This window comes from Maylandia zebra, linkage group LG11, assembly GCF_041146795.1.
Source record: "Maylandia zebra isolate NMK-2024a linkage group LG11, Mzebra_GT3a, whole genome shotgun sequence".
Lineage (NCBI taxonomy): Eukaryota > Metazoa > Chordata > Actinopteri > Cichliformes > Cichlidae > Maylandia > Maylandia zebra.
The window spans coordinates 20161822-20222657 of NC_135177.1; the positions used below are offsets into that span (position 1 = coordinate 20161822).

At 42.6% G+C, this 60836-nt stretch overlaps 2 protein-coding genes across 5 annotated transcripts; one reads left to right on the forward strand and one right to left on the reverse strand.

The window, feature by feature from the left end:
* The first annotated feature begins 1973 nt into the window (after positions 1 to 1973).
* Positions 1974 to 16671, forward strand: atxn1b (ataxin 1b). 4 transcript variants are annotated; one of them, XM_076889970.1, is made up of 4 exons: positions 5379 to 5757; positions 5896 to 6732; positions 9289 to 11356; positions 12966 to 16671. In XM_076889970.1, the coding sequence occupies exons 3-4, from the start codon at positions 9551 to 9553 to the stop codon at positions 13659 to 13661; spliced, it is 2502 nt and encodes an 833-aa protein (XP_076746085.1). In that variant the 5' UTR covers positions 5379 to 5757; positions 5896 to 6732; positions 9289 to 9550; the 3' UTR covers positions 13662 to 16671. The 4 variants fall into 4 exon arrangements, with proteins under 4 accessions (XP_076746087.1, XP_076746085.1, XP_004541479.1 ...); XM_076889972.1 differs by lacking the exons at positions 5379 to 5757; positions 5896 to 6732 and adding an exon at positions 1974 to 2047; XM_004541422.3 differs by lacking the exon at positions 5896 to 6732.
* A 2727-nt stretch (positions 16672 to 19398) lies between these two features.
* On the reverse strand, positions 19399 to 60505 carry itga8 (integrin, alpha 8). The gene is made up of 30 exons (XM_004541421.3): positions 60117 to 60505; positions 59711 to 59841; positions 57389 to 57489; positions 56555 to 56678; positions 54758 to 54819; positions 54258 to 54303; positions 52312 to 52437; positions 50961 to 51005; positions 49585 to 49628; positions 48163 to 48219; positions 47969 to 48021; positions 47678 to 47883; positions 44170 to 44367; positions 39874 to 39919; positions 39678 to 39785; positions 34468 to 34523; positions 33687 to 33844; positions 33435 to 33566; positions 32406 to 32473; positions 31736 to 31883; positions 30982 to 31074; positions 27225 to 27304; positions 26666 to 26746; positions 24367 to 24472; positions 23080 to 23238; positions 21432 to 21548; positions 21207 to 21320; positions 20989 to 21090; positions 20780 to 20902; positions 19399 to 20692 (listed from the first exon to the last, which is right to left on the reverse strand). The coding sequence occupies exons 1-30, from the start codon at positions 60308 to 60310 to the stop codon at positions 20603 to 20605; spliced, it is 3168 nt and encodes a 1055-aa protein (XP_004541478.3). The 5' UTR covers positions 60311 to 60505; the 3' UTR covers positions 19399 to 20602.
* Positions 60506 to 60836: the final 331 nt, after the last annotated feature.

Here is a 60836-nt window from a genome sequence, read left to right on the forward strand (position 1 = left end):
TTAAGAATAATACATCAGTAGCCCTTTGAGTGACCGGTAATCTCCCCAGGGTGTTCCTGGCATTATACACCTTGTATCTGTTGCTGACTTTAGCTCCCCTACAATCCTCTAAAAGATAAGAAGGTCCACGGGTGAATAAATCAGGTTTGTATTATTAATAGTTTATTTAATTCATGTTACTAATATATCTCCAACAATATAAGGTAATACCAACATGGTAAATCCTGAAATTAGAGGAGTTGGGATGTTTAGTTTAGTTGTTGTATAGTTTTCAATTGTTTTGCTTGAAAATATTAATCAGTTATCAAATTTGATTGTTATTTCCTGTCCATCAGTCCACCAAGGAATCTGTTCAAGGTCACTGGGAACACAACAGCTGTATTGTAATTAAACCTGCATGGGGACATGTGCATGTTTAAAGCCAACATTTTCATGTAAAACTAATGAAGCCTTAAAATGCTGACAAAAAAATTATAAAAGGCTGGCATAGAACATATAGGTAAAACAAAATATTGGTTTTTTTGCAAACCTCCTTATAACACAGTAATAGGGGGTTTATTACAAGCATAGAGTGTCTAACGAGTGCTGAAAAGAAAGTAACCCAATTACCATTCAGAAGTATTGTATTTTTATTTAATTTTGCATGCTACTTCATCTTATTATTAATGTGACACTTTCCACCCCACTCTGTTCCCCTGTACAGGTGGCGTTTTTGATAAGACTACTTTTTCAGACAGCTGATTCATATATTTGTTTCTTCTAGGCTGGCCTATTATACATTCTTTCTATAATGTTTTTCTAAAAGTTCCCTGAAAAAAAGCCTGCAGATGGTAAAAAAATGTTGCAGTGAGAGTACTGACCGGGGCTACAAAGACAGATCATATTTCTCCCATATTGGCTTCTCTTTATTTGCACCCTTTAAAAAAATGACTACTTGAATTTAAAATCTTTCTTCTCACATAAATAGCATTGAATCCCAATAGAGCACTTCACTCTCACACTGCTGACTTAACTGTGGTTTCTCGAGTTTCTGAAAGTAGAATGGGGGGCAGATCTTTCAGCTTTCATGCACCTTTTCTGTGCAACCAGCTCCCAGTTTACACTGGGGAGACAGACAACATCTCTATTTGTAAGATTAGGTTTAAAACTTTGCTTTTTGATGAGTCAGGACTGGATGTCATGACCCCGAACTGTAGTTTAGTTATGCTGCAATCAGCTCAGACTGCTGGGGACTTTCCATGATGCACTGACCCTTTCTTCTCCACCCTCTCTTTTCACCACCCACATAATTTACTACTGCTTGCTATAAAGTTTTGTCTTCTCTCTCATGTTTGTGTTCTGTCCCCGTTTCACCAAGCCGTCCTTTTTTTCTCCCTAACCGGTCCCGGCAGATGTCTAGCTGCCTTCCCCCCGATGCTGGCTCTACCAGAGGTTATACTTCCTGTCAAAAGGGAGTTTTCCCTTCCCACGATCACTAAGTGCTTGCTCATAGGGGATTTTATGATTATTTTCCCTCTAACATTTTTTATGTGTCTTTTACCTTGCTGTATAAAGCAAGATGATGTTGTAAGTCGACGCTATATAAATAAAACTGTATAATTTCATAATTCATAATTTTTTGATGGGGGATTTTTGGCTAAATATTTATTGCATTATGTCAGTGCTGTTTTAGCTCTCTGGTTTATCTGAGTGTGACTTATTGTGTGGAACACCTATACCTGCTTTGGACAGATGTTCTGGGGAACATTTTGAGAAACGATAAATGACCTAATGGCTACAAAAACAACTCACTATGGAAAAACAAACAAACAAACAAACAAACAAACAAACAAACAAACAAACAAACATTTCGTTTCCCAAATCATGTGACCATTTGCATCGTGCAGGCTTCCCCTTAGTTGTGTGTAGTAGAAGCGCTTTTGCATGTCTGGACATGCCTTCCGCAGTAGTGGATGCTCACTTATGCCCGGTAAGTGGTGTGGATGCAGGACAGAATGCGGGTAATGATGCTTGGATAATTGTTTCTTCGACACCCACCAGGTTCAAGGTAGGCCTAATATGATGCATCTCTTTACATTTAAAGCTCAACCTTGAAAGAGTTGCCCCAGAACTTAAATTGGTACTTGGACATGTTTGGCTTTGGAGTGAAGGTCATACAGCGTTATTGCCCACAGCAAGTGGAACCCACTTGAGTTTTCACGGTTTTTTTTCCCTCGCTGAAAACTACTGAGTGCGTGAGTAGGAGAGAGCGTAGACTCAGTGTATAGGAACATGTGTGTGTTTACAAATGAAAGGGTACGTTGTTTATTTTGTTAGAACGATGATATGCTGCTGCTAAAATCACTATCTATTACTAGTGCAAGTACTCCAGGACTAGTACTGTCGCTACTGCACTACTACAGTGTAAACATTTGGTTTCATGCACTCACTCTCATTATGTGTGCACCATACTGAGAAATGTTGCTTAGACTGTGCAGCTAGGCTAGCAAAACAAACATATCGGGTTGGACCACAATAATCAGCATCCGATATTATTCAGTGTCTGTGAAGATGTCAACAGGGACTCAATATTCTGATCTGTGGTGAAAGCTTTCCCGACATACTAATGCAAGGAAGCCTTTGATCGAGATACAAACAGCCAGACACATTTGAAAGCTCTGTCTTTATGCGACTTCACGCTTGATGTGATCTCCTCTATACACTGCACATTTATTTCACCCCATGCAACTTAAGCTGGATTTGTGAATTCTCGGAAGGCAGCGTGTCAGATCACTTGTCTGACATTAATTCTGACCTTCAGTTTACAGTGAGCCATTTTATGGCAGTGCAAACCTCTGTTTGTTGTTGATGCTTGTTTCACAGCGGTTTCGGTTCCCTTTCTGTGGGGATAGTGTTGGTCCTGAGGTTTACATTGGCTTGGCAGCGTCTTGGTAGTAATATCAGTCATTGTAGGAAGATGAGGCTGTACCCCTTTGGCAAGAAAGACACACTGCAAGTTTATTTTCTTTTTCTCTCAGGTTCAACAGCTGGAAAAACACAGCTTCAGTTTGTACATTTGGCATGTGCTTCTGCATGCCTGTGGTCATTTGTATCTCTGTCTTCCAGCTCGCTGAAGCTTCTGGCAATATATTAGGGTTTAATGTCTACATGGAAAAGTATGCATTTATGGTTTCACCCATGCAACACAAAAATTACAACTTTATACATATATATATTCATAGGTCCCACATCCTTTTCCTGCAACACTGGGATTGCAAATATCTGTAACACTGGGATTACATTTGCAGTAGCATTCCAACAGTTCCCTATTCTCATCGGTTGTGATGCCTTCTTGTTCCACTAGCTCACTTCTCATCAGAATGTCCTGGTTCCTTAACACGTGCAGCTGTGTTCAGTCATATTCTTCTTGATTGTACCGAGGTAGACTTGGGGGGCCTTGCCAGATGCCACAAGCCCTGGTTAGGATTTGAACTCCTGACCTACAATCAAGTGACGCCCTATGAGGAAGCACTTGGTGACAGTGGGAAGAAAAAAACTCCCTTTTAACAGGAAGAAACCTCCAGCAGAATTGGGCTCAGAGAGGGGCAGCCATCTGCCACCATTGGTTCTGTATAAGTTCTATATAAGAAGGACTCATGCAGGCTGGAGAAACTGATCAGGAAGGCTAGCTCTGTGGTCGGCATGAAGCTGGACACTCTGGTGACACTGGCAGAGAAAAGGACACTAAAAAAACTGCTGGACATTATGAACAATGCTGGGCATCCTCTGCACACGGCCATTAACAACCAGAAGAGTCTGTTCAGTGACAGGTTGCTTCTCCCCAAGACAAGAACTAACAGACTTAAAAACTCCTTTGTCCCACACGCCATCAAACTGTTTAACTCCTCTCTGGAGGGGAGAGGGAGGGGAAACAGGAGGACAAAGGAGGGGGAAACAACAAAGCTGTAGTGCCTCTTCACCTCACTGTGCAATACCTTGTGCAATACTTTTTGTAAATAGTCAATGGTGCAATAGACTCAATACTTGAAATGTGCAATTCCCTTCGTATATTTTATTTATATTTGTCTCTGTATTTATATATGTGTGTGTGTGTGTGTGTGTGTGTGTGTGTGTGTGTGTGTGTGTGTGTGTGTGTATATAATATTCTGTCTGTAACTGTAACTTCTGTCGGTGCTGTGCTTTTGGAAAACGAATTTCCCAGAGGAACCCACCCGAGGGATTAATAAAGTTCTATCTTATCTTATCTTATCTTATCTTATCTTATCTTATCTTATCTTATCTTATCTTATCTTATCTTATCTTATCTTATCTTATCTTATCTGTATAAGGGGAAGAAGAGAGGAGAGAAGATACACTGTGGAAGAGAGCCAGAGATGAGTAATAACTAATGATGAAAGAGTGGTGTGTAAAAACACAATGTGCGAAAAAACGTGAGTGAAGAAGAGACACTCAGTGTATCATAGGAAGCCCTTGCAGGCCAAGGCCTATTGCAGGCTAAGTAAGGGAGAATTCAGGGTCACCTGATCCAGCCCTAACTATAACATAATATATATATATATTTGTGATTTTGCCTGTGTAATACTGGGCTTATTGATGCAGTAGAAATGATTTGCTGTATTCTATAGCCTGTTTTTTCCCCCTCATTCAGCATCCTCTAAGAGCCTCCCCTGCTTGCCTCACCTACAGAGGCCCAGGAAGCTGGCTGGTCTGGTGCTGAGTGCCTCCTTGTCTTTCTGTTGTGAACTGCACAGGATATGCAGGAAGCCTTGAGGAGGGCCCCGGTGCCAACTGGCCCTCCCTGCCTGCACCAAGGGAAATATCTTTGGGGAGTCCTGGGGAGACCTATGGTGGGTGTACTCTGAGCCATTTTGCAGCTGAATAAAGGCTGAGAAAGTAAACTGTAGACCAGCTCATAGGGCAGATTAGGAGATTTGGCTCTACAAGAGGAAAAATGCATATGAAAATGAAAAAGTGCAAGGCGGAGCATTAACAAAGCTTTAGTGTACTGAGCACCACAATCCTCCCCTGGCTTGTGTGTGTCTGCATGTATGTTTGCAACATTAATATCCCACGGTTGTTCTCATCCATGCAGTATCTGCCTGTGCAAACCCTTTCTGAATCTCCAGCTCTCCCTCCCTCGCCCTCCGTCTGTTGCGCCCTCCCCCTCCCTGCTCTCGCTCTCTCTCTGTGTGAGCGTAGTCTGGGCGCTGAGCCAAGTAGAGTGTGTTTTTTTGAATGAATACCTGATGCGGCTGATGAGGCTGGCTGGGGGAGGAGCTGTGTCAGTGGAGTACTGCGAGAGAAAGAAAGAGGAGGGAGGGAGAGGGAGAGGGAGAGAGGCAGAAACACACACTGAGTGAGAGAGAGAGAAAGCGAGAGAGAGAGAGAAGCAACCAAGCAGAGAGGGAGCTGGCGGTCTGGTGGCCTTGCATAACACACGTTAGAGCAGCCTTGCACGTAGGTCTTGGTGTGAGCTCTAGAAGTGGGGAACTTCCTTTACCGTCAGCTCGTTGCAGGGGCAGCATACCCTCCAAAAACCGGAATTCAGAGGCAGAGACAGAGAGAGAGGGGGAACGAGAAGGAGGCAGAACAGGAGCAGCTTTACAGCACAGGCTCCAGGAGAGGAGAGCAGCACAAAGGAGAGAAACGGGAAGAGGAGTGCTACTAGGAAACACGTCTCTAACACAGACGCACACGCGCTGACAGGCAGGAAGAATCCTCGGACATGCTCTGCAAGCAGTGGCTGTGGTGAGACTGGTGAGCTATTCTTAGTACTTTAAACAGAGGAGAGGAGGAGGAGGGGGGGGGGGGGTCTCTCTTTTCTTCTTGATTTGTGGCATAGTAGTATTTTCTGCCCTGCTACTACACTCATGCGCTCTCACTGTCATCCTTAAGCCCCCCAGAGGCTACAGCTACAGCCACAGCATCAGTCCCACTGATCTGACCACAGTCACAACCAGCCGCTGGGACTGAACAGCAGTGACCACGCTCGTTTGCAGGGGTTCTCGCTGAGAAGGGGACGCATGTATGCATGAACCGTCTGCTGTGTGTCAAGCCGTGATGCAGAACTCTGGAGTCATTGTGAAGACAAACAGCCTGAACCCCAGTGCCTGTTCTTACTGTCTGCTTTAGTCTGCCACACAGTTAAGTCCGCCTCTTAAAGGCACAGGCGGCACTGTTGTACAGAGAAGCGGACAGTAAAATGGCTCTTTTGAATATTAGAAAAAGCAGTACGCTGTATTGATTTTTTTCCCCTGTGCTTGAAGCAGCAGTAGGTGAAGTGAGGTCCTATTTGCGTGCAGCAAATCATAAAACCGAGGCACACATTGTCTTCCACAATACCTCCCCTTTCTGTTTCATGCCAGAGCTCAGATTGATAATGATGTTTTTGTTTTCTATATATAGCCATTTGCTGTGCAGGGTATTCACTAACTGTCTGTGTCTGCTCTAGCAGGTGAGCCATGATGTATAGTCTTGACAACAGGTTCATCACCCCGGGGTCATTGCACTAGCTTTCTGTGTAAATATTTGCCTAGATCTAAAAGATATTGTCATCAAATAATGTCAGTGCCTCTCTGCATAATCTGACTCCAGAGTAATGCTGCTGCTATGAAGCTGTGATCAATGCAAGGAGTAAATAGTAGGTCTAGGAGAAGACTCGGAGCTCTGGCGGAGGAAGTTAAGAGGCGGGGGGACTGGAAGAGCTGGCAACTGCTGCATAAGAGAGGAGATGTAAGTCTGCTCGGGGGGGCCTCTCACCTGGAGACAGCACACAGAAGAGGCTGAATGAAATCACCTCATCCGGACACACACCGCTGCACAAACCTATTTCTGTGGTTTATGTAGCTTTTTGTGAGTGTGTGTGGGAGTATGAAAAAAAGGGAAAGGGTGGCTCCATCACTCAGTCTGAGCTGAAAAGCATCAGTGTGATGAGTGGAACAGAGACAGTTCTGTCCACCCTCTCTCTCTCCCTCTGTTGTCATCCCTCCATGCATGTCTTAAAGGTGTCCGTCCCGGTCCGGGAGACTGACTCGGGGATCCCGTGCTGCGTGGCTCGGTGTGACACTCATATCTTGAAAGCTCGCCTTTGTTCTCCATAGTATCGCGTAGGCCTTATGTTTGTTGGTGTCAGTGTTCTAATAATAGGCTGACGGTGGAAAATCTAGAGAGGTTTTGGCTGCTGAGCCGTATGCGCGTGTGTGTATGTGTAACTGTGTATAGCGAGTACTGTGTCCAGGAAAGGAGAGACAGCTTCCTGTTTTAGTCTGTTGACACTGATGCTGCGTTTTTGTGGCGTTTGAGAATCAAAGCGTGCTGGCTTTGTCTTCCAGTGCTGCTGTGATGATAGGAGGTCCTTGTGCTTCAGATGTGATGTCATTACGGTGTTGACACGGTGTTGCTGAGGTGGGGTTGTTGCCGCCGAGCGATGCCGCACAGTGTCTCTCAGACTATAGCGGCGGCTGCGCCGCCGATGGGGGATCTCTCAGCGAGGCGGGGGCAATGGCGCTCTGATGCTGCAGGCGCTGCTCAATGTGGGTCAGGAGAAGCAGCGTTCTCTGTCTCCTTCTCATTCCCTATTATTCCTCCTTCTTCCCAATTCCTAATCTTCTTTTGTCTCTCCTCTCGCTCCCTCGCCTCCTTCCACATCCTGTCGTTTTGCTTTGCATTTCTCCTTCTCCTCCCCCTCATTCTCCTTCTTTCTTTTTCTGCTTCTGTTTCTATCTCTGCTGTTTCCCCCCCCCTTTGTTACATCTGGTGGCTCTACTTGTCTGCAAGGCTAGATAAATTGCACAGGGGTTGTTGCTGCTTTTCGAGACAGTGACCTTGCCAAAGCTGGTGTCAGGGGTAGATGTGTTTGAGTAAAAAAGGGACCAAGATCGTCTTCTGTGCATTTTCCCCCCCTTTTTTTCTTCCTTCTGTTTTTATGTAACATGTCTGTGGTTGCCTGCTGTAGTAAACCTCGGCCGTAAGATGAAAATACACTTTAGCATTTTCCAATAGTGGAGCTTCTATGAAAGGAATGGAGGAAGAGAAAACGAATGGATGGATGGATGTGTGTGTCATATAGTCCATTTCAGTCATTCCTCTGGCTAATAAACAACTCAGAGTCTTGTGCATTGACCCAGAGATAAGCCTGAAGAAAAAAAAACTATCTCTCAGTAAAAGAAATAAAAGAAACACAGAATATGAGCCAAAATACTGCATGTTATTGTGGTTTGAATTTATGGAATTTGCATTTCCCTCTATGTGCATGTTTTACAGATATCATATCTGCGAGTACAGATGCCTGAATCTAAACTGAACCTTCCACTAGCTACTAACTAACCGACCCCCTACACATCAAACTTTCCTCCCTATTCCTGTGAATAAACACATTGTTTCACTTCTCATTTAACTCAGCTTTCACTCTGCCTCTTGCTAAACCGGGCTGTTACCAAACTCATTCATTGTTTGCTTTCCGTCCTGTATTACATTGAACTTTGATACCCTTTATAAATAAGGTATAGATGAAAAAAAAAAATCAAGGATCTTGCAGAATGTAATACAATCAGTTTTCAAATTGTTGAAATCTTGTGTGCATATTGTTTTTGCTTCATTTTCTAAAGTACTCATGATGCCAAGGTCTTAGACTCTTAAAGTAAAGACAAAAACATATGGTCCTCTGGGGCTGTTTCTCTGTGTGCTGCTATCCCTTCACTCTGCCCTGCTTTCTTACACTAGACCCTGGAGCAAGATAACAGCCAATAGCAGTGCACATGAGACTGCACACAGACACGAAAACACGGCAGTTCTGAAAACTCCTGCCTGGTGAAAACATGAGAAACCCTTTCCACATTATGCAAATGGTGACACACAGCATTGCACTGTATTTTCCTGTGTATTGCTCGTGGAAAGGCAGGCTGAGGGTTGAACTATGACTGACGAGTCTTTGTAGATCCTTGCAGATAGTATTTGGAGTCTACTCACAGAGCGTCATGTAGCCTACACAGACTGCACTACGTGTTGTGTTCAAGCACATAGACCGACACGAATTCCCTGCAATGCTTACACCAGCTACCACCTAGTGGCAAAACATGGAGCAGCAGCTTCACAAACATGGAAGCAAGGGGGTAGTGGTTTTGTTTTTCTTGTTTCCACCTCTGCAGAGCATTTTGAAAATATGTTTAATAATCGCTGCCTGAGCAGACTGGGATATTTCTACAGTGCCATTAGACGAATGAGATTTAATTCTAATTTCAGTTTATTTGTTTAGCACAAATGCTGACGTTAGCTTCTCTCTGCCTTCAGATTCCCATTGACATTGTGGAAGAGGCGGCTCGATCAGAGATGATTCCTCATGAAGTCTTTGGGGCTCATTTTGTGAGCAGGAATGGCTCCGTCTTCTCCGGTGTGAGACCCTGAACAGTGAAAACAAACAACAGAGGCAGAGTCACCAAGCCCAGAGAGGCTGGCCCTGCATATAACCACTGAGGGGAGGTGAGATAGAGAGAAAGTAGCCTCAGAGGGACCTAGAAGCAGTGCCAGGGAATATTAAAACTGCAGCGGCACAATGAAATCTAACCAAGAGCGAAGCAATGGATGCCTTCCTCCTAAGAAGCGTGAGATCCTGGCTATGGAGCAGAGGCCAGTGGTAGTAGCAACAGCAACACCACCTGCTGCAGTTGCGTCTGATAGTCCCCACACAGAAAACCTAGCATGGCTGGCCAGTGTAGCCAGTGAACGCTGCAAATCCAGGGAAGTAGATAGCCCTAGATGTCCCATCTCCTCTGCTTCCTCCTCTTCTCCCTCTACTTCTATTCCTTCTTCAGCCACACCTATATCTGCCCTACCCTTGGCCTCTCTGCCTGCAGTTTACCCCGCAGCCCTACCCCAGCAAGCTGGAACAATCCAGTTTGCTCAACTGGGACCCAATGTTCAGTTCATCAGCTCTGGGCCCTATGCAGGATACATATCCTCTCATATTATTTCAACAAATGCTAATACTGTGCAAAACAGCTCGACCATAGTCGGACAGCGTCCCCAGCTGGATGGTTACACCACTGCCCTTATCTCGCCCAACACCAAAGGGGAGCAGCAGTTTCAAATAGGCCTCTCCCCCACTGAACTGGCCCCCGTGTCACTCCCAAGCTCTCCTCAAGTCACCAGCCAGTACATCCATCTGGACAGCAGAGCACCTCTGACTGTCAGCGGAAATGCCGTCGCCTCACCTACGGCCCAACTTCAGCTCCACCCTCACACAGCCGTCCTCCCCCAGACGCTTACGCTTGCTCCTTCCCAGCTCGTGGTCCAGTATGCAGATGGTTCTGCTGGAAAGAAACCAGAAGGGCACGCTAAGGCTGTGCTGAATGGGGAAGTGGAAGCAGCCAAACAGGCAAAAGCCACTAGTCAGCCAGCAAACCATCAGCAGGTGCAGAGTTATGAGGCCAGACATATCCTCCTACCTGCTGACTATGGCCAAAACCCTGCAGGACTCCAGACCTCTTTGGTGCTTGTGGCCCAGCCCAACCATGGAGTTGAGCACGAAACTGGCTCAAATAAGATCTCTTTAGTCCAGACTGAGAAAGGAGGGATTTGCTTGGGAAAGCCAGTGTCCAGACCTTCGTCTTTTGCCTCCTTTTCTTCGTCAGAAGTGGTGAAGTCTGTTGCTCCACATACTGTCATCCAGACCACTCTACCCCCTGACGAGATGCCAGCCAGTCTCTACTCTTCCACACAGGCACCGATCATTGGCTATATCACAAGTGCAAACCAGCATACTGTCAGCTACCACGCAGCACTGCCTCCGCACCTGGTCATCCCGAGTGGTCAGTCCCTTCTCATTCCAGTCAGCAGTTCCAATAACTGCACAGAAATGGAGGTTAGTCGTACTGTAAGTGCCCTCACCTCCACTACTACCCCTCAGATATCCACCGCCATGCCTCATGCCTATCTGGCCACAGCCCTGTCCAAGTGTGAGGCACTAGGGCCAGATGGAAATCAACCACCCAACGCAGTTGCTCAGGCTCCAGCATTGTCAGTACTGCCTTCAAACCCGATTCCTGCAGTGGTGGCTACTCCCTCCCCGACTCCCACTCCGGTTCCCGCTTCTGTCCCTGCTGCCATCCAGGCCTCCCCCTCGGTTTCCGCTTCCGCCTCTCCTGTGGCGCTTCCTCCTTTCTTCATGCGGGGCTCCATCATCCAGCTGGCCGATGGAGAGCTGAAGCGTGTGGAGGACCTCAAGACAGAGGACTTCATCCAAAGCGCTGAGATTAGCAGCGAGCTCAAGATTGACTCCAGCACCGTGGAGCGTATTGACAATGGTCAAAGTCCTAATGCTGTGGTTATACAGTTTTCTGTAGGAGAGCTCAAAGCCCAGGTAAATGATGTCACATTCATTTTATTGTTTATTTTTTAAGAGTCTTTGCAATCTCTAGTCTTTGGCACCCCCTGGTGAAAATCTCAAAAGATACATTGGCAGCAAAAATCTGTATTGCTTCCAAACAATGAAATCATGAAATCGTTGACAGCATTTCTGTAACAATCCACTTTTGCTTAAAGCAGCAAAGTACTTTAAGCTGCAGTGTTTCAAAATTCATCCATAATTTAGAAATGAATTAAATTTAAATTAAAAACACTCTTCATGCTGCGCATCTTTATTTTCCAAACCTCTAACTCGCTGTTTTAGAACAGATGCTAAAAATAGATTTTACACAACACAGCACTATATTTGAAAGGCTAAAAGTCATTACTTTTATAGATGGGTGAATCTGGGCATGTTACAGTTGTTTTAAAAGCCATATGGACTTCAGCCTGACTGACTCTAGAGTATTAAGGTCAACAAACGACACCACAGCTAAAATAAATAAATAAAATCTAACATATATATTCCACTTGAGCATGGATTTATATATATATATATATATGTATATATATATATATATATATATATATATATATATATATATATATATATGTGTGTGTGTGTATATATTAAAATACATTATATTGAAAAATGTCACTGCTGCTCAGATTTTGACACTTTAAAAAAACAAACAAACACTTTTTATTTCAGTCAATTCAGTTCAGTTTTATTTATATTGTGCCAAATCACAACAACAGTCACCTCAAAGGTGCTTTAGATCTGTGAGCAAGCACTTGGGTACAGTGGGGACGAAAAACTCCCCTCCTCATGGAGGGCCTGCCATCTGCCTCGACTGGCTGTGGGAAGAAGGGAAAGGAAAAAAAAAAAGCAGACAAGCGAATCATACAGTAGATGTGGCATCACTGTACTCTTTTTAGTTGTTCATTAAGTATGGATTTATGTTAAATATATTATAGAGTGAACAGCTGATGTTTATGCATCATTAACACACACTAAACACAACTTTGTCATGTTTCATTACCGGTGCAAATCTACCAATGCCGTTGACTTAGGCAATCAAGCATTCGTTTTTCAGTTGTTTTTTAATTGTTTTTTTTAATTGTAAGGTAAGCATTTCAACTCCAGGTCCCTATGACTCAATTTTTTCCCCCAATTTCTTTTGCCTTTGTCTCTTTCTTAAGTGAATTATTTGCTGCTCTCAGGGCTCACTTCAATCCAGCTGGCCCAGTAAGCAGTGACAGTTTGACAGTGAGCTACCATCCACCTTACGGGGACCCTGACACTGAAGCAAAAATAGAATCCACCCACTTTAAACTATTTTTTTGGTGTTTTTTCTACTTTTCTTTTATTATTAACATGCTGTATGTATTTGGCTTACGATGGTTTTTGTTTTCCTGTGGTGGACTAGCGACCTGTCCGAGGTATGTCCCACCTCTCACTCCAGGACAGAAAAAATAGACTCCAGTCCCCTTGCAACTTTAAGTTGGATAAGCAGTCCAGAATATAGATGGATCATTGAGGTGGATGCATAGATGGTTAAAGGTTTTCTGTGTGTCTTTTGCAGAAATTTGACTGACTCTGTTGTGCTTGTTCTCCTGTCCAGGTGTGTGTGGAGGTGCTGGTGGAGTATCCTTTCTTTGTCTTTGGCCAGGGCTGGTCATCGTGCTGCCCTGACCGGACCACACAGTTGTTTGAGCTGTCCTGTGCTAAGCTCTGTGTGGGGGATGTGTGTGTGTCTCTGACCCTCCGTGGCATGAGGAATGGTTCTCTAACAGACAGCTCAGCTTTGGGGAAAAAGCTAAAGCCTGGCCACCTCTCTGACTCCTGTCACAACATGGATCCCAATCTAAGGAACAGTATGAGTGCAAACTCTGTGGGCAGTAACAACGGTCTTCTCATGAAGGCTTCCAATGGAGACAGACTGGAGAGGCAGCAGGCCACTGGTCCGGGACCAGGAGTAGAGCTACCAGCAGGATTGGGAATACTTCCAGGACAGGCAGAAGGGATCTACAGAGCTGGACCTGTGCTGGCAATCTCTGGGACTGGAGACATAAGACAGGAATCAGTGAAAACAGACATGTCTACTCTGTCTAAACAACAATGCAGTGAGACAGAGAGACCTGCAGTCCGCAAGAGACGCTGGTCAGCACCGGAGCGAGACCAGACTGAGAGAGCTGAGGACGAGCCTCCCGTGACTCTGCCCAAACCTTCCTTCCTTCCTCACGAGGTCAAAATCAGCATAGAGGGCCATTCACGTACAGGGAGTGAAAGATGCTTGAACAAAAGAGTAGACTGTTGAGAGAATTTTAAACACCTGCAAGATGCGTTGTGTTTAGTCCCCACCCCCAACCTCCTTCTTGTTTCTCTCTATCCAGACTACTGTAATATAAGACTAAGTTTACGCAGTATTTACATGTTTTCTTTTCTTTCATACAAGTCTGATACATATAATTAAGGACAGCGGAGTACCTTCATAAGTGGTATCACACACAAGATCAGTGCAATCAATGCTGAAAGCAAAAATGAATGCAGAGTGAATGTTGAGTACGAATGGCTGGCACACATCTGAGAGTCATTTGGTTTGCGTGTCACATATCATAAGCTGGCTCTCCGTTGGAGATGGACTTTAAACATGGTGGATGCAGGTCAGTTAACCATTTAACAAGAGCAAGCACAAACCCTGACGTCAGTGTTTAGAAAGTTTGGTTGTGATTCACTGTTAATTTGGTGTGTTGTGGTGCAAGGGAGTCGAAGAGAGACCTTCTGATGTTTTGATGAGAACGCTCAGTCATAACAACGATAAACTCTGAGTTTTAGTTGTTTTTTTTTTTCCATGCCGTTACAAATCCATATGCTACTGCAGGTGGCCTTGTCTGTGTATGTGTGTGTGCGTCACTGACTGTTTGTGCCTGAGCGTTGGTCTCTGTGTGTGTGATTTTTTTTTTCCATGTCTGTTAAACAGACCACAGGATTAAAGCGTACATGTTGCTGGAAGCTATGAGCTCAGTTGTTAACCTGTAAATCAAGACTGATAAGGCCTGAATGTAAACCACTCAGTCTGTCCTCAGTACTGACTCGCGTTTGCCACGCCACTCACAAGATAAGGTGACGGCAGCTGCACATAGATGCATTCCTCTGGTAAAGTTCCTTTGTTGACTTTGCCTCAATACCTTGACCTTGAGTTTTAGTCTCATACTTTCAGCGATTGCGTGCTTCACTAAATTACATCTGTCGTTAGCTGTGGCTGCTGTGTACAGTGTTTCAGATCCATACAAACAGAGATAATTCAAGTTTCAGCTAATTCCTGTGTGGATTGAGCCCTAATACTGCAATGCAAAACATAGCTGGCTAACTGCATTAACTAATGAGGCACCCGGAAGACACAGAGCAACATTCATTTGGGGTGTTTTTCAGACAGCCAGGAAGACGTTAAGTCCACTCTATCATACTTTTTAGCTTTTTTTGTAACCACTTCCTGAAGAGTATATCTGGCGCTTGCTAATCTCTGCATCACCAGCTAGTTGCTGAGATGCTTGTCTGCTGTTTGGTGCTGGACGAGTACAAGCTAACTGAAATCAGCTGCCAGTAAGAGTGTAGAGAGTATGTTGCAGGCCACAACTGCACAATATTAAACTGAACGATGCTGAACAGCTCTGTGGCTCTCTTATTATTGCAGTGAGCTTGCTTTCATTACAGAATCTATGGCCTTAGATCTATAGTATGTATGTAGTTCACAGCAGCACATGGTTCTTTGGGTTTTTCTGTTAAAAACCTTAAAGGCGGTGTGCCTTTCTTAAGCCCATACATGTATTTCAGAGCACTGCTGTTCCGATTAAAACAGCAAACTTTACTTTCTGACAGTAGATTAGTGGACATGTTATTTCTTTCCTAAAGAAATATCCTACAATTCATACTCAGGAACAATATATGTCTGTGTGCATGTGAGCAGCCAGTGTATGCTGTGTGTGTGAGTGTGTGTACGGCCTGAAACAATGTTGTTTGTCCACAGTCATGTGTACATGTGTGTTTTGACAGCAGCACTTTGATGAAGCGTCCGAATGGAGTGTGGTGGCGGTGTCCCTCCTACTCAGCTACTATGAGATATTATGAGAATAACTGACTGTTTTTCATCGCATCGCATGTCCTAAAGGTTTATCACTGAGAGAGAGAGAGAAAGCATTATATAGCGGAGCAGGGAATGTAAACACACATTGGGTAAACTTTATTTTTGATGATTTATAGAGCTACTATTCAGAGAAAGAAAGAGAGAAATGCAGAGTTAACTAGCCAGCTAGTGTTGATCATGTACAGTGCATTGTAATCTAGAAAGTGTACAGTGTGTATTTAACCCTTATGTAGCCTATGTACTGTATGTGCCACGGCACCTCCTTCTTCAATCATTCCATTAATGCACCAAAACCAAGTGGTCCTATCGTTTCCGTCACTTCTGGTATTGATCAAATGTCAATGAATGTGCTATACATCTTCATAATTAGGGCCTCCTCAGACGTAGTTTGATTTGCACACTGCAACGTTACAGTATGTGTGAATATGGACTGCAGTTTCTCATAATAGCCATTGAACTCCTAAAAGGGGTTTATTGTAAACCCAAGTAACCAGACTGTTCTGTTTGTGTTTGACTGCTCAGGCTAAACACTGCCCAGTGACTGTTCTCCAAAGCTACGTGGTCTTATATCCTACTCACTGTTACAAAGCAGAGCTCCTGTTTGATCCATTTCCTTTTCCTAGCCTGGCCCATGTTTGTATTTTCCTAAAGCAAATTATTTTTCAACTGTAAGGACTCCATGACACAGGAAAAACATATTTGAAATGTCAAGTTAATGTTTAAAGGAAAAAAGTTTTTTTTTTAAACTTTTTCTTATTGTCAACAAATCTCTTCGCTGCCCCCTGTCTGTGGCATCAAACTATACTCATTTCTACTGAATAGTTGGTGTTAAAGCTAAATCATAGTTTATATTTCATTGGACATAAATTAGGAACTGAACCATATGGACAAAAGTACCAGACCACTGCACATTGGACCTACAGGAGCTGCTCGGCCACGGAAACCCATGCTATGAAGCTCCACTTTTGAATGTTAGTCACGATTTCCTTTGATTACGAATCGTCATGTTTTTTTCACGTGTTTTTGTTGACAATAAGAGAAACATGTTACCAGTCTTAACGTCAAAAGCCCTGCAGAGTCACACAGTTATTGTTGTTAGTCAGTCCTCTACTCAGCTGTGCGTGCTGTGAATTAAATGGTGTGTATTAATAAAGGTAAATAAAGGTGGACATCACCACACTAACGGGGGCGGAGTTTGTACTTGAAAGGTTGGTCTGCACTTGTAACCACACGTGTAAGCGCTTTACTGCAAGTTCAAGACCATTGGTTTCCCCCCACAGCAGCCATTATGACACAAAATGACACGTAAACGCAGAAATCACATGAATTATAACGCCGCACCTAAACAGAACAGATGGTTCATTAATGTCAATAATAACTCCTGCGTTTTCCAGCTAATTCATGCCAGAATGGCTGCTGTGAAGTAGGTCTATATCACACTGTTGGAAAGGTTTAGTAATAATATAGATCCAACCCCTTTAACTCTAATTTATATTCTAAAGATGGGCCCCTTAGAATATGTAATTTTCACAGCTGTTCTGTACAATGTTGAATATGGCATATAGGTGCTGCATTGTGGTGATCTATGGAATTGCACTTTGACATATAGGTGTGTGTGTGCGCGTGTGTGTGTGCGTGGGGAGGGGTGAAAGCGTAACTGATAAACACAAGTAATGTACAGCATGTCTGGGAGGAATTGTACGCTACCTGTACAACATCTCAGCGATTTGTAAATAGCCAAAGTCTTCCATTCTAACGTTGGTATGACCTTGTTGCCAGTGGAGAGGAAAAACACTGATCCCCATGTACAGACCTTTAAAGTGACATTTTATTTCTATAAATACTTCATCATTTATTTGACAAGGATACAAGATACCGCTTCACCTAAGATATTTTCTTTTTGCACCAGCTCAAAAACCCAGGAAATAACGGGAGTCAAAGACTAAAATAAAAAAATAAAAAAAAATTTTTTTTTGTAATTTGGGTCTGTTTGGATAAATCTTAGCTAAGATAGAGTATGTCCTATATGCGTACATTATGTAGTAAGTATCAATAATGTTCCTTTATTTTGATGGTGTTGATATTTGCTAGTCAGAAAACTGTTAAATCTTTACTCCAAATGTTTGATTTTACATTTGATCAAATATATTCAAAGAAATAAAGAGATGATAAAGAATAAATGCAGCACGTGTCTTTTCATGTTTCCTTTCCACAAGATGTCCTTGCTTACCGTATTGTAAGGGTGAAGGTGGGGAGGGGGTGTTTTTGTGTTTGTGAGTGACAGAGGTAGAAGGAAAGGGTCCGTCAGCTGTGTTTTCATGTTCAAATGAGGCTTACCATCTGTGAGAATATGATAAATGTTTCCACTCGAGAGATATCCGATAACGCCTTCGCTTCCACTCTCCTGCTTTGATATTTCTGAACAACGATCTTTCGCATTCTGAATAGCAGTCACAGCGCTGCAGAGAAGCTCTTTGAAGATTGTGATTGCCGAAATCTTTGCTAAATAACACAATCCCATTTCGTTTCTTTCTCATAAAACACTAAATAGTGTGGGTTTAGTGTGGTGCCCATTAAGTCTCAGTTCATATTGAGAACATGCACACATTCATATTAAATGAGCAGATTTACCTCTTGCAGGATATTTTATCAGGAACATCTTCGTGTCCTGAAAACCGAGAACTTGTAGTGTGTATTAAATTTGAAATAGCTGCTCCTTAATGGAGAAACTCCAAGGAGCAACGCTACTCTCAACAGATGTTTTCCTCTTCAAGGTAAGGAACTTCAATGAAGAAATCAGCTTTGGAAAAATAAACTGTATACAGAGTGTCTGTACATCAAACTAGTTTTACATTCTTAGCCACACCCACTTAAATCTTTATCTTTCTACGTGATAAAGAAATGCTGCTGTAGTAAATGAAAGAAGTCTCTCAGTACGGCTTTTTGGCCTTAAACTGTAAGAAATAAACATGGAAAATGACAGAAATTTATTTTTTTAAAGCCACTGTAAAAACACACATTTCTATATTAGATAAAGGAACAAAACAGAAACTTTCTATAATTTAATTGTTTATTTATTACTTATTTACTTGGTTCAGTATGAGAGGCCATAGGTGAGGTCTTCAGAAAGGACGATGCAAAATGTATGAAAATACATTTAAATATCCAAAGTTTATGCCTTCCTCCACTTTTACCAAAGCCACCCCGCAGGCCCCTGGACCTTATGTTGGACACCTCTGACACAGAGTGTTGTAAATAACTGTAAATTAACTATAAAGAGGGAGTTGCTTGCATGTTCTCCCCGCACTTTTGTGGGCTGTCTTAAGGTACTCTGGCTTCCTCCCACAGACCAAAGACTTGCATGCATTTGGTTAATTAGCAATTCTAAACTGATAGTAGGTGTTAACGTGAGTGAGAACAAATGTCTATATGCGCCCTGTTGAATTGGATAAACGGAGTATTAAAAAAATGGATGGATGAACTATAAAGCCCTTTACATGCCATCATTATCCTCTATGCAGAAAGTGTATGGCAAATGCACGGCACGAGATGGCACTGTGTTTCCTTAGATAACATAGTTTCTTTGCACAGACACTTCTACACTCCACCACCTGGGGGAGCAAGAGTCCTTCCTCTGATTTGGAGACAGTAGACTTAAACACAGACTGAAATACCCAATTTATTTATTATCCTTGGGTGCAAAACTTCTTTAAAACTTTGTAAAGAACTGCAGAGGCTGTCATATTGGAAAATGAACTCGTTAACCTTGCTCCTCTGACAAGGCACAAAGCTATTGTACACAGTCTATCATGTACAAAAAGTTCTTTACTGGTTTTCTGTGCACTTTGCAGAAAATACATTTACTATTTCTTTAACTTGTAAGCAGACACGGCAATGTGAAGTTCAGCAATCAATCAGTAATCAAGCAACACTTTATTCTAATAAAACTTCCCAGGCGATACAAAAATCGGAAGCAGCTCAAACGTACACGTTAACTTTTAGTTTTTAATTGAGGGAAATGCTGATGTTCTCACTGCTTTGTTCTCCATGTCTGTGCAGGATACAGATAATTAACAAACATTAAATGTACTGTTAAGTAATACACAGTGCACGCAGTAATGTACACCATCTCTGTCTCGGACTGCGTTGCGTTTCTGATACGGACTGTGGCTTTGCAGCAAGTTTTTGAAGTCTTGTCGACCGCTATTTTTTTTTTAAACATCCAACATGACAGACAAAACTTTAATTATCAGGACAGCGCTTCAGCCGTGAATATGCGGCCTGTTCCTCGAAGATAAATTCTATACTCACTATAAGAAAATAATAAGTTATTTTGTTCTTACTGGTATCGCTTTGTTCCTCTCTTTTTGATTGTTACGTGTTGGCTTAAATCAGTCTAAAGAAACGCTCCATTCAGCAACAATAATATCACAATTAATCAATTACAGTATGCACACAAACAATGGAAACGTTAAGCTCTAATAAAAATAATGCCAGTGTAAACAAGCTTAAGTATCACACAACTCTCAAATTATTGCACATACATTCATAAATATACAATTCAACTTTGTGCCTTTTCTGTTTATGCATGTGGCTGCATCTCATGTGTGTGTGGGTGTGAACTTGGATAAATTAAATCTGGTGGTGATAGACATCAATAACTGAATGACACAAGTGACACCTATTAGACACGTATGTACAGTACCTGCACACACACCGACTTACACATACACACACTCACAACAGCACTTGTGCATAGATCTAAAGTCTCTTTCTCTGTTACTCAAACAAAAATGTGCAGTAACACATTTAAAGCATTGTTTTGGTAACAAAGTCCAGTCTGTCTTCAGTTCTGGTGCTTCATCGCAATCTATAAACAAAAGACATGTGTGTGTGATGGAGCTTGTTAAGTGTGCTGGTCCAACTTTGCTTTGGTCCCAGTCTGTGTGGAGCTGCAGTTTTCGGTTTGTCCTTTCAGTTCGGTTGATTCACAGAGAGACCTCGAGCCAAGGAATGTCGGTCCCGACTAATACAGATCCCAGATCTGATTTAAGTCATTCAGAAGGTGCGCATCCCTCCTAAACCGCTGTCTTACAACCAGCAGCTGTCACGTCTTATGCATCACCTGTTTGATCAGACGTCAGTTTCTCCTGGTCAGAGATGTCATCATCGGCAGGTGGCCGCGCCCGGTCAAAGAAACCACACTGAGGGAATCACATTAGCCAGTTAGTAGAGTTTTTAATAATTAAACTACCACAAGGAGTTCTGAGGATAGTGGATGATGTATGTACCTTCCACATGGCTAATGTCAGGATGGCCAGGACCAGCAGCCCCAGCAATATGGCCAAGATGATGACCCAGAGTGGAACAGCGAATGATACATCAGGAGTCCCCCATAACACCAGAGTCCCCATCTGCAGGGAAAAAAAACTGTCTATAAATTTTTCCTTATTTCTCGAAGCTTGGCATAAAGACTCATTTTTATTGCTTTTTATCATACCGCGCTTCTGTGCTGAGGCAGCGTGGCGGGTTGGATGCGATAAGGCATCGATGTGACCGCAAAGGACACGGTAGAGTTGAGAATGTAGGGGTCATTACGCCGCTTTAAGATAAAAAAGTTATTATTTTAAAGGTGGCGTGTTACATATCAGACCTTCCTGCTGAGTGAGTTGAGCGATTAAAGTAAAACAAAAAGTTAACACAAAAAAATCAACTGACCTGCAGGAAAGTGTGCGCCCAGAGTCGCGATCGGATCTTTACCACAGCACTCTGCCCGCGATCCAACCGGCCGACCACACACATTATCTTCAGACAGGAGACATTAGTGCAGTTCTGCATAAGGAGAGGGTTGGTGGAGGGAGAAGAAATATATCAAACACCTGTGAATGGCTAATGAACATTTGGCTTAGTTTGTTTTCTTTAGAGACTTTACAGTTGGCTCACCAAGGTTTTATTGCTGTAATCCTGAGTGGTGCTGATAGATCGTTTGTGGCGGTGAGGAGGACTGCTGGTGTTCCTCAGGAAGCCCAGTAATTCTGGTGTGTCCTGGAGAGTGGAGATCTGAAACAAACAGGGAAATGTTATCAATGCTTATTGTTCAAGCAAGTAAAAATGATCATTTTACATTTGAAAGAAAAGAAAATTTGATATATGATTCTCCAACTGGTCCCGGCAGATGGCTGTCCCTTCCTGAGCCTGGTTCTGCTGGAGGTTTCTTCCTGTTAAAAGGGAGTTTTTTCTTCCCACACTCACCAAAGCACTTACTCACGGGGTGCCATATGATTGTTAGGATTTTCTCTGTTTTGTCTGTATTATTGTACGGTCTTTGCCTTACAATATAAAGCGCCTTGAGGCAACTTGGCGCTACATAACTAAAATTGTCTGCCTTTTTGTATGAAAGGTACCTTGTAAATTAACTTGCCCTGTCTGTTTCAGTGCTTACAGTTTATAGTGCCAATTTAATCGTACTCTAACATGTGTTAGTGTATTCTGTCAGTCCAGACACCTTATTAAAACTCGTTGTTTCACTGCGGCCTTTTTTAGGATTTTCTAAGATGTTTTAGAAGACATAATAATATTACGCAAAACCTCCAGCAGAGGAATAAAAAAAGCAAAATGTTAAGAAATCTCATCGCTGATCTTTTGAAGGGTTGAAAACGATTTAATTTCCTGGTCATACCATGAAGCTGAGAACAGCGAAAAGCAGACACGAGCGAACAACCTGAGACTCTTGAAGTCACAACTCTGAGATTACAGATAAAGAGCCAGAATGGTTTCTCCTCTAGGTGTTTGTCTTCACTGTATAATTACATTTAAACATTTTAAAAACTGGACCAGTTGTGCAGGACATGAAACTACTATGACTCTTACATCAGCTAAGAAAGCAAAGGATAGCAACAACAGGTATGCCTTTATCTTCCTGCAGCTCAGTGATTAGCATCTCTGCCCCAGAGATGGCACTCAGAAAACAAGCCACAGATGCACGGGTAACTGATTTACCGACTGTAAGTAACACGGATGTTGAGACGCCAATTACATAGAAGGAATTTGGAGAACATTATGTGAATCTCTTTGCTTGTGCGATCTTGGTATAACACTTCGCAGTCAGGTGAAAGAAGTAACTACTGTAATCAGTCTCCTCAGAGGATCTGACACATGCTGCTGTTTTCATAGATGATTACACATTCACATTTTCAAATAACTCCATGTTTTCTTTTCCAATTATCCTACGCGTGATATCATAGATACTGGAAATGATTCCAGCTCTCATTTCTGCTTGTAAACATAACAATCCATCTTACTTGTATGGAGCCTATTGGGGGAAAAAAACACACAAAGAACACAAGAATAACGGCAATAAGAGTGAATGGCATAAATGGTGCCATTAAGGGATAGAAAAAGATATAACTAATGGTATGAATAAAAAAATGTACCTAAGCCGGTTTGTATGAGTAGGTGCTGTAAATGATCAGTTAGAAATGCACAATGTGCAAACAGACTCATTCTTATTAAAAGCAAAACACCCACATGTCATTCTTGAGATTGTTTTTTGGCTGCATACTTGTATTGCGCACTGTATATTTCATGTTACCTCTAAACCATGCGGGTTAAGGCTGGTGTTTGTCCGGCAGCTCACTGGTCCGTCAGTTTTAATCTCCATGGCATACAGCAGGTTCTCATCGCGGAAGTGAGACGGCCAGCCAACGTGAAGCTCAGCCTCCCCGATGCTGCTGGGACCGGAGTTATGGAGCTGCGGGTGAGAGCGAGGCGGCAGAAAAAACAGCGAGACTTGTCAGTATTCTCCGGCCTCGGTCTCAAGCGGCCAAAGCTCTAATCAGGTTATCATAACTGTGGGATGATGAAACGGGCCACCTGTGTTTTCATAATAATGAAGATAATACTAATGCAGCCTCGAGTCTCTCGGGATTGAAATACAAGACAAGTAAAACCTACACCATCACCAGCTTCATCATTCCATATCTAATTTAGGATGACTGAATTATGAGCTTAAATGAACCATCAATTCAATAAACCCTCTTTTGTACTCGCCCCTTTCTTTGTCTATTGCTCTCTCACACACACACACACATATATATATATATATGTCCTCACATATGCACACGGTCATTAACACTGAAGCAAGTCATCCAAACAGGACATGATCCTGTTGCTGCAGGGCAGGAATTCTGCAAGAGGAAAAGAAAAAAACCCCTCTGTCCTCTCTAACTAGAAGCAGCTGCCCACTGGGAAAAGTACGGCAAATGAAAATCATTATCAGCTGCGGGACAGACCAGACACCGCAGCGCTCCGGTTCAATGAAGCTGCCATCTATTTAAAATAAAAAGAAATCACATGTATAGGAGACAGATGCACGTATGCACATGCCCCTATTGTTAAGTGTCGCCGGCCTGTCTGCCACCCCCCCCACTATCCTGTTTGACCTTGTTTTTCCTCTTAATAATTATTATTTATTACACTATGACCCCAGTTAAGAATGTTTGCATCCATGCTCCCTGCTCGCCTTGTTTTCTCGTTGCTCCTGGTTCCCGCTGTCTTGCTTTTTCCTGCCTTTGCAGCAGTAATTGCTCTTCAGCTGGAGACCTTCGATCAGCCAGAGTTTAATTCTTTATAGAGCTACTGGTTTTACTGTGTCCTTCATCTTGCAGAGCCCCTACCCTTTGATGTGGCCTAATACACAAGTTTCCACACCTATTTTCCGCTCTTTTCATCCAAGACGAGACTTTCTGAACAGCACGATAAACACAAAATAGCTCACCTTTCCATTTCTCAATCTCTTCATCTACAAATTCATCCTGTTCATTTCCTCACAGCTGATTAGACTGCCCAGCTGTGTTTCAGTGTAAGGGAGGGAATTTACCTCATAGATGTGTGTGACTTGTGGTCCAACATCATCCTCTTTAATGGGCTTCTCTTTCGGTTCCCAGTTTGGGAATGGCAGCACCACCTGAGAGGGATGAGACACCCTGGAAAGAAGAGGGAAGAGAAACAGTGTGGTGATAATAATGCATGTACACATGGATAGGTTTGGACTTTTTCTAAGTGCATTTGCACATATAAATCCTGATTTAATACTTTTCAGTTTTTATTAGAAATATTGTGTTTAAAGGCAACAGGAACTTTCTAAATTTGTATTTTTCTTATTTCTAAATATGACAAAAACAGACCATTTAAAATATCCCTGACAATGCTGCCTGATTATACAGTGCAGCACCAATACTAACTACCTTAGTTTTAACATATACTCACTGGCCACTTCATTAGGTTCACTTGTTCAACAGCTTGTTAGCACAAATATCTAAACAGGCAACCCCACATGTGCTGCAATTCAGCACATTTAGACATGCAGACATAGCCAAGTCGATTCGGTGAAGCTGAAACTAAGGATCAGGAGATTTATGCAACTTTGAATGTGGCATGTTTGTTGGTGCCAGATTTTCCCACACAACCATCTCTAAGGTTACAGAGAAAGGTCCAAAATGAGAAAACATCCAGTGAGCTTTGCTGATGTCAAAGGTCAGAAAACAGCCAGACTCCTTGAAGCTGATAGGAAGGCAACAGTAACTCAAATAACCACTTGTGGCAACCAATCTTTGAATGCACATGAACCTTGAACCACAAGACCACACCAGGTCCCACTCCTGTCTACAATTCGCGTAGACTCACCAAAATTGGATAAAAGAAGACTGGAAAAGTGTTGTCTGGTCTTATGAGTTTCGATTTCTGCTGCAACACTCAGATGGTGGAGTCAGAATTCGTTGTAAACAATTTAAAAATTTAGATCCATCCTGAATTGTTGTGGTTTGGGCTACTAGTGGTGCTGGTGTAATAGTGTGGAGGATATTTTCTTGGCACACTTTTGGCCCTGTAGTACTGAGTAAACACAGTACTACAGCCTGTATTTTATGATCACAATGTACCCATCTTCTGTTGGCTGCTTCCAGCAGGATAACACACCGTCATAAAGCTCAAATCATGTCAGATGGTTTCTTGAAGATGACAATGAGCTCATTGTACTCAAATGGCCGACACAGTCACCAAATCTCAATCCAACAGAGCACCTCTGGGATTTGGTGGAACGGGAGATTCCCATCACGGATGTGCAGCTAACAAATCTGCAGCAACTATGTGATCCTATCGAGTTAATATGGACGAAAACCTCTGAGGGATGTTTCCAGCACTTTGTTGAATCCATGCCATAAAGAATTAGAGCAGCTTTGGAGGCAAAGATGTACCTAATGAAGTGGCATTGTTAGTGCAGATATATATATATATATATATATATATATATATATATATATATATATATATATATATATATATATATATATATATATATATATATATATGAAATAGTAAAATGTTTGAAGATTTTTCTGGTGTGGAATTGTCAGTACTGTGGGCTATGATTGCCTCTTGATGATGACATTCTGATAATTTCATGGTAGTCTAAGCTAAGTGGGCAAAAATGTTTACATTCCCCACTGTGGGCATAATGTTTGCAGCTAAGTGGACATAACTGAGCCAGTTTAGCAAACAGCAGCTCTCCATGATGAGCTTAATTAAAATATCTTACTTAATTCCAGGATTAAAGTAGACATCGCATCAGACTGAAGCAAACACCACCCCCACTAATAACAGAGAATTAAAATGTGAATTGCTAAATTTTAAATGTTCATCTGAGCAGGGACATTTTTACAGTGCAAACATAGGAGCATGCCCTCGTCTTGCTTATACCAGGTCCCGCTGTGTTTGTGTGTACGGCTGACCACACCCAAACAACAACAAGTAAGGCTCCAAGCTTTGAAGTGTGTGTGTGTGTGTGTGTGTGTGTGTGGTGTGTGCGCTTGTGTGCATCAGCAGGCATACGGGAATCCATGAACATGCCAGCGGCTCCAAGGTTTTCCATGTGCACGTGATTAGCTTAGATTTATGACTAGAGATGTGTTTTTATGCTCTTTGTTTCTATCTGCAGATGAACAGGGAGCACAAATTCAAGCATTTTAATAATATCCTACAATAAAAATAAAGAAGTTTAGCCTGAAACAAGATTGTCATATTAACAAATTATCTTTAGGATAATTAGAATAATGCTTTGTTTCAAGGCAACAAAGCATTCGGCGACCGTGTCTCAGAGACTTAAGCAATGGTTGACTCACCCACGTAAATCAAGCTGAGCTTGGGCGGTGACAGACAGATTCAAACTGACCAGGTTGCTGTCGGAGTTATCTTTGTTGGAGCTGTGGAGACATTCATACGGTTAAAATAAAAGAACTATAAAAAGAACAAACTGATTTTATTATTTCCAGTGAGGCTTTGATACAGTGCAAACAGAACCAAAACTCAAGATGAACTCATAATAAAGCCGGATTTTCAGGTTCAGATGACTCTGACAAGAATTCCCCTAGCAGGGGGATTGCAAAAGTCAAACATCTGCATCTAGCGATGTGAGATATTGAAAATAACGCTATTAAGCACACAGTGGGCATCTTGTGTAGAGCTTGTCTCCTGTCTGGAGCTCCTCGGGGCCATCTGTATTTTTCTGCGTCTGCGGTTAGTTTCATCAAACCACAGACAGCAACATGATCGGGACAGACACGAAACGTATTTACATGGATCAGATGAAACACAAACAGCTCTTTGTGCGTGTATGAAAGAGACAGAAACAGTGACGATGGTTGGGGGGGGGTTGAGCATGACTGCTGGTGGGTGTGTCACCTGTGGATCTGTAGTTCAAAGCTGATTTTTGGTCCAGCATCTTCTAGCCTTTGGACTGAAAACCTCAAGCCAACAGACAGCTGGTGAGGGCAGGAGCATGTAAAAAAACACACAAAAAACAGGGAGAACTGATCAAAAACACGACAGAAAGAATGGGTGTTGGGGCAGGGGCTGTTAAAGAAAGATGACAGAGAAATAAAATCCATCTGTACATAAAAAGTCACATTAACTAGATCAGTTTCTGGGTTCTCAAAGGCAGATTATCAAAGTTGTGTGTGTTGATAGCGCGCGAGATTCTTAAATCAGAAAAAAGCCAGACTACAGACACACAGACACATAAAAGCCACAGTTAGGTTTCTTGTGTCTCCTCAGTTTAAATTCTCTGGACTAACTCGAAACACATGCAGGAATTAGTTCATCATCGACGGCATGGCAGCGTGCGCATGTGTGTGCACGGATATGTGAGTTCTGCTGAACAACAGGTCAAGCACATGGATCAGAGAGGAAAATGACAGCATGCAGACGTGCACTTCAAGAGGGAGACCTGGGGGAGGAGAGGGGGAGTGATGGTGGAGTGTGGGACTACAAAGTCAAGTTATCTTTATGGATACACATGTGAGAGATGAGCAAGGCAGAGAAGCTCTACAGAGACAGGCACCAAGTGAGAACAAACCATTTGGAGAGAAGTCATCACTTTTACCTCCCGTTTCAGAGAGGGTGAAGCTTAAAATTTGTCTTTAGGGCACCTGGAACTCTGTGGTTGAAAGCTGGGAGTTAATGTTTGCAGTACTGTCCTTCAGTCGCTGTGGTCAGCTTGAATTTAGGTCGGTTAGAAAATGGGTTGTGCTTTCATGGTGCAGAAAATCTTCAAAACATCCGCCTAAACCTTCTCAAAGCAATGCATCTTTGTTATATTCTCTGCCTTACGTCAGCGCACTGTGTATTCCAAAAACTGCAGCTTGGCTAAAACACTCGGCTCCTGTGTTTGGCAGCCACAACGCTTCGCGCAGTGTGTTTAGCTCATAATTTAACAGAACAATGATTCTTTGGAACGACAGAGTGAGAAGTGGTTTATGCCAATGAAGTGGTTTAAAGGGTTTTCCGCTGACAATGTAATACTTCTTGTCAGCATCACAAGGTGGTTACTATTATTAAAATTTCAACTGACCACAGCGACTGTGTTTAAAGACGGATGAAAGTGCAAACTTTGAGCAACCAGCTGGAGGATTAAAAGTGATTTCAAATCAAGATCATGGATCACGTTGAACTCACACTCCTCTCTTTTTCCCTGCACACCTGACTCTAAACTACACTACCTGAACAAAAGTACACATTACTACTCATCATTGCTACAAGAGCTGCTTGGTTAAATACCATGAAGCTCCCGGCTCACATTTTGTGTGCTGATGTTAACGTCAGAGGTTTGGAGCTGTTACTGAGTCAGCAGAAAGTTGGTGATTTTTACACACTGTGCGCCGCAGCACTAGGAAACCTCAGTTTCTAACTTTACGTGGTCTGCCACTTTGGGGTTGAGTTGCTGTGGTTCCTAAATGGTTCCACTTTGCAATAACAATTCAATTCAATTTCATTTTATTTATATAGCGCCAAATCACAACAACAGTTGCCTCAAGGCGCTTTATATTGCACAGTAGATCGTACAATAATAGATACAGAGAAAAATCCAACAATCATATGACCCCCTATGACCAAGCACTTTGGCAACAGTGGGAAGGAAAAACTCCCTTTTAACAGGAAGCAACCTCCGGCAGAACCAGGCTCAGGGAGGGGCGGGGCCATCTGCTGCGACCGGTTGGGGTGAGAGAAAGAAGACAGGATAAAGACATGCAGTGGAAGAAAGACAGAGATTAATAACAGATATGATTCAATGCAGAGAGGTCTCTTAACACATAGTGAGTGAGGAAGGTGACTGGAAAGGGAAAAACTCAATGCATCATGGGAATCCCCCGACAGCCTACGTCTATTGCAGCACAACTAAGGGAGGATTCATTCACCACATAAAACCACTTACAGATGATCATGGAATATCTAGGAGGGACGAAATCTCATGTACTGACGCGTTTGAACAGTCACATCCCATTACAGCATCATGCTTGATTTCAGTGTGCTCTTTAGAACGAGCCACTCTTTCAAAATGTTTGCAAACCGACTGCATGGCTAGATGTTTTTGTACAACTGTGGCAATGAGACTGAAAACACCTGAATTAAGAGATTAAGACTTCTGTGTGTTTGTTTGAAAAACAAATGTATTTATTCAAATGTGGAACTGGCGACTTCTTTTCCAAATGGTGGAACAAACCGAGAAGCTGCAGAAACTCTACTTTGGAAAAGAAAAAGAGCCACAGTGTCAGAGTAGTCACAAAAAAAGATGAAGCAAGAGAGCAACAGAAACTAAAAGTAGTGCAAAAGAAGAGGGAACCACTAAAGTGAAATGTAAGATTCAGATTTCTTCCTTTGCCTTATATATGTGAGCAACAAAAGCGGTTAGCTGAATACATCTGGGTGTTTTAAACCTGAAATCAGTCTGGATTCAACGGTGCTAGGGTGGGGAGAGGTTTTTTATTGCCATTATAAATAAAATCTGTATTTCTGATGTGATGTGGCTAGAACTGATACTTATGTTAGATCACTTTGTGGTTTGGAAACTGTGTGCAGCCATTACTCATTCCATTAATGCTCTCCAGTAGCCTCCAGCTACTATAAATATGATATGTGTATAACTGCATTTCTCCTATAGCAAAAATTTGCAATCAATTAATTTAGTATTTTTCATTTATATTTTGCTGGAATCAGTAATTTAAGCACTGCAATTTTGTGAAACACTAACAAAAAACACATCTTCAAAGTAGGACTCCACTGATTGATAAATGACTGAAACTAAGATTCTGACCAGTAGAGGAAGAATGATGACAGAGATGCAGGCAGGCAGATGAATGCAAATACCAAAGCCAAAAAAACTGCTTCCCTTCAGGCGTGTACCCTTAACTCATCGCTCTGTTCATGCAGCAGAGGGTTGACCACCAGTGATGAGAACTATTTAGCTGCACAATACAACCAGAATCTGTACGGGGGACATGGAGGTATGTTCTGCATCAGCTCATGGATTCCTGAACGTTCAATGGGGCAAGCGCAGAGTTCAATATGGGAAACATCTGGATAGCTGGAGAGCTGCGCATGCACACACACACACACACACACACACACACACACACACACACACACACACACACACGTGTATGCATGCCTTGTCCTTTTACACGCTCTTGTTATGCTCTCCTCCCCCAACAGTGAAACATGACCGCATAATTGATTTATCAGAATGCTATGTGTCACCTCCAAAGAGCAAATGCACCTCTCTGCCAGCCTTGACGCCTTTAAAAAAACAACAAAAGCCCACATTCACACACATGTCATGCTTTGTAGCACATCTCTGTGTATCTGAGTGGTAGAATTTCATGTAACATGGGACCGCTCTTTACTTTACAAAGCCTTGGCTTCCTGCATGTGTCAGCCACGCACGACCTAAATGGATTATTACTACACATGCACGCTTGGACTGAATGCAAAGCCTAGCCCTGTGAATCAGACTGTGTGGAATGGAGGTCAAGGTGAACATCAGCAATCACTGGAAAGCATCAATCAGGGCGAATTAAACCTGAGGCCTAACAGTTGCGCCTTCTTAGCGTGGGTGTTGTTGAAACGTTTGTGTGTGCGTTTGCGCTTACGTGCGAGAACTCACCTCCGTCTCGGCCACCATCGGGTTCCCGAGGTCACACACCACCATCCTGGACTCATTGATCAACTTGTACTCACAGTTTAACTGAGAGAGAGACTAGAGGAGATCCAAGGTACGGAAAGACAGTAAGAGTGGGACAAGAACAGTGAATGAAAGTGACAAATAGAGAGCAGTGAGAGTCAAGTGGTGAGCGAAAAGACAAAGGGAGGCAAGTATAACACCATCAAAGGGGGATGGGAGTGAGAAGGGTGAAAAAGAGAAGGAGAGAGGCAGGGGGGAGGACAGGAGAGGAAGAGTGATGAATGCTCTGACAGTAACAATGTCATCAATCAAACAGCCCCATTACACACTCATTAGCGCACACACGTGCAAACACACACACACGCAGACGTAAACACACATATGCACACAGAAGTTGACCCTATCCATTTCCGTGGTCACTAATGCAGCTTGTAAATCATAATAGGGGCTTTTGAGCTGTTGCCAGTAGAGCATACCCGGCTGATAGCCTTGCCTTAATCATGTCTAACAAACACAAACCACAAAGACACAACAGGATGCGATGCCGGACTGTAACTGAAGCCTCAAATAGCCCACTTCCCAGTTTTTGAACTTGGCTTCAATGATGATGAGACAACAGTTTTGGTCTTATCTATTTTCAGCATCCACCCTTCTGGCCCTTAACATTAAACTGGGATAATTGATGTCAGACAAATCTGTGTGCAATGTGTGTAAAAGAGTGTGCGTGAGTATTTACCTCCACCCTGCGCTCTACTCCGATGTAGTCAGCTTCAGGCGGTAGCAATGCGTAGAGCTCTGTCTCGTAGGCTCCCTCTCCTCGGTTCACCGCAGTGATGGTCAACATGACCAGGTTGTCATCTGCAATCACCACCTCTGTGCGGTCCCTGTGTTTGTGCGTTTTATTGCAGGAAGAGAAAAAAGCAGAGGCAGGAAATAAAGCACTTTGCTGTAATTAAATATAAAAAAACAAATGTGTTTTTTTCCCCTGTAAATTCTAGTTAATAATTTTCGGGACTGGACATGTGCAATCTCATCAGCTGCAAAGAATGCAGTACCTCCGACCCCAACAATAACCCCACCAGCACACGCGTGTGTGTGTTAATCAGTCAGTAAATGCTGACAGGATGTTTGCATAATGCTGCCATGGAGATATCGAACAGCTGGAAGCACTGTGGAGAATAGGTTAATTCACATATGCAACATGCACACGAGCACACTCACAAACACACGCTCCGTGGTAAACGGGGCCATAATGTGAGCAACTTTAGTGTAAACTTGGCGCATTGTGTGAGGAATAACAGACACAGTTGCTTTGGTTTTGCTGTGTGTGCGTGGGTGCCTGCGTTTGGCTGTCTGAAGTGTTGGGTGTTTAGAAGTTCAGGTCAAAGGGTGCCGCCGCGTCTTACATGCTGGCAGAGAGCTGGAGGTCCGGGATACAAATATTGTCGTCGCCGCAGTCGAGGAGGATGTAAGCCTGAGAGGAAGAGGGGCACAAAGAGAGGACTGAGATGAGGACACGGAAGGATGCAGGTGCTCTATATATATAACATATACACATTCACACAGGCCTTTGGTTTGTTGTGTTGCTGCCTGATTTGGGCAGAGATCTGACTTCTGTCTCTCTGCGGCTACTATGATAGTCCTCGGTTTGTTGCTGTTTTGTTTTATTACGACACTTAACGTCCAAAAATTTAAGGAAGTGTAACTAGCGAGCTAATTTTAATGGAAGCAATAAAATAAATCCTTCTTATTAAAAACGATAAACAATATGGGCAGTGCTCCTCTTTTCACCATGACCTCATATGATCCATGTTTCCAGTGAACATAGTTCAGTGCTGAAAAGCTTCTTAATGTTTATATTAACTCAATTCACACATGGGAGCGCAACCAAACGAGTGCATATTCTTCCATCATAACAAGTCTGAAAATGGCCTAGAGCTGGATCTTAGCGTACATCAGGGCCTTTCTTAGTTTTTTGCTATTTTTATTAAGTAAATATACTGCTCCAAACTCTAGATTATAACAGTTTCATCTGCAAAGGTAAACTGCGCTGTCCCATCCCGGGAAATGATAGACTCCAAGTTGATTTTAGGTGAATCAGATGGTTTATATTTGGGAGTCAGTCTTTTTGTGTCCAAGACAAGCATTTTAAATCAAGCAATGACTGAATAAAATATGATCTCAGGTCGATTCTGGATCTCTTTTGGGCTTAGCGAAGTTGAGTTAGTTCAATTTTTACAGCCCAGTGTCACAAATCACAAATTTGTTCCATAGGTCTTCAACAACCTAAAGCCTCCTTTCTTCTGATAAAGAAAAGCTCCCCCAAAGAATCCATTAAACAGGGCCAACTAAGGAGAAATCCTTCTTTGATGTGCCGTGTACACTGTACTGTACAGCATTATGTGTTTATATGTACATACAACATGTATGCTTACATGCTCTTGGAGGAAGGTGCTGCTGTAGTGGTTAAGGACAGGTGGAAGACTTTGGTCAAGAGTAGCTGGAGCCAGGCTGTAGTTGAGAGCGAGTGAGATGGGGCTCAGCTTGTCCCTGAACTCATCCTCCTCCTGGAATAAAGTGTGAATGAGAATGAGAGAAACGTGCTGTCAGTCATTCACAACCTCACTTACAAAGCTCATTAACTATTTCTTGTATGTGTGTTCGTGTGCACGGTTTGATTTGCTCACTCTGAGGTAAATTGTGTAGCTCAGGCATGCACGTGGGCGACTGTGACCCAGCCTCAGGAGTCCCATGCGCTGAGGCTGCTCGGTGTCCAAGAAAAGCACTCTCTTCACTCCACCCCTGGAGCCTTTGAGCCAATCGAGCTGCAGCTCCGCTCTCAGGTCTGCACAGAAGATAATAATAAATAAGTAGAGATTAAATTTGAGTTAACAGGTAGACGATTCAGCCAATCCGACACTACTTAACTGTTGAACCTAAAGCGGAGATGTCAAACTCATTTGACATCACGGGCCACATTCAGCCCACTTTGATCTTAAGTAGGGCAAAGCAGTGAAAGACATTTAACTAAATATTTAATTCCTGAAAATTTCTTATTGTAAGTAAAAGAACTGCAACTTCAACAGTGGGTGTTTTCTTTATAATAAATAAATAAAATTACAGGAAAAAATCTGTTAGCAGATTGCCCAGGGTGCCCTGTACAAAGAGAACATACAGTTTTTATTAATTCATATTTTTCCACTGTGGACTGAAGTCTTTGTTGGGCCTTATGTTTCACAGCCATGCTCTAAAGGGTCTGGGTTCGATGTGACTTTCCATTAGATATGGGATAAAGTCCTATTTGCATTTGTGTGTTTGTGTGTCTTCTATCTCATCTATTGCTCCTCACACCCACCTTTGTTCTCCACTCTGATTGGTGTATAAGAGCAGAAGATTCCCAGCAGGAAACTCTAATAATGATACAGTATGTACAGCAGAGCCGATTTCAGCTACTGCACAGCTGCTTACCTACAGAGCTGGGGATGCCCACACCACTCACGGCTGCACAAACATCCACTTTGAGGCTACGAGAAAGGAAAATTGGAAAAAGAGACAAGAGGTAACAAATTTGAGTCTCACATGTGTTCCGATGGTAGTTCTAGTTAATTTGTGTGTAAGAGAACGCAAACTGGTGCACACTACTGGAAATGTCAGGGTTTTTTTTTTTTAAGGGATTTCCCAAGTGCTGTTAAAGAGAAAGGATTTTTTTAACATGGCTTTTCCAAAGATCCTAGCTAGAAGTTTCATTTTAATTTAATTTTTATTATTTATTCATTTATTTGCTGCATGTGTTCTCCACACATTCTCATGACATTTGTATAAATGTTAAAAAAAAATCAGAATGACTAAAAAAAAACAACAACCCACAAACAAGGCACTTCTTCCTTCCTGCACTCCACGGGGCACGGGGAATTACCACAGTGCCCCCTGCCCATTAGACACACAGATATGGGAGACTGGGAAACACTTCTGCATTTCCTCAATTTATGTGGGTATTACCCTATGTGCAAGTGTTTTTTCTGAGCGTGCATGTGCGTTATCGCCACTTTAATCAAGGACAGGAACTCTCACACAGGAAGGCCTGTGCTGTTAATAACCACTAATCTGGGGAAGCTTGTGGATGCAATGCTCCTCTTACACTGACGACTCAGCAAGTGTGAGCCAGTGTGAGGGAATTACAGTGCTTCATGTGATCATTATTTCTTTGGTTTCAGTTCACCAACACTAACAAGCAGAATGCAGCTGTTGCAGATTCCTGTGTTTGCTAATAATTAGGTTCCCAATTAGATGACACAATGATGATGAGCTGGTTTTTCTTCAAGTGTGATGCAGATGTTAGTTTGCGTGTGTGTGTGTATGACAAAGTGCAGGTTCTCTTTTGTTAAAAAATGCTCCCCTGAGTCATTATAACCTCTTCAGGTAGTTTCACACGTAGTAAATATGTGTTGCATGTGTGCGGTGTTCGAGGGTATGCTCGAGTGTGATGTTAATAAGCACTGTGTGCCAAACTTAAGTGCACGCAACACAGAAATGACCCCTAGTTTACTGCCGACAGCCCCGGCTCTTTATTTAGCTGTTACTGTATAGAACTTTCCTCCTCTAGCCTTAAATAAGTCACAAAATAGTTGAAATTAACTGATATTCTGCATCAGAGCTGCGGGGGGGGGGGGTTAATGGTTTCTGTTGTCGCCGCCCCTCTTTTTTATGAGTGTTTCTCTTGACCCTGGCCTTGAGTGTAGCCATTTGGTTCATATATAAACACTTACATTTCCAAGACGACTGGATAACATGTTGCGCAGTTCTTTTCTAAAATAACAGGCCCTAAAACTTGCTACAGACCAGTCGCCTTTTTCTCTTTCCTCTACTTCTTCATCCTCTTTTCCCAGCGCCAGTTTGTGCCGCATCTTAACCACTACATTGAAATCAGAGAGCTGAGCATGAGATTTTCTGAAAAAATAATTACCAGCTAATCTTTAAAAGGGCTGTTTAAGCTTGGGACAAATTGTTTTTGGCCTCACAAACAAGCTATGAACAGAACATGCCGTTGCCTCTTGGGTTCATAGGGAAAACATGTCAAGGCTCAGTCACACCAGAGTAAAAATAGGATCACATCCTCTTTGTGTCTAGGAAAATCGGTGGCTGTCCGGTGATCGCACTGAATGTTTTTGCTATCACAGGCCGATTGCAAGTAGCTGCAGCCAACACTTTTGATTGCAAGGCAATTACAGACGTCACAAAGTGAGATGTCACTATTTGTGGGAGGATTTCAGAATTTCTGTTTCAAATTTGTGAGGTTCTGTCCATATATGAATTTCTGTTTAATGTGAATTTCTGTGTCTGTAGATGGCAAAGATCTGCGATAAACAGCAACAGATTCATCACATTGACTATTATCAAAAACAGACTACGTGTGATTTCCAACTGGACCCCATTCAGTTGCAGACTGAGAGCAGACTTCACCTTATGGCTGACTGTGAGTGGTCACAGATCTGGTAACCACCATCGAAGCAACCATTGGAAAGGCGATGAATGAGTTTGCACAAAGTCACAATCATTTTGTCATTGTTTTCCCTCGTGTGAGCGTAACATCAACAAAGATTTCCCCACTTACCACCAAAGAAGTGAGTGGGTTTCCTTTTAAACTTTGCCTTTTCGTCTCCTCTAACTGATCTGTCAAGCTAAGAGAACCCACAGTTAAAAATCTCATTTCCCTCACATTTAAAAACTGGATAAGAAAATACTGGTTGAACGTCTCTAACCTCTTCCAAGTAACAACAACCTAATCAAGGAAGCTGGAAATGACAAATAAAGAACAAGCATCTTATTTAAAAAACATGTAAACATAATCGACGTATGCTTTAATTTCAGTTCCTGTTGTGCAAGAACCTGTTTCATCTAAAGCTACCATGTCTGTTTGTATTTGAGGGGGGGAAAGTACAAATGTTTTATTCTTTTGATCCTGGAGCAGACAGAATATTTTAGAAGACAGTGGAAGCACTTCAGACAAACACTCAGTGTTGTTGTACCACCTTCAGAGTCAAAGACCGCTGGGTAATTATTTTTTAGGAAATCAGATACTTAACTATGTGACTGAAATGTAATGGAGATGTATGAAGCACAGGCTGGAGATTTCACCCTTTATGCTCCTTTCTAGTTCAAATTGCAGGGAAATGTCTCTGAAACACAAGAGACTCAAACAGCCTTTAATTCTATTGCTGCTGTTTGAATCACTGCGTGTTTGCATATGTCCAAAGTCCTATTTGATTCCATACCTTGGACCATAATTTTATAGCGGTTTATTTAAATAGGCTGAGTTTTGTTTTGACAATACTCCACAGTATAAGGCTCTATGTCAATCCAGCCCAAACCCCTTTCTTTTTTCTCTCACTGCCAATATTCACACACCACTACGCAGACACCGCGATGGCATAAAGCCGAGCCCACTTCTCCGTCCAAACAGTCCTACAGCAGTTCCTGTCCCAAAAAGTCAGGACCAACAATAGACTGAAGCGAAGCCGCAGGAGCCTTTAGACTGGCTCCCCTCAACTAAACTCACCCCCAGACCGTTCAAAGCCAGCGTGCTCACCCCCACCAACAATAATATAATCAAAACAGAATTATGCCGTTTCAGATTAATTGCAGAGCCCCGTAAATCTGAGGTTCCGGGTCATATGAGTGGGCTTTTTCAGTGGGCTGCTGTGTTATTGCAGCAGAGACACTGACAAACGGACTTTGGCCGATGGCAGACATCTAGAGCGCAGAGGTGAAATATTTGTCACATCCGTCAGTGAGGGTGTAATTTGTAAAATGGGAAACTTTATACTGCACAGCATATTAGGATACAGTACGAGCAGGATTGTTTCTTTTACAGATCTGAGGTTCAGAGCAGCAGTGGGCCTCATTAGTCTTATGTTTGCTTAAGACTTTGATCCCTTTAACTTTCATTCACCTGCACATGCACTCACACATCTGCGCACACACAAACACACGCAAGGTCCGTTTTTCCAAACTGCGAAATAATTTACAACTGACCAAAGGCGTTAACGCTGGAAAAGTGTCTAATTTAGGTACTAAGAGCTGTCACTCTTCATTTTTAACTCGACCGTAGGTGCGGATTCGACCGCCTTTTTCTCACCATGCCATGCCAAACGGAAGCGGCAGAGTGACCCAGCTGGAAAAAATTACAACAAACTGTAGACTGTGGTGACGAGCTAGAGAAACATCTCACAAAACAAAAGGAAATCAACGTTTTATTCTGTGGGAAAGGATTCGCCTGTTTAATTGCAAAATGTGCAGCAGAGTCAGAATATAGATTTCTGTAATGATGCACATTCTTTTATTGTACTCTTGTAGATTTCTGTTTTTCTTTGATTTTGTTTATTTAACCTTGAAAAAAAATCTGACTGAGATCAAAATCTCTTTTTCAAGAGGGACCCTGCCAAGAGTGCTGCATGAAAACATTGGTACAACAATAAATATCCAGTTAAGATGTATAAATAGGTCCGTTTCCAAAAGTCAGATTGAAAGTAAACAATGGCAGTGAAATTAGAAGTGGATGAAGGAGGTTTTTGACTAACCTCCTTCAAGCTCAAGGAGTCAGCATCTGGTCAGAGTAGTACTGGTTTCAAAAAATGTGTAACGTTTATGTCTATCGGTAAGGAGAGGGCAGCTGAAGAAGTTAATATACTGGTGCTTTCAATCACAGTTAATACACTGCCTGGCCAAAAAACAAAGGTCACCACCTGGATTTAACTAAACCAACAGGTAAGAGCCTTCTATTGGATAATTACTGCAGTGATTAAAACATTTCGGCTGGCAACTAAACGGCCAACCACCTTCAAATTAGAAATGTAGATGGAAAAAATCTTGACTGTGATCAGGGATCATTTATGCTGGGAAAATCAGACTGTAAAGAAATCAACAGTAGAACGTTCATGTTTAACAGTGAAGGTAAAAACATTTCCACATGCACAATGTAAAGACGGCTCATGGAGTTTGGGACTAAACAGCTGTGTAGCCTTAAGAAAAACACTTATCAGTAATGTTAATTTAAAAAAAGTTTCAATGTGCCAGGAAGCATAAAGATTGGACTCTGGAGCAATGGAAAAAGGAGTCCAGATTTACCCTGTTCCAGAGTGATGGGTGCACCGGGGTAGGAAGAGAGATGGAGTGATACACCCATCACGCCTGAGGCCAGATTTACTAACACTGGATTTTGGCAAAAAATCCAGTGTTAGTAAAAAAAAGAAAGAAAAAAAAAACAAACAAATAAAAAAGAAACTGCATAACTTTTGTAACCACACCTATGAGCACTATTCAGGGATTGTGTTCACACACAACTTTGCCCCGTCTAGTGCCTGTCATACAAGCCTGTGGGGCAGTGGAGTCAGTTTAACTATCTGAATATACAGACTCATCGGGTTTTTCCATCAACAGATTCTTCTTCCCTGATGGCAGGGCCACATCTGTATATGATAATGCCGAGATTCATCAGGCTCAGGTTGTGAAAGAGTGGAGAATATTATTGTAACAGTGCAGAAGCTTATCGAGACGATGCCATCGTGAATGCGTGCCGTCATCACCTGAAGGTGGTCCATCAAAATATGAATGTGTGACTTTACTTTGACCAGGCTATGTTATATTAATACATGGTTATGAATCGGAGAGACTGTAATTACCAGGTAACCATGATATTCATCTGAGGCAGGTGACACTGTCGGTCGTCGGGATTAAGGATTTTGGGGGTCAGGATCATTTCAGCTTCCACAGATACCACAGCTTGTGACCTGCACATACACAAACAAACAGATGCATACCTGTAACACGATCCAAAATCCCAAAACTTGGGAGTCTTGCACATTTTTTTGTGTTTACCTGTACACTGACACCTTGCCCACGCCAAAAGCCCCCACGATCAGATCTGCGTAGTGAGAGAGCAGCAGAGAGCTTCAAAGAATGCCACAGATGGGACTGATTTCAAGGTCTCCAGCAATCTTCATCAGACACAGACTTCTCAAATCAACTACACACAAATCAGCTACACACACACGCAGACTGTCATATAGAATTGATATTCTGATATCGTGTTGCTTTGCCTTTCACACATGACCCTCTTCAGACTAAATTCACAAACAGCGTTTGCACGACTGTGTCATGCGTGTGCGTTCCCTGTGTGTTTGTGCTGTCAGACAGGGACCCCACGCTGCATTCCAGGGCCATTAGAAAGCTCACAATCACATTTCGCTAAACAGCAACATTTCCCAACAGCCCGCGTAGCAACGACTCCTAATTGCAAGCAGCACCAGATTTCATCTATATGTGATTTTTATTTGTTTTCATGGGATTTGTGATGAACACACACTTTTAATTGGCTCTCAAAGTTTAAAATGGAGCCGGTATTTAATGGCTGCGGTCGGGGGACACATACCAATGAAAGCCGCACGCCGACACGGACTCACATATACACACACACACACACACGAGAGCTGATTAAAACAATGTGAAACTGAAGAGAGGCACTTAATGGATGCAAGCCACCGCTGCCAGATGCAGCAGAAACCTAAGCCGTGTGATGTTGAGAGAGACTGCACAGCGAGAGGCCACGGGGGCTACAGCAAATGACTATTTTCATTATTAATTAATCTCTTATTATTCTTATGATTAGTTTATTAATGTTGGGCCTTTAAATAATTTAGTCTCCATGGTTGGGTATAAGGGCAAAAGTTCAAATCTCCACGGTGGAAAAATTGCAGCATCTCAGATTCCATCTAGAATTTCTTTGATATATCATAACAAAACTGTAAAGACAAACAGCGAGAGACACTTAATCAGTTTTGTGCTGATAGCATCATTAATCAGCTGACTATTTCAGCACTAATATCAACTACCAGCCCCTTCGTGTTGTGGTAACCTGCTGCATGAGGACAACGGATGGAAGCAAGTGGAAGTGTAGTCTTGTAACCCTCGCTTGTCATTTGCTGTGCCACTCCTCTCCTGTGTATTTAAGAAGAAAGGGACTAATTGAATCTGAGTGAGGCACATCTGTTTCTGCCTTTGGCTGCAGTCGCAGAGTCCCCCTGACACCACAGCATTAAACATTTAGGCCTTGTCTCTTTTCTCCTGGGGTGTGCTATGTCACTATGTAAGTGTGTGTGTGTTATACTAAAAATGCTACAATGAGGACGGATGTGAAGATGTTGGTATTTTGGAGTTTGGGAACGGAGGGGGAAAAGCAGAAGAAGGTGAGGTGTAGACAGAAAAGGATGATGTTTGGCTTTTAAATCACAATCTGTGAAAGCCATCAGAAGAAGGTGTGTTTTTTAGCAGAAACAGAGAAGGAGGTGAGAGGGAGAGCCCATCCAACTGTAGCAGTTATGTAACCTGGAAAATGTAACTCCACTCATGTCATCAGCTGGCTGTTTTATTTTAATGCTTGCATTTGCTAAAAAAGACGCATGACATGAGGCTTATTTGAGGATAGGGTGCCTTCAGGGTTAAGAGTTTAAGTTTGCACATGGCTTCATCCGGAGCTAAATCAACCAACGGCCTACTTTCCTTTTCCATGTCATTTCCATTTCCGTATACACAGGAAAGCTTGCCCACCACTGTTGATTTGAGGTTGGTGTGTGTACAGAGACCCACTGAGCCATAGCCACACACGAGCAGGCTGCATCACTCAACGAGGGCATCTCTAGGTGCAGGTATGATTTCGGTAATTGAGCTGCTAGCTGATGGTGTCCATCCTGGGCTATGAAAACACAACCTCCATCCAGAGTTTAGACAGACTGTCAAGCTGTCAGTGGATGTATGCCCTGAAAGCTGCGGGGGATCGGACACGATGATGAAATGCCAAAGATCAGTGGCTCTCAGTGGAAAAAGAGGTAGTTTTTCAGAGAGAGGTTTTCCTCATTCTTGGATTCATGTGTGGTGTTTTAGGACAATTCAATAAATTGCCAGCCATTACACACATTTGAAACACTATTTTTACACCACAGAGCAGGATAATTGCCTGGATTATTTCTAGATTGCATAGTATGGCAGGTTTTGTTTAAATTGCACCTATTACACACTTAGTGCTTTTATTTATTTTGTCATATATACCCAGTGCTGAGAGGTGGTTTATATTAAACACGTCAGAGATAGTAATCCCGGTGTGCCAAAAGCTCAGATTACTCTAAATGCTCTGTTTCAGGCAGTTTTTGCTACTTTCTAGGCTCCGTGAGGTGTCACTGAGAGGTTAAATCCTTAATACGGTGATCTCAGGCACTGACGCGCCACCCACCTGCTGTTCAAAAAACCCTGAGAGGGGCAGCCAATCAGAGGAAAGTTACTTAGAAGGAAGGTTAACCTGTGCTAGACTGAGTGGCTGTACCAAGGCCCTGTATCATGCATGAAATGAGAATAAAAATGGGCGCCAAATATTAGAGTTGATTTGGAGGCCTTTAATCAATTTTGCACTTTCCAACCAAATAAACACGAATCAAAAAGTCTTTCAGCGAGAGCGACTGTCGGGTAAACATTGTGGGTTTTTGGCCTTTAACCTGTTAAATGAAACCAAAATTGCATTTGAAGGCAATGTGATACACAACTGACCCCGGCCGTTTTGCACAAAATCAGATATGTCTGTGATTTAATGAAGCTTGATTTGAAGCAGTGAGCTGTGTGTGTTATTTTGATCCCTGTACCGCCTGCTTTTTCAGGTTTTGTCCTATCTACCTTTCGTTTAGTTCCACGCTGCTTGATCTGAAATCCAAAGACAAATATCTGAAATGATTCTTAAAGATAAAAATCCATAAAACTGGAGCACAGTCATCATCCATCTTCCTGTGGTCGACTAATGACATTTAATCACAATGAGAGCGCATGGCAGCTGTAGCAGGCCTCCCAGACGCCTTTGCAGTCCTCTCATAATGCTGATCAAACGTCTCAGGCTCCTTTGAACAGTGTGACTTTACTAGCCTGCCAACGACACACCGTGTGCGTGTGTGTGTGCCTCACTTCCGTCAGCAAGCTCTCTAATGACAGACGACACGAGCCCTGCACGTCTGTGTGCGCGCGTGTTTATACGTTTGTGTGTGTGTTGGCAGAAAGCTGTGCCACCCATGAGTTTCTTCTCTGCGTGCTCCTCCCAAAGGGCCTCCGCCAGTTTTAACCTGTAACTCCTGTGTGTGTATTTATTGTACACTGTTTTTAATTCTGATCTCTGATTTGCAGTGGGTCTGCGCAGGTCTAACTATGACCTGGAGCCTGGCCCGTGCTCAACATACACTCTGCTAGCTGCCAGTGAAACTGATCACAAGCCATGCATGTGAACTTGCGCGTTATTATTTCCCTTTGTATCCTGTTTGTGGAATGAAGAAATCTGTTATTGCAGCAGAATGAAAAGGGAAACCGCCAAAGAGGGAGTAGGAGGGGGCAAAGACAAAAGGTGAAACTAAACAAATTCTCATTTTCAGCCCAATCTGTGGAAGCTTTAAGCAAAATTAATGCTGAGAGCCGGATGGCTCCAAATTGGGGAGAAAATGAGGTAGTAAAAGCGTGGTTTTACAGACCTGCTTTGTTTCAAATCTTTTTCGTGGACTAGAAACTTGTGTGTTCTACAAAAACCTCCAAATGGCCCCTTCTCTGTGTGTTCCAGTTTAGTTTTGACATTATTTTCAGAAGACATAAGGTGAAGGTGTGTGGTATAGTAAGAAGGTGCCAAAAAAGGCTAGGGAGTTGCTGCATGTAAGTTGATTGAATGCTGCTTTGTCTGCTCACAGTTTTGAGGTTATACACAGAGGCTTGTAGGTCTGGCAGACTGAACATGAGGAGAATGTGTTATTGTGCTTCTTTTTTTTTCTCCCACTCTCATGTCTTCTCTCCTACTTGAGTACTGTAAATCTCTAAAGAATGGATGCGGCAGAAGTTCATGGCACAAATCCCTATACCCGCTTCTGATGACTTTACCAGAGAAAAGGAGGAAAGCAAAAATGGGGAGAACATGGAGATGGTAGTGGAGGGGTGCATGGGGGAACGGTGAAATGTGGAGGTTAAGAATGAAGAGGAGGAAGGCTGTAATGAGAGGAGCTGGAAGGAAAGTCGAGAAGCGAAAGAATGCGAGCCTGAGAGAGAATCTTGATTATAACGCGGGGAGCTGAGTAGAGACGGGCCGATTTGTTGAGTATTTACCAGGGTACTGATTGTTGTCCACATCTTGGCCTCCTCTCAGAGTGAATCCAAATCCAGGCAAACTGTCACTTGGGGCGTGGGCCGCCCTCAGCTCCTGGCTGAGCGTCATACCTTGTGTGGATATGTCTTTGTTGCCATTAAAGATCAATACTCTCCCTCCACGCTCCTCACCTCCGAACGGACAGCCCACTGCCACGTCTGAAGGATGACAACACACACACACACATATGCATGGTTTAGACATCAACAGGGTTAAAGTCCCTTTGAGAGGGGAGCAGAGGAAATTATACAGGTACAAGGAAATGGAAAGAGGAAAGGAAAAGAGCTTGACCGTCATAAACTGAGCGATCATGGCAGCTAGGCCATTTACTTACGTCTTTTTTTGTTTGTTTTTCTACTTTTTTTTTACAAATTTATTTTTAATCTTGGCTCAGCTTTATCTATCCTTATCTCTATAAACACTGTTTATGTTATGCTCAGCATGGGAAATATTTGTTTAAATAGGAAATGGAACAAGGTACCAAGTCATGGAAACAGAGGAAAAGAATATTAACTCGTTTTCTTATCTGCTTAGGGTTATGGCAGGGATGGAGCCTATCTTAGCTGTCACTGGGTGAGAGGCCAGATGAAAACCGGAGCATAGCAGTTAACCTGGCTAAATGTAAACAAACCTGCCTCTCTAAATTGGAGTCATTACCACCGTATGCTTTAAACTTCTAAAACAGTGCATAAACAGCTTGTTGCATTTAGCGGTTAATGTCTTGGATGAAATATTGTACTCTAAGTGTAACGTGTAAAAAGTAGGTAGTTGTATTTTGTTACTCTGGAACATATTTTCTGATTTAACTCTCAAGAGGAAAGCAAATCAGCACATCGTTCACCAAAATATTAACCTTTCCTTTAGAAATATCTTCAGACATGTAGATATATACACTCAGCCAATCGCAATGCATTTAGGTGTAGACATGGTCAAGACAATTTGCTGAAGTTCAGACTGAGAGTGATCAGAATGGAGAATAAAGGTGATTTAAGTGACTCTGAACATAGTATGGATGTTAGCACTGGTTAGGATGGTTGGCTGAGTATTTCAGAAAGTGCTGATATACTGAGATTTTCCCACACTCTGACATAAACATGCCTTGTTTATGTCAGAGGTGAGAGGAGAGTTGCCAGGCTACTTCGCGCTGATAGGAAGGAAACAGCAATTCAAATGCCCACTCGTTACAACCAAGGTATGCACAAGAGCATTTCTGAATGCACAGCATTTTGAACCTTGAAGCATATGGGCTACAGCAGCAGAAGACCACACCAGGTGCCACTTCCATCAGCTAAGAACAGGAAACTAAGGCTACAGTTAGCACGTTCACCAACACCGGACAATAGAAGACTGGAACAACGTCGCCTGGTCTGACGAGTCTCGATTTCCACTACAAAAACTGCTGTAAACAACATGAAAGCATAGACATGAAAGCATCTTGCCAAATCTCAATATAACACCTTTGGGATGTGGTGAAATGGCAGATTTGCACCACGTACTTGACAAATCTGCAGCAACTATGTGATACAATTATGTCAATATGGACCAAAACCTCTGAGGAATGTTTTAAGCAGACTGTCGAATTTATGCCATGAAGATTTAAGGTAGATCTGAAGGCAAAAAGAACCAACTCGGTACTAGCAAGGTGTGACTAATGAAGTAAGTATCTGTAAAGGAAAGGGGGATCTAAATGCAAAGAAAGAGATATAAGCATTCGGATACAGTAAGCTCCTGTGCAGATGAAGTAGAAGCAGATTTGAGTTTATTGTTTTACCTCTAAATTTCTGTGTCACACCATCCTGTATTAAAGTACCCATTAGCACTGTAGCTGTCCAAGCACCTCGAGATATCCTGTTTGTCTCCGGACCCCCCCTCTCTCAGTCTAAACAACTAGTTCCACATGAAGCAGATTGTGGGGTAGAGACGATAAATGCAACCATGTGTGTGCGCAAGTGTATATATGAGCCTGTGTGAGAGTCTGTATGTCTATGTGTGGGTATGTGTACATAACTGAATAGCTGAGTTAAGAAATTTTTTTTAAAAAGTCTTCACATAATGTGAAAGTCACTCATGGGCATTGCTCAACAACATCTCAGAATGTGCAGCAAAAAGAAGAGCATCAAGAACACCCACTGAACACCCACTGTGATCACTGAGACCAAAACTACAGAACTGTTTCTCAGACAAAAACAGCCCGACACTTTGTGAAAAATACTGACAGCGTTGGCCGATAAAAATGAAAAACAAAAGAAACCACATGGAAAATGAAATTAGCTAAATTGCAATGTGTTGACAGTTGACAGCAAGTAAAGCCACGGAGATGAGACAAAATGGGTATGGTTCCACTTTTAAGAAGAATCTTGGAAATGGAGTGATGATCATGATGTGGAAGAGCTCATCGGAGAGAAAGAAACCGGTCTGTTTCTGATTATACACCGACACACGAGGGCACAGGTATGGTCCACGGTTTGGGTTTGACATTAGCAAAGAAAAGCCGCTGAAAGCCTTGATCACAGTCCCTCCTTTGAGATTCTACACTATAATACTGAATAATGAAATCGTGCACAGACGTGGATGTGCACTCAATAGATTAACTCTCAGTAAGTACTTTGTCTCCATGGCACTTCAGGAGGCAGATCTTAGGTCACATCAGTGCCCCTCAGAGACGCTAACAGAGAGCAGATGTTATTTACATTTCTAGTCTGAAAAACCATCAGTATTGATCCAGTGGTTATTGATCTAATGGTTAATGACTGTAAAGGCGTGGTAGGCTCATTAACACATGCTCTCCATAAATAAATAAAGGACAATTCAGCGGGATTGATGTGATGGGAGGCTTAGATGCGCCTTCATTCATTCAATTTTTTTATAGCTGCAATCAACAAGCCTTAGTTTTGCAGAACATTTGGGCTCCAGGCTACATGGTGTGCATTTGTGTGTGTGTGGCTGTATTTGTACAATCAATATGGGGATAAAACAAACACATCGAAGAGGAATGAACTCCGGGCTGCAGGACAAAAACTCCCAGATGATTTTTATCTCAGGGCACATCTGGTGAGCTAAAAATAACTCAGACACACATAGACACATGGCCTTTGGCGGATCGTCACAGGAAGACACCACTCACACGGACAACCTTTCATCACTACACTTCCTGATTGGCAGGAGAACTTTAGGTTTTCTCACACAGCAGCATCTGATAGCATTTCCTCAGCCAGTGACATAACCATGCAAACAGCACAGGAACAGAAAAAAAGATTTGTTCTTTTATCACGTTAACCTGAAAATATTGGCCCATAAAAGAAGGTTCATTCAGGTTTAGGAAAAATATAATCAAACAAATTTTCCCTTCTCCATATCTGTCCCCTTCTATAGCTCTACTTGTATCTTTTCATTTTTCTGATTAAGTTAATCCATGTCAATTTATCTTTTTTTCCCCTTTCTCCTTTACTTGGAAAGGCTCAGACCTACCATTGTATCCATCTTGGTTGACATCTCCTAGCGGTGCGATAGCTGTGCCGAAGCGTCCAAAAGTGTAGGTGCCGGTGAGAGCGACAGGTTCAGAAAAAGTGAGTGGAGCCAGCTGGAGGTACAGGTATACCCTGCCCACCTCCTTGGGTTTGCTCTCCGTCTCTCTTTCCATGAAAAGGGGTGCTCCAACCAGCACGTCATCTGTCCTGGGAGGGCAGGGTGAAGAATTAGTGATCATACATAGAATAGAAAGTGTAAGCATCTGGAGAGACCGAGATGTTTTCTACTTACTCATCTCCATTTAAGTCAGTTACAGCCACAGAGTAGCCAAAATAGGAGGCCATCTGATGGACAGACAAGGAAGGAAGGCTACAGCACTTTAACCAAACCCCGACAAAGCTGCATGACTTTCATCTAATACTAATTTCAAATACGCTGCTTCGTATATGTGATAGTCTGAGACTGTGATGTGTTGATGGCCCTACCTGTTCCCCTGTGAAGTTCTGGATGAACGTCATGTTGGTGGAGTTGATCATCGCCACCTAAAGCAAGCAGACATGACTAATAAGGCACCGAGCTTTGCCCCCCTAGTGTACGAGCAGTAAACACGGCGGAGCAGTCTGACAAACAGGCACATAAAGAATGTTGGAAAAAAGTCAGAAACCGCATAAAAAAACTGTTTTATTTAACCGAACACCCCCCCGCCCCCACCACCATCCTCTTTGTGCTTTTACCATTTTCCCCTCATCCCCCCCCCCTTTAACCCTGGTTGCAGGGAGAGATGGAGGAAAGGGGGGGAAGGCTGAGAATTCCTTCATAAGAACTGAAATAACAACCACATGGAGGGAGCCGGAGGCAACACATACACACACATGCACAGACACACACACACCCTCACATGTGGAGGATACAAGCTGACCCAATCACACATGTCTCAGAGACGTACTAAAGAGGGATAGACTTATGAACACAGACGGATGAGGACGTGTAAAAAGAAATATTAAATCAACAACTTGAGATTTCATTTTCCTTTGCTGTCAGTTGTCAAATATGTTGCAGAGAGATTCTGATCAGGACTGACAGCTACTCCACTGTCAGGTCTACCTGCATCACTCCATCTACTGCACCAATTACCAGCTACATCCTCCTACTCTGTGGCATCCAGTCTGTACACCAAGGGACAGTCTTGCAGCAACTACAACGTCGGGATGAGGAACACACTGTCACAGGTCGTGTGTTTGTGTATTTGTGTGTCAAAGAGGGCTAGCGGGGTTACGTGGGGCCACTGGCCTTCATATGCAGCAGAAGCTGTGTGTCATTACGGAGGATTGACACAGTGAGCCCCGGGGACAAGTTCCCATACAAGAAAAAGAGGCAAACTAAAGTTTACTGGCATACGCGCAAACATAAGTAGATTTCTGTGTCAGCAGACAAATTTCAAAGACTTCATGTTGCATGTTTGTGTCTGAGTGCAGGTTTTTCACACATCTTCACAATAAAAGTTTACATGCAGATGGAATACAGATGCAAGACAAATTAAAGGAAACATCTGCATGAAATGTCTTATTAGGCTACCGAGCCGCCAATTATATCTAAGATATCTGTCGACAAGTCACTGGCACTCAACTGAATGAACATCACTCTTCTCGAAGATATTTCTTTGAAAAGTGTTTGGTCATGGTGGAGTAAAGCGTCAAAAATCCCACATATGCAATAAGTTGATTCAAGATCTGGTGACTGTGAAGGCTACAGCATATGATATTTCTTCTTATTCAAATATTTAACATACTTTAAATAAGCATCTATATTTGCTGGACTTCCCACTGTTTCATTTTTCTTTTGTCTCTCAGTTGGTTGTTTCTAAATGAAACTGCGATCTTCTAACTGGCTTGTCCGTCCATACTCACATATCCAAAGTTCTGCGCTCCTCTTGGGACTCCAGCTAACAGCTCTGGAAAACATAAAAATAAAGCAAAGAGTCAAATTGGTACGAGAAAGATGCACAGCGGAAAAGACAGTGGGGGAAAAAGTGACAGAGGTTTGTCTCAAAAGCCTGAAACCCCCACCGACCTCACAGCCAAGTGTCGCAGAGAACAAAGTAAGTGATTGGATGCTCGGGCTCTGCGTGTGTATTGATTGATGAGTGCAGTGTTGTGAACTTAAAGTGACGATCTGAGGGTCCCACCCAGAGCGAGAAGACAGAGTCCCCACTTCCTGCCTTCTGGCTCTACTCAACAGGCTGAACCGCGGGCCTATTAACCAGTAATTCTCAGCTTCATCTTCACTCAGAGCTCCCAGTTACAACCAGTTCTCCAGTCTGAAGAGGGTTTAGGGAACAAGACCACAACAAGCTTTGCACCACAACACAGTGCATCAGCAGGCATGTGTAACCTCTTTAGGCTCTCTTTAAGACTCTCTGACATGTGTTGCGCTTTAGGCGGTTCAGGGCCTTTGCAGGGTTGGTATGGGGGTATGTAAACACAAGGTTGTCCCGTAAAAATCCCACTAAATGCTGATTAGCAAAGCGACACTGGGGAGGGGGGGTGTATAAAGCTAACGTGAAACCGTGTGGTGACGCTGTTTAAAGAGGAAGTAAAAAAAATTGGTTTAAAAAGTGATGTGGTGACACTGTGGCTGGAAACATTTTGTTTTCTTTTAGTTTTGGTTGAAATTGTCCCGTTTGAAACACACACAAAGTTATGGCATCAAAAAGAACTTTAGCAGCACCTAAAGAGAAGCCACGATTATATACCAGAGTGTATCTACGCGGTACAATACTTAAAAAATGAAAGGATTTGTACATTTCTAGTACTCATAACTTCTATGAATTTATTCTGGCTCTAAAAAGCACACATTTGAAAAGCTGAAGATAAATTCAAAGGCACTTTTCCCCACCTGCAAATCCTTTATAAAACACAAATATGTGCATGCCTGAGCGCTTTTTCACCTAATATTTCAAATCCAGACGTGATTCTGGACCCACTCTAGACATGAAGAGGTTTGCAGAGTCTGCCAATAATCATTCTAATCACTCCAAATGGAGGACAGGAAAGCCCTTTATCAGTAGTCCTTGAAGTCCTGTCCACTCAGGGTCATGACCCAGACGTACAGAGACAGTTTTAATTACTGCCGCTAAGTTCAGACAAAGGCAAAGTCACACAGCTGTCCACTCTCTATCGCTCAGAGAAAGCGCAAACATGTAACGTTTTAGACGGCGCTGCAGGAGAGACTGCCGATGTTCTCAGGAGGTTCCTCGAATCTAATGAATTCTTGCATTTCTCACCTTGTTCTGAGTCTCCCGTAAACTCTCCCACTGCCACAGAGTAACCTACGGAGAAATCAGTTGCACATGTGGTTATAATTCAATTGCAGTTGTCTAATATTATCAATTGTGTTATGATTTGTTCATAAAGTTGGGTCCATAAGTATTCCGACATTTCCAGAGGCTCAAATGTAACAGGGAAAATGAACTAATTTAAAACATGAAGGTTTTTTAATACTTCAATGAAAATCGTTTGCAGTCAATGACTGCCTGAAGTACAGAATGAACCACACACTCTGTAGGGTTGAGATTATGTGACTGACTTGGCCACTGAAGAATATCCCATTTCTCTGCCATGACAAACTCCTGGGTCACTTTTGCACATTTTAGTATCCTCATCCAATCAGTTTCGCTGGATTTGTCTCAGAGCAGAGAGCACAGCCCCCACACCTCACATTTTATAATGATACTTCTATCAGTGGTTATATCAATGAGCAATAGTGACCCACTTCCACTGGCAGCCATACATGCCCATAACATAGTATTGCCTCCACTATGTTTCACGGGTGATGTGGTAGGATTCTGATCATGAGCTGTTTCTCTCCTTCGTCTTGCTTTGAAAATGTTCAGCGTCTTTTAAATGTCATCTGACAGTCAAATCGGATCTTCTTGTCCTTGAGTGTAAAGAGTGGTTTGCACTATGTTGCAAAGCCTCTTGACTTTCCATCATGAAAGTCTTTTTTATTGCAAAGTATCAGAAATACACAATGTTTTTGCTTTAGTGATGTGTTTGAAGGGCTTTTTCTTAACCAAACAAAGAATCCTGCAGTATGTTTACCTCTGCGGTCATTCAAGCCTCAAGGTGTTGCTGAGCTGACCAGTGCACTCCTTTTTAAGAATGTACCAGACTGTGGATTTGGCCACTCTCTTAGGGCGTTTGCTATCTGTTTGATAGGTTTATTTTCCTTTTTAGACGAATGATGGCCTCCTTTACTTGTATCTCTTTGGACCTCATATTAAGAGTTTCATTGAAAAGATAAAAAAGAAAGCTTAACAATTTGCGTTTAATTTCTGTTTAACTTAAAATGATGTGAGAACAACCTCACCTGCTTGTCAGTCAGCTGTCCAGCTACATTTGAGCCTCTGCAAATGGGGGACTGTGTATAAAAATGGCCGTAACTCTTAAAGAATGAATAGTAAACTTTTGTTAAACCCCTGGAATTAAAGCTGAAACTCTAAACTTTAATTAAATCTTGATTGTTTGATTTAAAAATCCACTTTGGTGGTGTACAGAGGCAACAATTACAAAAACTGTCTAAATAATTATAGACCTGAATGTAAGTTTGGGTGTGTGTTTGTTAATGCATGTTACCAAGGTAGCTGTCGTCGTGTGTGTCTTCAGCAGCTCTTGTGTGTTTCTCTCCTGAAACCTGTCTCAGCACTGCCTTTAACGAATAGCCATTCAGTATCTCGGCTATCCCTGCTGTCATCACCTGACCTGCAAACACACACACACACACACGGATGGAGAAAAACAATCAATCTGAAAGCCACATCTGTTTATAGGCAGCGGTTTAAGCTCAGACTCCGTGTAGGGAGCCCTGCTGTCCACTGTTGCAGATAACTGCTGGAGCTGGACGGCTCGCTCCACATGAAAGACACAGACAGCGCACAATCCTCTCAGAGGCAGAAACACTTACACATCTTAGTTCTTGCAGAACAAAAAGCTGATACGTTTGGCCAATACGCCTTTAAAAACTCCCAAGAAGAATGCTGCCCTCTCCATCACAAGGTTTCTGAATTATAGGTGTGCGCACACAAACAACACCCTTCCTCTGCTGTAGAACAAGAGGTCAGACAAACAAATGATTTTATCTCTGGCCGCCTTCAGCCTTCCATAAATCCTCCTTAATGTGTGTGTACTGATGGGGAGGGAAATGTGCCCTCTTAACCCTCCCCTCAGCTCCTCTCGCAGCCCTTCATCCTCCCTCTCTCACACACTGTGCCGGCTTTATCTCATATCACCGTGTCGACTCATTATTAAACTACAACCTGATTGAGGAGATAAACTGTTAACAGAGATGCATAAATCAGTGCTGCTAATTTCGAGTTATTTTTCACTCAGCGATAACAAGGCTTTATGTGAGTTTGTTGGAGGATGAATCAAGCTGAAGGCTGAAGATAATTGTTGTATATTAGAGGCCATAAAATCCAGGCTGAGTGCTTTTATAAACATTTGGAGGAAGTGTTTTAACTGGAGGCAGGCTGCCGTGCCAGTGCCAGAGAGCAGTCCATTAGGGTGTGTATGATGTCTGTCTAGTGCAGTCCTTTATGCCACAGCATTCATTATTTAACAATAAGTAATCATTGTATCTCTGAATAAAAAAATGAATCTATTTCCTTTCTCTCTTTTTTGAAAAACACATTATGTCTTACGTTATTCTTTTTTTTTAAGCTGCTGATGTGCCTCAGAGGTCAAAGATCATTAAGTTACAAAGAAAGCAAAGAGAAATGAGTTTGTTCAAGTGATGAATAATTGTGTCCTTTCTCCTTGCAAGCAGCTGCACAATGTTGGATAACACACACACACACGCGCTGTAACACCTGGAGCAGGGGGAGTACCGCTACACTTCCCCAGCTTAACTATGACACACTCAAGCTGTGTCTACACCTATTAAGACACTTCATCCCTCTGCTTAGACTACCCATGCATATCCAGCAATCTGACTGACCTCAGCTCTGACTTTATCAAGGAGATAAATCGTTCTGCTTCTTTGCTCTGTGTCTGACTCTCATCAACATACTCCATCACTTCTCTCTCTGTCATCTCCATCGCCGGGCTCTATCACTCAGGCCGTCCTGTCTGCTCTCTCTCTCTGCCACCCCTTTCCTTTGTCCTTCTCAACCCTGCTGCCTCGGCTTGAGGTTCTTCCTCTCCCCTCAGAGCTCCCCAAGCTCCTCTGAGGAGCAGAGGGGCAGGTCCTCCACTCCATTACCCCCTGATCAGCTCATTACAGAGCCCAAACACCAACTTCCTGTTACACCGTTTCAGACAGAGCGACGCATTAAGTAAAAAAAAAAAAAAGGAGGAAAGGAAAAGCGAATATAAAAGGGTTGCAGAGAAAGGGACGCATTTTTTTTCCACCTTCGCTTAGGTAAGATTTGGAAAGTGTGTCCAGTGTGCATATGTGTGTAGGTGGGCTGTCCCGACTGCTAAACTCATCTCCATTCTTTTCTCTGATTTGAACACTGTCCCACTGATGAAATCACTGCAAGAGAGAGAGCAAACAAAGGTTTACACACTGCTGTTTCAGTTACCTTGCCAGTAAAAGCTTCCAGGTCCTCCTACCACCAGCTTTCCTTCCTGGAATAAATACAATTAAGTAGGCTTAGTCATATTGGAGGAATTGTTATTAAATAAATTGTGCAAGTGTGACTAGAGGTTTATAAAATGTGTATAGCTGTGTGAATGTGCCCATATGATTCCCGCTGCCTTCTGACATCTTGAAGAGAATGACAGCTTCCTGTACGTAAGGAGGGTAAGGCCGGACCATGAGTGAAAGGTCAAGGTTCATACTGACTATACAGTGAAAGAATGCGTGTGTATATGTTAGTGTGTTTATGTGTGCCTGGTCTATTGTGTTACGAGGCGATGGGTCACATCGGGCGTGGAGGCTTCTCTAGGGACAAATGCTCTCTGATCTTCCCATTGCCCATAAATTTTGATGGGAGTCTTCTCTGCGTGAACTCTGAGAAGCGACAAATTGTGTGCAGGAGGTTTTTGGGTAATAAAGGGTAACTGCCGCTCCAGTCTATACCTTGGTGAAATCCACACTGAAACCAGCCTGGCAGAATCCCTGTCCCTCTGGGTCTGGATCATCTGCAAGCAACATGAACACACATGCAAAAACTGAAACAACAGAAGCGCTCAAAGGAATATCTTACTTATTTTAGGGCAGTACTTTTGGCTTGCACATAGAAACTACCTGAGATTGAAGAGAGAGCGAGAGGGCAATTAGGTCTCACCCACACAGGAGGGAAGAACAGTTCATGGTTCTCCACTGACTTTCTTAAGCACAAAGGGGCCTCGTCATCAAGTTTGCAAGAAAAATACTGATAAATGCATGTGGAGTGGGACGCACGCAGACCTACACACAGTGCAGCTCTAGTAGGAGTGTTTTTTGGGTTTTTTGAACAAACCGCATTTTACCGTCTCATTGGGAATAATGCAGGGCACAAGTCTTCACAGGGATTAAGTAGAATTAAAAAAGAGGGAATTTGTGATTCTGCTGTATTAATGTTGAATGGTCTGACAAAATTCCAACAATGCAACAATTAATTGGTACTTTTTTTTGTCTTGAGACAATTTCCTGGTATTCAACTGTGCCAAAATCATAGCTTCTAATAGATGAAACCATGTAACTACAACCTACTGTCAAAATAAATATTTAGATAATTAAGATAATCAAGCACTTACGGCATACATAAAAATGTAAAACCACTGATGTGTGTGTTTCTGTTTAAATTACTTCATCTAACAGCGCATGAACACACAAAACATGTGCCAATCATAAATTGTTCTCCATCTCAGTGGCCCCCTGGAGTGACCTTTAATGATGCGGAACTACACAAGCGCACTTATAAACAATGTGTTACAGCCTAACACATTGTTTATAAGTGCGCTTGAATGGTTGCACATACATGTTAAGATAAAGAAAACTAAAAAGAAAAAGCTTAGAAACACGACGCAGAAATACTTCCCCTGTAAAACAGGGCACAGTCGTTCCCTCCTCAGGAAGAGCTGAGTTTACGGCTTTGAACCAACGACCAGAGGGAGCACAAGTATGAATGTCTGTGTATGTGTGGACAACAAAGGCTAGGTTTTCTCTGCTGTTTATGATGTGCCACCTGATAGCCTTCATTTCTCCTTATCAAATTTTAATGCCGGCTCATATCGCTGCACAGGGGGAGAGAGATCACAGGAAGGAAGTGAGAATGAAAAAAAGAAAATCCCATAAATTCCATTTACAGAACTGATGACAGAAAGAAGAGGGCCACAGAGAGAGTCTGATAAACTGTTAGTGACGGATATATTTTCAGGTTACTGTGGCAACTTGTAAAACATCAGAGAAAGTGATTTATTCTGGAAGCACAATTCCATACCTTCCCTACCCGGACCTCGCCACGCACACGGTTTTTGTTTTGTTCGTCTGGGTTTTCAGATATCTTTGTAATCCTGACTGTGATGGTCACGGGAGAGAAACTGAGGATTATTCTTGCTCCGAGCAGCTCATTTTATATACGTGCTGGAAATCTCAGGCATATATCTCAAAACCAAAACTAAACCAAATGCTATCTGTAGGTGCAACAACATCACAGATGATGAATGCAAGTTTTTATGAAATTTTAGTGAACATCAGCTTTTTCCTGTCCACTAAAATGAAAAATATGCACTTTGTATACGTCATGTGATATCGTGGTGTCTTACTGGTCGACGCGACGTGGTTAATTTTCTGTTTATCCTGATAGCAGAGGCAGAAAACAAAGGGAGGAGAGGATGAAAGGAGCAACAGGTTGATGGAAACATTTCCAGACAGGGCTGCAGAGTGACTCACTGGTCCTGCATGGCGAGTACTCTGCGTAGGCGCTGAAGTTCTGGACGGCTACATAACAGGTCCCGACTGGGTCTTTCTCCCCACTCATCTTCACTGTCCGCCAGTGGTACAGAGGAGCGCATGCCTGCCCAATGAAAAAAACCCCACTTTGATTCCGGTTTTAAAAACAAATGACGGCCATAGTTAGTTTTGTTTATTATCCATTTGGAAGTTCCCTTTCTGTCAGTGCAACTGCCAGATAAATACAACCACAACAGAAAGGACATTACAGTTACAGGAAATACATTTAAGAACAAAGTGCTCTGCAGCAGCGTCGCAACAATACACAAAAAACCAAAAACTGTGTGACACCGCGCGAGTGCCAAACTCCTCAAATCACCTGGATTTGTTTAACAGTTATGTTGGAAGGTATGATGGAGAAATTGGCCACAGGAAGTCTGCAAAGGCGGTGTCTTGTACTCCCACCCTGATGGAGACAATTTCTTTTCACCAGACAGAGTGTGATATATTTCTGAGGAATGCTTGCTCTTACGCCATTACACGGAACTTTGTCATTTCCATTTATGAAAAAATCTTGCAGCTTTTGCATGAAATTGTAGTGCCCTTGTACCTGAATCCCCTGACATCAGTTAATCACCCTAGATATTCTTATTAACTTACGACTTATTATAATATGGTCACCATGAAGAGCTACTTGCTGGTGCGCCTTCCCTCTTGATCTGAAATCAGTTAAGATTTCATCAGTTTTCTTTAGAAAAGAGGGGAATGTAGGGGGAAAATCTGTGTGGGATAAGTTAAACGATTCAGATAATATCTGACTTTATTTCCACTCACCACCACTTCGCCTCTGTGTGCTCTGACCGATGCTCCAAACCACTGGTGCGACTTAAACTCCAGAGGCTCTCTGGTGCCATTTACCTTAATCATTCTGTTATCTGGAGAGAGAAAAAAAATAAAGACATAAAGGGTATCGTAAGAGTACAGAAAAGATATAATGTATAATGGATGGCAGTAAAAGCCATGAGAGTGTGTGTGTGTGTGTGTGTGTGTGTGTGTGTGTGTGTGTGTGTGTGTGTGTGTGTGTGTGTGTGTGTGTGTGTGTGTGTGTGTGTGTATTTTTAAAAAGGATTGTAATCATTAACATTGCAGTGTTGGCAATACAGGTTCAATTAAGTATCAGTGCCACTTTTATTCCCAAAGCCTGAGTAATAGTGGATGAGGGTATTGAATGATTAACTTCACAGCATAAAACCACGATCGGGTTATGCGAGGTGTTGCTTTCAGATGTGCATGTATTTTGTGCGATTGTGAACATTAGCTACATTTCTTCTTGGAAAAGGAAAATAGAATTTCAAAAATATTCATCATTTTTAAGTGTTTCTAAATGAAAACATCATTTTTCTGGTAAACTGAGTAGCAATGCATCAGCAGAGCAGACGTGAAGCAGTGGAGTATTCAGCTTTACTTTCCAGACTTCTTAACTCACACGGACATCCAATCGATCATTAATCTGTGATAGCATATCATCCCCTCTCCTGTTCACTTCACTTCACTGGCATGACTTGACACATCTGCATAATGTCACTGAAACCATGCACACGCATAATCAGACACATGTGAAGTTGATATATGGACATTAACCAGTCAAGTGCACACAGATGCTCAGCACTCTGCTCCGGATACTTTGTACAGTGTGCATCAGTGTGTGTATGCATGTGCCTCCTACCTAGTCTGGTTTATACCTGTAAGAATGGGTCTGCTGTAACTCTAGAAATATCCACAGTGGCCACGGTCATCAATCAACTTGTGCATAACCCCCCATTGTAGTGGAAAGATGCACACATGACTTCACACACAAATTTGTTCCACTAAGTTTATGCCTCTGTCCCTCAAACCTGAAATTAACCCCCAAAACACTTCAAATTAAAACTAAACCCCCCTCGGTGAAAAATAACTGTAATTAACTTTAGAGAAAACAAAACATCTCAGTCTTTATCTTCATGGAGCCTTGCTGTAGTTCAGGCAGAACACTGAAGCAGTGCTTTTATCAGCTGATCAGCTATCAGCAGTTGCATTTCCGCATCAGCTGCTTGTTGATAAATTATCCAGTCATAGTCACACTGTGGTATAATAATATGACAGATATACGATCTCTGCAGCAGTATGGCTTCCAACTGCAGCGTCATCTTCAAAGGTTTTTTCTTATGGATTGAAGGTTTTTATGTTAATTCAGTTACAATTTGCTGTTTATATATATGTACATCTTTCTCTGGATCCTGTTGGATATGTTAGATCTGCCCATAACACTACAAGAGAGTAGAGTTACTCCTATCACTGCACTGATAAGCCAGTTGCTTCACCACTTCACTTTTTGTGGTCATCACAAAGATGTTAGAAGTCCTTGTAATAGGTGAGAGAGAGAGAGAGAGAGAGAGAGAGAGAGAGAGAGAGAGAGAGAGAGAGAAGGACAGACTGATGGAGGGGAGGGAAAGGAGACGGTTACATTTTCAAGATCTAATAAAAAGCAGACCTCGCCCAATCCCCCTTTCTTCCGAAGGGAAACTAAATTCCCATGTGCATTCAGTTTACCCCCTCCTCTCTCTCTCCCTCTTTCTCTCTCTCTCACACACACACATGCCAACTCAGATAGAGAAGCGTGTGTCAGAAACATTAGACCCACCAACAAAAGTTGATTGGACACCACTGTTGATAATATACTGGATACCATAATCAACATGATGAAGAAATCCACCAGCAAACCTGCCATACTTTTTTTTCCTTTTTTTTATTGTTACAGGAAGCTGATGAGACCCACATGTCTCATCTCTCTCTCTTTTCATCCAATAACACTTGCGCCAACTTAAACAGACACACACAGGTCATAAAACAGTGGTTTCAATTCCAGTAACATCTGGGGCCACCTATGATTCTAAAAGGAATTATTACAAGTGAAATAAATGATGGTTCAATTTCATCTCTGGTATTAAATAAAACACTTATATGAGAACTCATGAAACAATGACTGTGACAGGTTCACGGTTTGTCCAGCTCAAACGGGTAATACTTTCTATTTACTGCAAAGAAACCAGCAGTCTACCTCATGTTTATTCAGGTCAGTGAGAAAGACAGAGAGAAAACAGGCTTCAGGTAACTCACTGGAGTTGTCAAAGGGTATCTGTCTGCAGCTCTCAGGCAGCCCAGGCCAGGGGCAGTAATAAACGGCTCCAGCCTCTACGATGCCGGGCTGGGAGGTGTTGGCTTTGGGAGCCCCAACCAGCACACTGATCCTAATAGGCAAAAGAAAAACCAAGACATATGCAAGACAATGTACTCTTCAAACAATGCATAAACTCTCATACATGGCAGGTCCTTTTACTCTGTTTTCCTTAATCTGTCAGAGGTAAGACAGATAATGACGCTCATGGATTTTCATTATTCCCCCCATCACTCTTTTTCTTTATTATTTTATTAGTATTAGTGTTAGGCAATGTGTTGAATTTGTACAGGTACAGTTTAAGAAGAACTTCTGCAGGACAGCTTCAGCCCTGATGTTGCCACTCACGTGTTGCTGTCGGCGGTAGCTTGGTAGAAGTCCACAGCATAACCGAAGTAACTTCCATCGGGTCCCCTATAAACTGTGGGATGCTCTGCGTAAAAGTTAAACCCCCAAACTCCGTTTAGCGCCGACGAGAGCACGGACAGAACACCCAGAATACACATCCCAGCATATGAAACACCGTCCCATCCACGCTCCATCCCAAGGAACAGCAAGCTTCCCACTATTCCCAAAAAGTGAGACAGGGGGTGAGAGAGATTCCAAGATGCAGGTGAGGTTTGCTCGCACAGTCCAGAGTTTAAGCCCGCCAACTCTCCCTGCTCCCGGTTTCCTTCATGCACTCTGCTGCGCTCGCCCAGAACTGACTCTTGACACCCTGAAACCACCAGTCTGCCCAGAGCCTCCACACTACACAGCCGCGCCCCCGCCTTCCGCACAAAACTTTACCCCCCACACATGACAAGGCAACCCCCCCCCCCCGCCCCCCCCCAAAAAAAACAAAAAAACCCCACATCTGAGCGCGCAGAAGAGACTGGCGCGTCACCGCTCCCTTTATAGTACAGGAGCTTTTCTAAGACATCCCGAAACAATAACTAATATTAAACACTGGGCCGAGCACGCGCAGATATGGCCAGTGCGCACGCAAACGCAAAGAGACTGGTAAATTAAAGCACATTAGAGCCTACTTTTACGGGCTAACCATGCCGTTAAACAGGGCTGCGTTTC

Coding starts and splice junctions, on each gene's coding strand:
- atxn1b (XM_076889972.1), top strand. CDS start 9,551: ATGAAATCTAACCAAGAGCGAAGCAATGGATGCCTTCCTCCTAAGAAG. Junction 11,357..12,965: donor TAGGAGAGCTCAAAGCCCAG/GTAAATGATGTC, acceptor TCTCCTGTCCAG/GTGTGTGTGGAGGTGCTGGT.
- itga8 (XM_004541421.3), bottom strand. CDS start 60,310: ATGGAGCGTGGATGGGACGGTGTTTCATATGCTGGGATGTGTATTCTG. Junction 51,006..52,311: donor ACACGACGACAGCTACCTTG/GTAACATGCATT, acceptor ATTTCTCCGTAG/GTTACTCTGTGGCAGTGGGA. Junction 23,239..24,366: donor AAGTCACACACATCTATGAG/GTAAATTCCCTC, acceptor TCTCACCCGCAG/CTCCATAACTCCGGTCCCAG.